Genomic DNA, 71,174 nt, shown 5'->3' with positions numbered 1-71,174 from the left:
ATTGAATTTGTACTGATAGTTCATTTGCCCAATGATCTATCTTTGATTTTCTTTCTTTGGTTGTTGAACAACCTAAATCTAAGATATTCTGTTTCACAAATCCTGATGTTTTTGATTCTCTAAGAATATCTCTAGCATCTTTATAAGATCCAGAGTATTGGTCTCTGTTATATTTAAATTCTTCATCATCTCTTCCACCACTACCTTCTACATTCGTTTGTAGATTTAATCGTGGTCTAGAATCATCTTCAGATTCTGATTCTGAAATATTCATATCTCTGTATTGTTCTGATTCCTGATGTGAATGATATAATTCTTCTGTATTTACTCCTATTTGTTCAAAATCAGATGAGTCTGTTTCACTAAACATCTCCATACTTATGTTTGTCATAACTAAGGGGATTTCTATACCATGATTCAATTTTGAATGGTGGTTCTTCTTCCATTTTTCTTTTTTCTTTATCTATTGGAAGAACTTCTTTAAGATAGTTTAATATTTTATTACTATGTCTTTCCTGTTCAATTATTAATCTAATCGTTGCTAAATCAATATATTCTTTGAAATTCTTCTCTAATTCTTGTATTGATAGATTGATCTTATTGATATTATTTTTTAAATCTCCTAGATCTTTTTCTAATTTTATTAAGGACGTCATTGCGATGAGGTTGATTCATTAACAATAGCTTGTTTAATTTTAAGAATATTTTGATTCATGGTTCCAATCTTTTCAAGAATATCTTCATCATCTCTAGCAAATGATAATGATCTTCTTGGTACAGACTGTTTTGTGATTTGAAGGTCATCTGAACTCCATCTTTTATAGGGATTTATTTCTTCAATAAATACTTTTCAAGGGCGTTCAATTCTTGTAATATTTTCAAACATTCTTTCAACAAAAATAGTTGGTTTTGTTGAAATTATTCCTGTTTGAGAATTATTACTTATTGCTAAACCGACAACATAGTTTATATTGATCGGATGGTTTTCTGTTAACATAAGATTATTTCTATAAAAGTAATAATCTAATGTTAAAACGTCATTTATGTTTTTATCAAAAAGAGATATATTGTATTGTGGATAAATACAAAATTTCATCTTTTTGTAACATAAGTTTCCTTTAATTTTTCCAAGGATAGAATCCTCAAAATTACGTATTCTTTTGTCAAGAACTGTGATTTCAATTGGTGTATCTATTCCTTCTCGGTAGTGAGCTGATACTATTATTTCGATTCCTCCAATGTGAACATATTTCAGTGCAGATCGTTCTTTTTCATTGGATTTTGCCATGATGGTATCAATATCTTGAGTTGTTAATAACTTCAGAGTATTAGACCTTGATTCGTTATTTATTTTACAAGATCGTTCTTTTGTACGAATCGAATAATAAATTAAATTTTTTTTGGGGATTAATAAAATTTAAAATCTTGCTTAATATTCCTGGTTGGTCTATTAGATTTGTTTTTGAATTAGAAAATCCTGTTTTCTGTATCTCAGCAAACTTATTCTGATTAAATATAATATTCAAAGTATACTCTTGGTTCTCTTCAGATTCATCAATCTGACTATTTTGATTTGGAATTGTTACTTCTATCATTTTAACAGATGATAGAACTTCTTAATTTTCTTAAGGCTATTAAAAGCCTTTTTGTTGAATCTATCTGTTCTAATAAATTCTGAAAATCTTCGAAACTATCAATTGAAGATTGAAAATTTTTAAGATGTTTCAAATTGTTTTCACAATTTTCTATATCAAAATTTATATTTTGAGAATATAAATTAAAGATATTCATTTTTGTATTTTCATACATTTTCCATTTAGTAAAAATTGTTACTTTTATTCTTTTGTTTTTGTTGATCGGATTTCGATAACAAAGTTTGTTCTTATTCATAACATATTGTTATGTCTTCAATTTCATCGTTTTCAGAAATTTGAATTATCATTTTCCAGTTGCTTGAAAAATGTTCTTTTTTATGATTTTTGAAATAAAAGGTTTGGAGATCTTTTATTTTATTCCATAATTGATCTATTTGACGTAAATCTTTTAGTAAGATTATTTTATTAAATAAATTTTTAATCTCAATATCTAAAGTTAATCAAGGCATTAATAATCTGCTTTATTTAACCGCTCTGATACCAGGTTGCGGAATTCTTATGAATTTCTCATTCATGTTCTATGATGTTTTACATATCTATGAATTTTTCATTCATGTTTTACAGATCTGATTCATTTATAACAGATAAATGTTTTCCGATTAATTTGGTTCCATTCATAGGTTATTATTACAAATTTTAGTTGATAAATTGATTAAAATATGGTTAAATCAGAAGTATTCAAACGATATTCATGAAATGTATCATATTCATGATCATCTTCTATTTCAAACCAGTTTTTTATTATTAATCTTCCATTTCTTATAAAGGATGATGACATGATTAATGTATTTTGACTATTTTTTTAAATTAAAGACTGCAGGAGATTTGGGAAGGTTACCTTGATTGAATGAGTCTTGGTTTTGAGCAGAGGCAAAATCATTGCTTTCCCTTAACGATCACTTGATCAACTTGTACTTGCTTTATGGATTTCCAGGTTTACTCTAACCATGAATCTTCAATGGTTGGCTTCCAACCTTATTCTCCTTACGCCCTGCTTGTTTAGTTATTAGCCATAAAGTTTAATTTTGTTTCTGATTTTATGTTTCTTAGTTTCTGATAGTTTTCATACGTCTTGTATGAACCAGATTGTAAGAAACTTAAGAAGAGAGAGATACTCAAACTTCACTTATTCATTTACAACACAAACATCTCCTTTTATAGGCGTGGAGAAACGCATACAGTAGTAAAAATAAAGGAAGAGGGGGACCATACTACATAATGGAAAACAACTCATTTTACATCTGAGTGGATGCTTTTCACATGTGGTGTGGTCCACGATTTCATTTGTATTTACATTGTGTCACTTTCTGAATCACTGGTACATTCGGACCATTTCTTTATTGGGTTGTCTTCTTTGACAACTGGTTTGTCCTCTTTGACAGATGCTTCTTCTGTCTGAATGGGTTGGCAATGTCCACATTTGTGAGTGGAAATCATTGTTCTTAGTCTTTGACATAGCATTTTTTGGGTTTCTCGGGTCATGTCAACTCTTGCTTCATAGATTGGAGCTTCGAATTGAGCTAACATGGCTTGTTCTTTCTTTTGAATTGTCTCCTTGTGTCCAGTGGTTAATAAAATTTTACTGGTTGCAAAATTTATTTTAACCTTTGAGTTTCCATCAATCTTTCCTGTCTTTGAGATCATGTCAATCAATGTCTTTATTCTTATCTCAGGAAGTGTTGAGATATCCATTACTGGTTTCTCTTCATTTGATCCTTCAAATAAGAACTTGTCTTTATTTTTTCGACATTGAATGTATATCATTGGTTGATAGAATTTGTCATTTTCCCAATCTAGAAGGGTTGAATGAATACTTAATGTTAGCACTGGTTCGTCCTTGAAGACTGCTTTCTTGAACTGGATAATACTATTTCTCAGTTGATATGGAAATAGTTCTATCTCTTGATTGTTGGGACTGACTTCTAATCCGCTTAATAATCCATTTGAAAAGAATTGTAGTGACCATGCATGGTATCACCTACTAACTGGCAACTAATAGCATGCATTAAACTTAATACAGCAAAATAATTTAACAGAGTAAAACGTGCGGAAACATAACCATAAATTACATATCAGCTTAGTATAAAAGTGTCAAGCTTATTCATCAGTAGTGATACAACCATATTGAAATACTTAAAAGTAAACATTATACAGCTATATTGAATCCTGCTGTATAATTAACTCCTCAAGGCCTGCTCCCTAATCCTGCCTTGAACCACCAGCTCCGTCCATCCTGCGACCTGCCCCATGGGATAGGGTATCCAAGATAACAATTGGGACGTGAGCGCTAACGCCCAGTACATAGACATGAGTACACGTATAAATATGATGCATGCAACATGATGACTGGTAAAGGGTCATCTGAAAAGTCATGCTCAGTACCGGTGCCACATGAGTGCTGCCACCGCACGGATCAACCTCTGGGTGCAACCACACTCGTCAAGTACACCAGAGTAGTCAGACATAAATGCCCCCGCCGTCGCGGTACTCTCAGTGACAGACTATCGAGTATAGAGCTGAGCGGCTCTATAATCAGGTATATCAAGGTATAGGCTCAACGTGTATATGCACATGACATATGAATATAGAAAGCGGTAAATCATATATCATGCCATATAATAATGCCAAATAAATGCAACATATAAACATGTATACTCGCTGGCAATCTCAGTCAATGTGTACGTACCTCTAGGCTAGTTCAAGTATAATAGAATCCTAGGTTCCAAGCCTATATTCAAAAGTTCACCGTATCACTACATAAATTCTATAAGCCTTAACTAAGCTAATAAGTACTCCCAAAACTTAAATAGATTCCCGGACCATACCTTCGTCCGTAGATATCCCTTTGAAGACGCTAGTCCTGGATGACTATAACCACAACTTGGTTATTCCAGAACCTCTATTATAACCGATAGGGCCCTCAAGTGTATATCTCACATTATATAACTGAAGAAGGAACCTCGGGAATTCGTATTTAGAAATGAATCTGGGAATCCCTATTTATAGGCAAAATTTCCGGCCCGGATCGGAACCACCGATCTCGGGATCGGAGCTTCTGATCCAGCTCACGCCTTGCATGCATGACACGCCGGGATCGGAACGTCCGATCCGACGATCGGAGCTTCCGATCTCGCCTCCGATCAACACTTGTAAAAACTCGTGGCTGAGTCATCGGGTAAAGCTGGCAGCCGGAGATCGGAACTTCCGTTCTAGGATCGGAGCTTTCGATCTCGGTGCTTCCGCTGAGCTTTCGAAGTGGCTGGGATCCGAGCTTCCGATCTGGGTTCGGAGCTTCCGATCCGTCCCAAAGTCAAAAATCCATATTCTCTTCCGAAGTCCAATAACACTCCGAAATTGATTAATTACCAACCCTTAATCTTGTTTATCATATTATTATCTTAAAATGGAATCTGGGTTACTACATTCTCCCCACCTTTAGATATTTCGTCCGCGAAATAACATCTAAAGACAAATTAAGATAACAATATGAAATATCAAACCACTTTTTATTACAACAACTGTAATTACAACTACATGGTAATAAAAAATACAAAGCAAACAACTCAGGATATTCTGCTTGCATACGACTTTCAGTTTCCCAAGTTGCTTCTTCAACACCTCGGTGCTGCCACTGTACCATCACAAGTGGTATAGTCTTGTTCCGAAGAACTTTCTCCTTTCTGTCTAAGATACGGATTGGTCGTTCAACAAAAGACAGATCTGGCTCTAGCTGAATATCAGTAGACTGAATCACATGAGATTCATCAGCTATATACTGTCGAAGTAACGACACATAAAAAACATTATGTATACTGGAAAGATTTGGCGGTAAAGCCAAACGATATGCAACATCTCCGATCTTCTCCAGTATCTGGAAAGGTCCAGTAAAACGAGGAGACAACTTGCCTTTCACGCCGAATCTCATCACCTTCCTGAAAGGTGATACTCATAGAAACACATATTCACCAGGCTCAAACTGAAGTGGCCTGCGATGAATATTAGCATAACTGGCTTGTCTATCTTGAGCAACTTTGATCCTATGCTTGATCAAATCTACCTTGTCTACAATCTGCTGCACCAATTCAGGACCCTCGAATTTTCGTTCCCCGACTTCATCCCAGAATAACGGAGTACGACACCGTCGACCGTACAATGCCTCGAAAGGTGTCATATCAATACTACGATGATAACTGTTATTGTAGGCAAATTCGATCAAAGGTAACTGATCCTGCCAAGATAAGCCAAAGTCCATGACAGAAGAACGTAGCATATCCTCCAATGTACGAATCGTCCGCTCTGACTATCCGTCAGTCTCCGGATGATATGCAGTGCTCAAACTCAGAGTGGTACCCAACGCCTCCTGAAAACTACCCCAAAAACGTGAGGTAAATCGCGGGTCTTTATCACTGACTATGCTCACTGGAATCCCATGTAATCGCACTATCTCCTGGATGTATAAACGTGTCATGCGATCATAAGAATACTCCCGGTTATAAGGAATAAAGTGTGCTGATTTTGTCAAACGGTCAACAACGACCCAGACTGTGGGGACCTCGTGTAATACCCGAAAAATCCATAAATCTATTCATGATTTATTAAAAGAATTTTAAATGAGTTTTAAGTTATTTTATTTTATTTTATTTTATCAAGATTTGATACTTATTCTTAATTAAATGATTTCATGTGTTGTGTTAAATGATTTTTAAGTTATTTCATTTTATTATTTATGATTTAAAAGAGTAATATTGATTAAATGATTTTATATTCTTAATTGTTTTAAATGATTATTATGCATATGATTTCATGAATTGTGTCTATATTATTTTAACGATTTCGATTGAGTTGATGGTTTCAGGTCGAGTTTGATTTTGGACTCACGGGACGAGGCTAACCTACTCACGAAGTGTTAGAAAATAATTCTACGAGTGCTTTGAGTATAATATTACTATGATTTTTATTTTAATCATCGAGAGGAGAAAATCTCACTAGTCTAGTTTAAGGTGTGTTGGACTGACTACCTTTTATGTAGACAACACCCACATGCTATTAATTCCTCTTCACCCCACTTATCTACTCCCTACCCCATCCTTAATACCCCTTGTCCCCTTGACTCTTTCCCCTCCCATCATTCTTCACGTTTCTTTCTTTCCTTCATCATTCTTCTCCTTTCTCCTTTGTTTCTTCCCCTGCGGTTCTACGAGATTTAGAAATTCAAAGCTTCGTATCTCGTTCATCTTGTGGTTAGATCATTGCCAAGAATCCGAATAAACTCCATATTCGGTTAAGGCAAGCAAGTTTTAAAGCTTTTGAAACCCATTCAAGATATTATGTATTTTGATAAAAATAAGTAGAAAGATGTTCATTATGTTATATGTTTATATCTTCAAGAGTTTTGAAAAGCATGTATATTACAAGTTTACATGTTTAAAACCATTTTCAAGATCATGAATATTTTGATACGTGAATTTGTTGATGTGTACATGTAAATTTAGGCAAGTACAAATTTAAAAGATTTTGAAACCCATTCAAGCTATTATGTATTTTGATATGAATTGTTGTGTTTTGAGATATGTATGCATGATTTTCATGAATTTCAAGAGCATGAAGTTATGATTTTACGAGATCGTGAAGCGTAGGTTGTTCTTGTTAAGTACTTGAGTTGATTCAAGAGGTTCATGTTCTTTTATGATTTTAATGTTTTGAAGTTAGTTAAACCATGTTCAATTACAAGAAAATGAGCTTTGATGATTTATGTAGTAAGGATTTTGATTAAAAGAAGTTTATGTTTGAAGTTTGAAGTGTTGAAGTTGTGTTTGGTGGCACCGGATTACCTATACTTGTTATGATTTTGAGGATAACAATTAGGATAGTGATCCAAATGATATGAGGCCAATTCTATTTGAAAGCTAGCTTATTTATCTACAACTTTCATGTTTTGAGTTTTGTCAAAATCATTTTGGAAGATTGACCAAAATTGCCTTGAAGTGTGTCAAATATTTTGAATTTCCGGCAGTGACACATCTCGGGGGAATCAGTATAACTTTTTACTGAAAAATCTATTTTAGGTGGGGTTTTCGGAATTCGAAAGCCAAGATCAAGATCTACAACTTTCATGTTTACCACTTTTTCAGATTTTGTGGCGCCGGTTCTGAGCATGACTTTTCAGATGACCCTTTACTAGTCATCATGTTGCATGCATTATATACATATGTTTACTCATGTCTATGTACTGGGCGTTAGCGCTCACGTCCTAGTTGTTATCTTGGACACCCTATTCCATGGGGCAGGTCGCAGGATGGACGGAGCCGGTAGTTCGAGGCAGGACTAGGGAGCCGGAGCTTTTCAGGGGAATTTATACAGCAGGATATGTTTTAGCTGTATAATGTTTACTTTTAAGTTCTTCGATTTGGTTGTATCACTACAGATTTAAGCCTGGATTATGTTACTAAGCTGATATGTAAATTATGGATTATGTTTCTGCACGTTTTTACTCTATTAAAGTATTTTGCTGTATTAAGTTTAATGCATGCTATTAGTTGTCAGTTAGTAGGTGATTCCATGCAGGGTCACTACATTTTTTGGTATCAGAGCATGCTTAGATTTTGGGATTAGTACTTGGGATTTAGTTTAGTCTTGAGTAATTCTTGCGCATTTGGGATTTTAATGTGTAATTCTTTTCAGGATATGGCTGACGAGAGTCACGGTAGTATTGGCCAGGGAGGTGGTCATCATCATCGTCATCACCGCCATCATGATGATCAACATCATCATCATGAGGGTAGACGTCGCTACTCTATCAATAAATTCATGCAAGTAGGACCGAAACCTTTGGTGGGAGGCAAGAATCCTGAACAAGCAAGAAGTTGGATGTCTAAACTCGAGAGTACTTATCATCCATGTTGCATCTTCTTGGTGCTTCACGGATTGTGATATTAGGGTCTTTAAGTTTTATTGAAGCAATGAATTATTTTCTTTTCTTAATTTTGTCCTGAGGATTTTCAGAACAAATATCATGAAATTTTTTCATGATTTCTTTTTCATGATTAATTGTTAAAATATTTTCTATTTTTAGTTCTATTGGATTTGTATTTCGTTTATGAAAATTCTTTGTAAATCCTTTATTTCCTACACGAAATGCTGTTCGTATTTTAGGAATATAAATCATTGATGATCATTTGTTTAAGGTTATGTGATTTTCAAATTGTGTAAAAGGAAGATATTCTCTTAAAAAGTTATTTCCTATTATAATGTCTATTCCTGATTCTATTTGGTATATAATGGGTATTACAAATTTTGTTTCCTCAATTTCTATTTTTAATTTTTCTTCTACTGTATCAAGCATGATTATTGATCCAACTTCTATTCAAACTTTTAATCCTTTATCATATTTCTTCCAATAATGATTTGGAAGTATATGTTTGCTTCCTAAACACATACTTGCTCATGTATCAACATAAACATGTATATGACATGGTTTATGTTCTTTGATCTTAATTTGAATTTTTATATATATACTATTTGGATTAGTTTTGTTTTTATTATCCATTCTCTCTTTTTTTTTTAAAGAATTTTAAGAGATAAGGGTATAATTGGTATTTATAAACAAAAGTTTCTCTCTCCAGGGAGTTGAAAGTAAGTTTTATTTATGTAGGGATTTATAAATTGGTTTAGGGAGTGATTGGCAATTAACCCATGATTTTTACACTCGTTAGATGCAGGGATACTGAAGAAAATATAAATGCAAATCATGTAAATGTAATTAGTTGTCTGATCAAATAACATGTTTTTACCTAACAATTGACTGCTACTTTTTCCCTGATTCTTATTGTGAACGCTCTAGGGCCGCGGGTAATATTTTAAAAAGTTTTATAAGATATCTATAGCTTAATTCTTAAAATATTGACTCCAAAGTCATGTCCATGTCTAAAACAGACACAATTATAAAAACAAAAGATGTGGAGAGGGTTATTGTGTAGGTATCATTGTCTCGATTTATACAAACGGTTGAGTAATTCAAGACATTGTGTTCACTAAATAGTCTATAAATCCGATGATATTCTAGTACGGAAGGTTTAGAGCCATGAACTACTCCTGATGCAATATTTTTTCGATTGAACTTTCTAAGAGTCTGCATTGCATACATGCATTAATTTTTATTCATGTGGGGGATTGTTGGAAAAATCGTTTGTGTACCCATGTATAATCGATAAAAAAATTTGTGATGAAATTATTTCTCGATTACCAGTTAAGGTGAATGAAAAATTAACAAAGTGTTCATTAGTATTTATTCGTTTTTTATCAAATGAAAAATTAGGATAGAAAATAAATATTATATATTATTAGAAGTGTCAAAATGGGCTAGCGAGGCTGACTAACCCACAACCTGTCGCAACCCACCATTAGGTGGGGCGAGGCGGGCCGACCTACCTACGTACCTTTTAAGCGGGTTGAAAAAACACCGACCCAACCCATCTTAATACGAATGTGGAATAAATGAGTCGAGCATAAGAGAATTCGAAGTTAAGCAAGTTACTATAGTTTCATATGATTGTAAAAGAGATGGTCTGAATATAGTTAGTGCAATACCGAGGATATTACCGTTTGTATAGTTTTGGTTTCATTTTAATGTCATTTTGATCGAGGAGCTCTTTGTCCGTCTCATGGGGAATTTCGACCCTGCAGAGGGGGTACCCCCTCTGCATTTTTCTTGGCCATGATTGGACCACATTCAATTTTTATGTGGGCCCCACATAAAAATTGACCAATCATGGCCAAGGAAACACAGAGGGGGTAATACCCCCTCTGTAGGATCGATATTCCCCATGGAACTAGGGAAGCTAGTGTTTTTCAAGATGTTGATGAATTTACTTTTTACTTAGTAGAGTCATTTGGTTAATTGGTAATTCCTATGAAAATAATGGACACTTTTTAAAATTTCTAATTAAATAGAAATTTAATTGATAATTTTTTAGCAAGTATTATATGGTTTGTCTATAACATAATACTATTTTTGGATAATTACTCTGAGTTTTATTTAAAAACTAAATCAAAACATTTTCCATTGTAATTTTTTTTCTATAATTACATTTATTTTTATCTACACTATTAAGAAGAGTGAATAAAAACATTTGGTGAAACTTTTTTTAATATATCAATAATACCCTTAATTAGTTTTTTTTTAAAATTTTTATTTACTTTTTTTACAAATTTTTTTATTTTATAATTTAATTACAAATATTTAAAAAACAAAAATAAAATTATAATTGTACAAGCACATAACGCATACTTCGAGATGCTAGTATAAATAAAGTATACAAATAAAATAAAATAAAAACAAAAAAATTGATAAAAAAAGTATACTTTTCGTATGAAAAAAATAAAAATAATATATATATATATATATATATATATATGTGTGTGTGCGTGTGTATATATATATATATATATTGCATGTCAGTTAAATATATATCAAAACCCAAATCTAGTAAACACCCTCAAAACCCTAATCGCCACAGAATGGCTTCCGGTCAATCGACAGCAATAAACGGCGCTGCTACCGAAGAAGCGGTCGAAAACATAGACGAGATTACGGTGGAAGCAACAATGGAAATCTTCGATGGCGACGAAGACGCTTCAACTGATGCCGTGGATGCTACGGGGATGGATGAAAAGGAGAAGGAATTAGCTGAATTGAAGGCGAAGTGGCCCGGATGGCCAGGTTATTCTGTATTTAGAGTAGTGGTGCCAGTGCTGAAGGTGGGCGGTATTATTGGGCGGAAGGGTGATATCATCAAGAAGCTCGTTGAAGATACGCGTGCTAGAATTCGTGTTCTCGACGGACCTGCCACCTCTCCCGATCGCATTGTAATGTCCTCTCAACTCCCTCGCTGTACTCCCAAACGTGAATTCTTGATTTGATTACTTCGTAAAAAATTGGGCCTTTTCTGATCCATAGGGTTTGGATTCTGCTTCTTGTAGTAATTTGAGCATGATATCATTTCTTTCTTTTGTGTTTCAAAGAAATCTGTAAATCATTAATTATTATTGGTATTCACCCTGCTTTTGGTAGTTACGTGATTTAGTTCCCTTGCACCATTGTTTTCGTGCTATGAGTATGAATTTTTTGAAGGCTGCTGTGACCCAAATATGCATATAATGTAATCTGTCTACTGTTTTCAATCTTAGGGAGTGTTTGCAATAGATTGTGCTTTTGTAGAAGTGATTAATTTATAGATTATAAAAAAGTTAAGAAAAATCAAAAGTTGATAATGTTTGGAAACAAATGTGAAAATCTAAAAATCAAAGTTTGGTAGTGTTTGATAAATAAGTGATTAAAGTGTTTTTAACAATGATCTTTTTTTTAGAATCATTTTTAGAGAATCATAATCACCACATGACTAGCTTTTGGATTTCAATTAAGTTAAACATAAGCTAACACATAATCTAGGTTTAAGAAACATACAAAAATGATTTTTTTAAGCCAAAAGCTAACGAGCACTTTTTTTTAGTGATTGTTAACACTCCCTTATTTTGATTGTGTTGAATGCAAATTAACGACAAACTTGAGGAGAAAGTGGTATGAACAATAATTATTAGCTAAGAGCTGACCTACAGAATTGTAAATCTCCGCTTAAGAGCGACTTTTAGTGGAGTTACACCTGTCCTTTATGGCATGCTGAAGACAATTCTGGTTTTCTGTAAAGGGATTACTCCTGTTTAATGAATAAGTAAGTGTTTGATGAAATATGCAAGTGACACCATTCACGGTCTCTCTACGTGGCAATCTCCACTACATGGTACACGTGTTCAATGCGAGGAATTAATAGCTGGAAATATATTAATTTCACGATTATTGATAGATGTCTCATTACCATCTGAGTGCTTTCATTTAAAATGTGTGCACGAGTAGTCCGGAATGTGCTCTTATTTTTTTCCTATCAACATAGAAACCAAAGCATATGTTCTTTGATATGTCTATGATTGCATGAGAAATACCTCAGATGTACTTCTGATAAAAATATAATAAGTTCTCTTGATTTCCTGTAGTTCTAGTGCAAAATATTTTTTGTAGAACTTTTTCCACACTGGTTGATCACCGTTCATTCTTGGTTGACCTGATATTTTATTCGGTCTCTAGTGATCTTTGACAGCTTGTTTTGAGTTTTTTATTTTTAGTGAAATTGTGTTATACTTTTTCTGCGAAACATACTAACAAAAATATACATTTTACACGTTTCAAGCATTGTGCAATATATTTTAAGATAATCATGTGTTGTCAGTTTCATCATCTAAGGCAGTTGATTATGTAGTACGTCCTGTCATTTCTCCACTCATATAACTTCTTAGTTAGTCATGTTGTGATGGTCATACAAGCACAGTGATTTTGTAGATGTTTATTGTAGCGAGAAAAATTGTCAGATGAAGAAACATAATGAAATGTTTCTTTTGGTGCTGCTGTTGTAACAGTAGAAATATAATAATCTTAGTTTTCCTTTTAATCCAAGCTTCTGATAATCAGTATCCAGATCACTCTATCAGATACTTATTTCATCCATTTCAATAAATTCTGCATTTTTGTGAATTTTTGTTGATTGAATGCAATCTCCTTGTTTGGCCGGTCTGAATGGTCTATCTTCCTCGGAGGTTTTCCCTCCCTCTTGTTATTCTAGTTTCTATAATTGAAAACTTCTCCATGTCACTCTTGGTTTGGTTTATCTTGTCAACCTAACTGACTATGGATTAGTATTCATGTTTTTCAGGTTTTGATATCTGGGAAGGAAGAACCAGAAGCAGCAGTGCCTCCAGCTATGGATGCCATATTAAGAATCTTCAAACGTGTCAATGGACTACTTGAGGACGATGGTGATGGAAAAGCCCTTGGTTCTACTGGTGCTGTATTTTGTTCATTTCGTTTGTTGGTGGCATCGACACAGGCCATTAGTTTAATAGGAAAGCAAGGCTCTGTCATCAAGTCTATTCAAGAAAGCACTGGTGCTACCATCCGGGTGCTTTCTAGTGGTATCGTTACTCATTTTTTTACATATTTTCCTATTGCGTTAATCATTTTCTTAGTAAGCCTCCCCATCCTTTCAAACAGTCTTTGGTTGATCTCAAGGGTTGCATCCACGATGCGCGATTCTACCAACTATTAATTCGAGCCACTTAAACTTCATGATAGGAAACATTCTTTTCCTGCACTCCATTTTATGAGCTCGTAATGATTTTTAAAAACGTGTGTGGCATACACAATCTTAATTGATTTATTATAATCTTTGATGTCATGGATATAATCAGTTAAAGCACAAAATAATCTGTTTTTGCCCCCTTGAAATGAACATTTGATCTCAACTAGGAAAATGTATAACCCTTTTCTCATGATCCACTTCAGAAATTTTTTGCACTTTGTGATGAACGAGGTGGTACTCTATATTGCTTCTTATTTGCAGATGAATTACCGGTTTATGCTAGTTCAGATGAAAGGGTTGTTGATTTACAAGGAGAAGCTGTCAAAGTCCTAAAAGGCTTGGAAGCTGTGGTGGGTCACCTGAGAAAGTTTTTGGTGGATCACACAGTTCTTCCTTTATTTGAGAAGAGTGTAAGTTCCTGGTATAGGTTTTGTGGTTTCATGCGATCACAAGACTATCGTGAGAATGTTACTCCTTTTTGCAGTATAATGCTCCGGCGACGCAGGAACGACAAGTAGAAGCTTGGGCTGAGAAGACATCACTGCATACTACCCCACAAACGTCACTAGGTTCCGATTACTCTGTTTCTCTAAAGCGGGATTCACTCTTCCTTGACCGTGAAAGAGAGCTAGAATCCCGTTTGAGTTCGTCCAGACTTTCAGTTTATGGAGCAGATCATGGACTTGGAAGTCGCCCTTCAGCAATAGGACATTCTGGTGGGCCTATTGTCACTCAGGTTTGGGCATGTACTTTGAATATTGCTTCTGTTCATTGAATTTAGGAGTTGGATGTTATTATTGCTTGCACTATTTCTTCCTGTAAATACGCCATGTTGATTCCTTGTGGCAGGTTGCACAGACGATGCAAGTACCACTTGCTTATGCAGAGGATATAATTGGAGTTCAGGGAGCAAATATTGATTACATTAGACGCACTAGTGGTGCCATTCTAACTGTGCAAGAGAGTAGGGGCCTGCCTGATGAAATCACCGTGGAGATAAAAGGCACCTCTTCACAAGTTCTACTAGCCCAGCAACTTATTCAGGTTAAAGTCTCTTCGGTTTTTTAATGGTTTTTTTCCTAATCTGATCATGAATTCAAGATCATAAACTCAGGTGCTCTGGCCTTCAAGTTCAAGCCCCAAATAGGGGCTAAGAAACTAAGTTGATATGATTTTGATAACAATTTGGTTTAAATATTGCCTTGAAGTAGTAAACGTAAGGAAGTTACTATACATACAAATGGCCTTGTTGTTAACTAAAGATAAAAAATGAGGTGGACATTATCTTTATGTTATGCAGGACTTCACCAGTGGTCACAGAGAGCAACTTCAGGGGACCTATGGCAAGCTCGAATCCAGTTTACGACATTCCTACTCTCAGTTAGGTAGCAGTTCTTACTCATCATCGTTAGCTGGGCAACCTTATTCCAGCTACGGATCATCTGGTGTTGGTGGCTACAGTAGCTTTAGACTGTGATGTGTTAGCTCGAGTGGTCTCGATCAAGCAAAAGCTCGTACTCGTCCTCAACTTTTGCACAACCACCGCACTCCTGCTATGGGTCTTGGTATTGGAGGTTGCGATTGCTTTATTTTATGATTTGCTCGGCTCAGAGTGTGAGTTCGTGAAATTATCCTTTCAAATATTCCACCTATGCCACCTCTTCTAAATGTAAAGCAGGGTCAAACATGGAGAAATAACAATTGTTACTTGTAGTTTGTTATATGGATTTATTTTATGTAGTGTTTTTGCAATTTCAAAAGTTGGGCTAGGCCCTCCCCCCATTAGGCACTAATTAACCATATGATATCGCTACTCAGTGAGTGATTAATTAGTGTCGATTTGAAGGACATCCATTTGGTGAAATTCTGCCATTGGGTATGGTGAGTTTATTTTATTTATACGTGCTGCGCGTGCGTGATGTACAACAATCTTTGAAAATTTTAGAAATTAAATTATTATGGACGTAAAAAATAATTAGTTTTGCTTGTAAATTACAAAAGAAATTTATGATGGTTTGTACCGTTGTTAGATGCAGGGATAACGAAAATAATATAAAATACAAATTTAAGTAAATGTAAATTAGTTGGTCGATTAAATGACCTGTTTTTTCACATTCCCTGATTTTTATTGTAAACGCTTTAGGCCGCAAGTAATATTTTACGAAGTTTTATAAGATATCTGTAGCTCAAATTCTTACAATATTGACATGAACAAGTCAACCACAAGCTGAAAACCGTCCAAGAACACAATAGCATTCCTGGAACGGGGGGGTGTTCTCTTGGCCTGTGAAAACCTACCTAGCGTGGCTCGAAGCCTCGAAGTCTCGAACAGCCTTCCACAAGAGTGTTGTGAAATTTAAATCTAAAATCATAGATTCTTGTTTATGCCACAAATTAATTTTCCCAATTCATCAATACTTTGAAATCCCGTCACAGACCAACGGAAGGGAAATAAAAAGATGGGACTTCTAGAACCGTGATGAGTAGATGACTTCGGAATACAAATATGATCAAAAGCACGCAAAACTCGACGCTTGGACAGAATGAAGAGTTGATTTGGCTCAAACATTTCCTTTCATTAGCTCAAATGCGTGTATTATTACAATTACAAAACTTACGAATGTGGTTCAAAAGGCAAAGTGGTTAAAAGGATGAATTGTGGGAGGAGAAAAAGCTGAAAAATCGAAACGTGGAGCTTAAGGGGGACAGGTTGATCTCATACGTACATACATCGAATGACAGTGACACTAACACAGCCAAACATTCTATACTAAATCTGTTTGCCTATATCTTTTTTTGAAAGTAACGTACATATGGGGTTGCTGGCAATCTAAAATTAACAAAGAATTAGGAGCAAATTTTAAGAAAAGTTGCCTTCTGTACATTGAAAACTTGAATTATCTAAATTTTTATCAAGTTCAAGCAAAGGTTTTAGTATAGTTTCTACCTGAAGGCTCTGTAAATTGGCTTCTTCAACAATCATGGATAAAGCACGCTTGCAAATCTCCTCATCTCGAAATGCCAGAGTCCACCTTCCATCTACCAAAGCTTTTGGTTTCACTTTTTCTTGGTTCATATACTTGCTGGTGTCGGCGAAAGGGAATGAGGATGGACGGATTCGAAGGTGCAACCACTTCGAATGCTTATCATCTATTCTGGGCTGTCATGAGTTAAACATACGTCTCAAATGTTATGTGATCTGTAAATGAATAATCAGAAATATATGTTGAAATTCGGATTTAAAAACTTGTTTTATGATTAAGAGTTAGTTTGTATATAGAAATTGTAACTTTAAAAAACTCTTAAATAAATTTAGTTTTTTGCAGTGCTGTTATTAAAAAAAACAAAATCAATTTTTGATTTGAATAAACGTTGAGAAATGTTTTTCTTTTTGTTCTTAAATATAATTAGAAACAAAATCCCAAAAGTTAGAAATTTTAGTCTACAATTTTTAAGAAAAGTGTGTTCTTTTTTCTTTATTTTTAAAAATGTGTTTTTAATCTCTTGGCTACTTCTCTAACCAAAGGGCTTTAAATTTTTATAGCCATAGCATATTAGCGACTGATTTTAAAAAACAATTCTTCAAATTCAAGTGTTTTGGTAGAAATTAACAAAGAGCAAAAGCAATACTCACATTACATCCAGCTAACGGGGCTACAACTCGGACAACCCCATAACCTTGTTTCATGGGTAATTCCTCTGCAAGAACAAGCCACCCTGACGTTCCCATCGTGACCGACAGAAAACGAAAATGACGCTCTTTTCCCCTTTCAAATGCGATTCTACATGGCAATGCGTCCACTGCAGAAGGTTGACATAACATTTTTAAATGACAAACATAATAGCATGTATAGATTGGTGATCTTTCATCGAGTGCGTGCCAAAATTCATGAAAACTTGAAGAATACGAACAATTGTATAAAAACAATAATAAAATTGGTAAAAAAGGTTTAAAAATACCAAGATTAATCTCAGTGCTTGGCTTTGGTCCTGGTGGATTTAAACCAGTATTCTTTGCTCTAGTTTCTGCTGAAACTTCAGCTGCCGAGAGCAGAGCAGGTTGATCCGGCAAAACTCTCCCAAGCGAAAAAATGTGGAGATGATGAAGCAGTACATAAACCTGGGTAGGGGAGAAATAAAATTCACCGTCAAGTGGAAAACATTAAAATGCAGTGCATTGACAATTGGCAATTCCATGTGTATTTAGCACAAGAGAGCAGAATTTGTTCTAATAATATTTGAAGACTGTCATGATAATAGCTTTCTCTTGAGCACAACCTTCACTATTTCGCACATTCTTTCACCAGCAGCAAATGATGATTCACCGGAAGTAATCTCTGTCAACACAAGAGATGAATCATTTAAGATGATTGATTATAAAATGGAAATCTATTTAAACATGCTCTGTGCACAGTGAATAGGTTTTTTTTTTTTTTTGAGGAAATCAGTGGATAGGTATTTTAATATTTTAAATTTAAATTTGCGTAAAGTATGACAGAGAGAGATGATACCGCCAGAGATAGGTTTATGTTGTGGCAAAAGTATAGACTTCGGATCTTTTCGAGGAGATGAAGACTCAATAGCTACAAGAAATAACTGTGTTATCCAACATGTTTCAAGAATTTATGAAAAGCTATCCTTTATTAAAGCAGTAAAAACAACAAACCTCTTTTGCACTTTCTCCATTCGTCACAAAGAACTGTCACTAACATATCAGACCAAGTTCCTCTTGTCTCCTGTAGAACACGGTTACTGCAATTGTAGAGTGAATCCTAGGCAAAAAAGACCATCTTCAATTTCCATACGGGAAACTCGTGTTATCAGTAAATATAGCTTAACATGGAGCACAAATATAAACTGGAGGATTGCAGCACATTTCTCTTTAGATTGCAACATGATAACAAAGATCTGAAGAACAAAATGATCAGAAATACCAATATCAACGCGGCATTAATGAAATTAACACAAATTTAGGTGCAGTCAAGAGGTTTTTAATCTCCACTCGTCATGGATCCATGAGGCAAAATGAGAAACTTCACAGGTGAAACTACATCATTAAACAAGAGTCCAGATGGCATAAGCAATTTGATTTCCTTATGACTTACTTTGAGTAATCTAAGATGACTTCTGTTAAACTCCCTCTCACTATGAGGTAGCAACTGGCGCAAAAGCCAACCACCATCCCACAACGTTTCTGCAGATATATTTGACCTGCAGAAGAGACCGACCAGTGTATCGAGTACCTAAAATAAGAAATTTAGATTCTAGAACATTACTTCAACAGAAAACAAAGGAAAACAGAGTGCTATCTGAATGAAAGGCAGTCCTGATTTGACTCTCATCCTCATGCATCGTGCATACAGATCAGAGCTGACAGGATTCATCTTTTACTTGCTTTACTTACCCGGCTGACATGTTTTATTTCGTTTCAACAGTTACTTGGCCAAATAAATAAAAACACTAACATACAAAAAAATAATTCACAGCCCTAGTGCAGTGCATATGCATTCGAGAAGCTCTGACTGGGCTAAAAATTTTCCTTCGCATGTAATCAAACAACTTTAAAAGCTAAAAGCTTTGAGAGTACACGTCCGCAGTATAGTCGGTCGTTGCAGGTTGTTACTCGTCCGAATTCATGCACTTTCTCTTTCTACGAGCAGAAACAGTTACAAGCAAGATAACAAGAATCTAAGTTCTACTTTATCATCGGCCCACTACGTATTCAAAAGACAAGACGACATCCTCTTTGACTTATCATCCAAAATACCATATATTTTCTTGAAATGCCCGTGTCCCATAAAATTTTTATTTTCATGAGAAAACAAAACATAAAAAAATATAATTTTCAAATACAAAATTTAATGCAAAAAATTCATTCCAAAATAATTAATTAGTTATATTTACGCAAAAATTTACCAAACTTTTATGCATATGCACATTGTGGTCAAAGATCATTACCATAATCTGAAGTGCAAACACAGTTTATAAAGTATTTTGCATGGATACAGGTACGGCCGTACGGGTATCGTATCGGATACGACATAGATAATGCAGTACAACTTTTGAAAATATAAGACACTATACGGCCAGGATACGGTATTATTAAAAAGATATGAATATATATATATATATATATATATATATATATATATATATATATTTTTAACCCCTAAAACTTTCAATTATTTTCAATTTTGCCCAAGCGTACCCGGAAAACGTGTCCCCACCATGTCCATGTCGTATCCTAGCCATGTCCAAAACATATCCGACCGGTCAAACTTACAAAAAAGTCAATGACACGGATTTTACCGTATCCGACACGCTTATCGGAGTGTCATACCCGTGTCTGATACTTCAGATTTTTTTTTGAGTACCCATGGTAGATAGTTTATGACATGCAACATATTTACAGGTTAAAAATGATTCAATAGATTTACATGTCAAGCACATACTTGAAACCTATGCGCGCGAGGGCTAGCTTCAACCTCTGGGCATCGACATGAAACTCCATATTGATCCTGCATATTGAGATTTAACTAAATCAAATCATGCTTTACTAGTCACTTGTTTGAACGATACGCCATACCTAAAACACGAATATGCTTAACTAAAAACGTAAAACTGAAGTTCAAAACACCACTAAAAACGTCAAAAAATTGTAAAAGAAAACAATGCAAGTGCAAAATCTACAACAGTTTACAATTAACAGCTTCAAATGACAATTCATGATATTTCACAACTTGTATACGTGAAGGGAATAGCATTTAACACAGTGATGGTTGTTGGATGACTACTAGCCAATGAATGTATGATTTTATACAGCCGGGGCAGACTATCAAAAAGGATATATGACTTGAGATAAAAAGAAATTCAGAAAAGACAGACAAGATTCATTTACATAAAATAAGATTAGCAACAGGAACGTTAGGAGGTGAGGCAGCAACAACAGATGTAAAAGAACACGTACCCTCAACTTTTGCATATAGAAATCAAGGCCACTACTGATGCCATCTTTGACCAAACTACTTTGTGAAGAAAAGAGTAGTTCTTCACCAGAATCTTCCCCAACTAAGGCTCGCTGTAATCACACAAGAAAAGCAGCACTCTCCATCAACCAATAGCATTGACATGATGTTGTTACACACAAAAAGAAAATAATTAGCATAATAAAAGTACACCAAAATAAACATCATAGCTTCATTTCAAAACTCCAAACAAGTAATGACAAATGCCTGAATTACAATGAAATAGTGTAGAAAATACAAGTTTCAACATAATGAAACCTAGTTTTACCTTTTCTGAAAAGTATAAACTGCATTTTATAAACTTTCTAGCCATTTTCCATGGGAGAAATAGACAATGGAAAAAGCATGCCCTTACATACACACACACACACACACACACACACACACAGTGACAGTTTTGATCCCCTGCACTCGTCGGCAACTGCTAAAACAAGCAGTTTCTATTTTTTTTAGGGACTGCAAAAACATACTACAGTCGCCCACGAATTTCTGCACACTTACAGAAGGAAGATTTTAACCTTCCCTTCTTATGCAAATACCCTTCCCAAAAGTTCTCCTTTTAACTGCCCGATGACTTCCAAATATAATTATTTTTGAAGAAGCCATACGATTTTCTTTTCTCCAACAATGACGATGAAAAAGTCTCAAGACCACATACCAGCAGCTGCTTCTTATGCTGCTTGCGTTGTGGGAGTATGCCAAGAGCATCTACCATTGATTCATCCAGTTCTGCAGGTGCACAAATTACCAAAGTCATGTTTGAATTTAAAGAATTTGCAGCGAATTTGATATCCTTCATCCATAACACGCGGTTTCAAATTGTATGAACTATTTAGCCAATGAAAATCACAAGTTCCAATTCCTACCACATAATCCATCGTTTTTTAATTTTCTGAAAACTTTCTACTGTAAAGTAGTGGATTAAAATTAGAAGCCTAAATCAGTAGAGAAACATGTCAACCCAAACACAATATAAGTACATTGTATGTGAGCATCAGGTGAGTAGCATAATAAGATTTGCTATAGAACCTTTAGTCTGTAATAAGGTAGCAAGCACAATTCCTAAATCAATAGAGAAACAAGTCAACCTAAACACAATATAAGTACATTGTATGTGAGCATCAGGTGAGTAGCACAATAAGATTTGCTATAGAACCTTTAGTCTGTAATAAGGTAGCAAGCACAATTAGAGAGCCTGAGACTTGAACATCGTTGCCACTGCTAACATAAGAAAGCAAAGCCTCCCTGCAAATTTTGCAATAACAGTAAGTATACTTAATTTTCACATTCTCCGGTTGTTATTCAGGCAAGCAACACGAATTAGCTTTATCTTAGCCACGATGCATACCATTTTATGCATCTAAGCATTTTACAAATAACTTCATAATTGTCAGAGTTATCGATTTCAAGCGAAATATTTGAATGTTGCAGCCCCATTCGGAGGGTGTGGTCAACAGAAGAATTATGAGAAACTCAAATTAACACCAAGCTCAAGAGGAACATTACAGGTGGAAGGATAACAAATTGCTGTTACAAAGAATTATGAGAAACTCAAATTAACACCAAGGAGGAACATTACGGTGGAAGGATAACAAATAGCTGTTACAATGTCCGACTGGGTATTTTCCTCCTTATTTGAGGCGAGAAATTTCAAGCAAATAATACTCACATTGCTTGTTCATCCATAGACAAAATGGAGATCAAAGTGGAGCTGATGTGGAAAAACACATGCGACAACAACACTCAACCAAAGAGCCATGGGACAATTAAGCAAACTATAAATCCTATAATAGGTAACACATGCAAACTATAACAACTAATACATGAATGTTACATATAAGATAAGAAATATATGAAATTGAATGAGATCGAGTGATCAACAGTATTAGTTACCTAGGAGCACATGATGTACCACAATCTTGCCCCAAGGTACCATTTTCTGGATGGCTTTGCGAAGAACTGGGGGTTGGAATTTTAACTTGCAAACTTCCGTCCTCAGACTCTAAACTGTGATTAATAGCATTAGAATTTTGACAAGTGTTTGAAGAACCATGTTCCAAATTATAACCATTGATTTTAGCTAAGACATCTTCAGCAAAGTTCTCTGTGCGACAGAGAAGAGTGGCAGCTACAGTGTTTGCCAGATCTTTGATTTTGACTATGCGCAAAATACAACAAAGTAAATACAAAGAAGTGACAGCACCAGTTCTTGTCTCCTGATTTACATTCAGAGAATCATAATAAACATCTATGCAATAAAAAAAAGGTCGAAAAACTGATAACATGAGGAAAAGAAAACAAAAAATGAGAAACACGTGCATACATTGACAGTTTCAATCCTCAACGAAGGAAGAACCAATGGAAATATCAATAACTTCAAAATGTTGTCCATTATTAACCTCCCAACATCAGGAATCCCAGCAGAGACAACATCACTGAAGTAATAGAGATTGTCCTCAATCTCATCAACTGCGGAAAGAATAGAAGATCTTGATTCTGGGCCAAGATTCCTATATTTGTGAAAATATGCATTGCCGTTAATAATGAAATAAAAACCTTGATATGAAGAAACAGTATTTCACAACTTACTTAGAAGCTTCTGAAACCAAATGATTCAAATTGCTGCATTGATCTCTAAAAAATTTGATCAAGTTCAAGAAATAAATCTCATGAGGAGCCCTCGATATAAACCTATTTACAGCATCATCTCCAACTGAAAATCAACAAAATATATGGTTTATGTAGTTTTGGGTCATGTTCTACTAGTTTGGAAGCCACAGAGGCCAAAGAGAAGAGACTCACCGTGATAAATATTAAGAGTTAATGCACGCACAGCAGTTCGAATCATGCTTTCTTCATGGAAAGCAAAACGTATAGCGTCAACATAGAGTGGGAAAGAAACAATCTCATCCTAAATTCAAAACAAAAAATAAAAATAAGAGATTAAAAGAAAAGCATAACAGCAAGTTTATTATCTTTTCCATTTTAACAAAGAAACATCGTGTAGTAAGCTCCCAGCCAGGTTTTGTCATAGTCCATAAAATTATCAAAGCTAAAATGCATGAACGAAACATCTGTTGCGTGTAAGCAACATTCAAAAACAGAACCTTTATTGTTGAAGAAGTTGTATTTTTATCACTTTCTCAACTAATTTTCATTTTTGAAGCTTGTGATTTCCTCGATTTCATTTTTTTATATATATAAAGTCCGATAACTCAAAATATATTTTGCTCCAACACAATTCTGTTCAGAGATCCAAGGACTAATGATAAACCAAACTCCCTCATCACCTTATAAATGTTCCAAAACAATTAAAAACACAGGGAAAAAAACAGAGAGTGGATTTGATATAAAAACAAAAACAAAAAATACAAAAAGAGCCAGTGATGGCGATAGGATAGGTTAACTGAACTTACATCATTCATCTTGACAAGAAGAGAAATGGTGTCTTTATTCAACTTTCCGCTTATTGCCCTGTGAAATTACAACATATTGAATCAAATAATTGACACCAAAAGAAAAAAGGAAAAACTGAATTGAGAAGCAAACCTTAAAAAAGATATGTAATAAGACAATAGCTCCTCATTTCGGAAGTCAAACGGATACGTGATAAGGTAGTTCACATGTTCATTGCTAAACATATAATCTGCAAAGTTGTCCAAAGAGATAATTAATCGGAGAAATAAAAAAATCCAGATTAAAAAATTCGGTCGCTCAAATTGGAATAATATTATGATATCTTACATATTGAATGTTCATTTTTAAGGTTCTGGATCATAATACTCATGGTTTGCAAAAGCTGGACTGAAACAATCACAGTTTTACTGGTTCTTAATATGCGTACAAACTCGCCCAAAACCTGCTTCTCCATAAAAAGCCTAATGAAAAACCAAAGAGGATCGTTACTTGAGTTAAAAATAAAATGGGTAGTTTCACTTTGAGCATCATTTGTTTCTCAAATATTAAAAGCATTCGAATCGTACTCAAAAAAGGCAGCATCATGTTGGTCACCATAAGTAATCAACTCCGCAATAGATCTCAACGCCTCAATCACAAAGTCCTGCACAATATTAAGAATCCAGATTAGAGTTCAAATGAAACATGCTCCCAAAACACGATAAAATTATAATACCGAATGAGCATTGATGCTCTAGCTCCCTAGTTTCAGCAAGAGAAACAAATTACCTTGTTAACCTCATTCACAATTTGAACTTTCGTCAAATGATCAATCAAGTATCTACACACCAGAGCAAGTGAATTTTTTTTAAGAGTCCAAAGTAGTAATGCTGCGCATAATTCCCTGGGAGAATGCGCGCGAAAAAAAAAAGACAATCGCCATATTGGTACAAAAATCAAGCTACCTGAGTTCATCTAAAGAGAATCGATCCCGGGATCTCCAAAAGGAAAACCACATCCTCTTAAGAGCTCGCGATCACGGCTTTTTTCTTCTTCTTTGCATCAAAATTCATCCTCAACATGGCCTACATACTTCAATTAGCAAATCAGTTTTCTCTTATGCTGATTTTCCTGATCAAATGATTGATTTCATCGAGCGCCTACTCTTATCACGGAGACTGTCCGTTGACAGGCAATAGCCCTAAATCAAAGCTCGCGGATAAAGAATTTAGGGTTTGCGCTCGCTGAATTGTCCGCCGGGAAGAGAAATCGGCGACGGGAAAGAGAGAATATGCGAGGGGGATTTTGGGGGTAGGGATGACAATTTGGGGGAAATAATTTGGTCGGGTCTCTAACGAATCGGGTCGGAGCCTTGACAAAGAAATTAGAGGATGCGTAGGTGTGCTCCGGCGGCGGCCACCTGTCAAAAGTTGTGATAAAATTATATATAATATCGAAAGTTATTGACATCATTTGTTCACATCGTATCAAATACTGACAACTGAGTTTGGGTAGATTATATATTTATAGTAATTAACATGGATCAGAAAGCAAGCCGTGCAAAATATAACGTTATAAAAAATATATTTAAATATATATATATATATATATATATATATATATGTTTTCATTATCATCAACATAAGCATTTTGCTTCTATCTCATAAATCAAATCTCTCTTCTGAAAGTATCAGAGTAATTCGATTTTTTTTTAAGGGAGAAATCACATTCAAATATCATTCAAAGCAATATTAACAATCCAAACTGGAAAGCCCGAAAAAGTCCATGAATAAGAAAGTTCATGAATAAGAACGGAACAAGACAAAGCAAATTTTGCAATTTTGTGCACCACAAAATTGGTCTTCCTCTTCATTTTATGGTCAGTTTGGTTTGAGTAATAGAATATAAAATATATAGATAAATATTATAATGTAATAAAAAAAATAAATAAGAAATAATAATTAATATAGTATTTGATTTGATTGATAGATTATAATTTTTTTTATTTGATTAATTAAATTTTATATAAAAAACGATAAATTATCATTTTGTCCTTTTAATAATAAATAAAATATGAACAATATTATTTATAAGAGGTAATATAATAATTTAAATTCAATGATTTGATTGATGTAAGATAAATACTTAATGATTTGATTTATTTAAAATAAATAATTAAAAGATGTATAAATAATATGTCAAGAAGAACGCGATATTGGATAATATAAATTATATCTAAATTAATAATACTTGTACCAAACGAAGCCTTAAAAAAACCATCAATTAGCAGATCTTTGATGGTTTTGAAAATGTTACCATTCGGGCCTAAACAACCTTCTCCATCATGTACTGTCTCAACTGCCTCCAAGGAATCTAAGTAAGCACATACATTGGATAATTCGCACATCTTGCTAAGTTCCATCCCAATCAATAAAGCCCACAACTCACCCCTGAAAACCGAGCCTGGATTACGGATTGAACACGCTTTGACCATTGGATCTGTCCGAATGGAGTAACATAGACAAAATCTAACTCTCCATGATCATCCCTAATCACAGCCCCAATTGCAAAACAATCATCCCTTTCATTAAACCCTGCATCAACGTCCAAACGAAAATGACCCAATGTAGGCTTCTTCCACTTATTAACAATTCCCACCGATGTTACAGATTTCTGAACCACATTCGCCCTTTTGGTGTCAATAAATCCCCGAAGAAACGAGGTAACCCAATCAACATTAATAGGTTGTATAAGCACCGAAGCATCATGTTTTTGCCTACAAAACTCTCCCCAAATAGCCCATGACATTGCACAAAACAACACAATTCTGATATGGAAAAAAGATTTAGACACTCTAAATAATATATCAAGAAATGAGGCAATCTGACTCATGTAAGATAAGGTCTCCTTCGGAGTCAACCCTTTTTTTAAAAAAAATGAGGCACTCTTAAACTTCTTCAAATATTGCCTCTTTCCACACCCTCCAACTAAAAGGGAAAAAAAATAATCCATGATAATTTGAAGCCATCGAAATATTGCATAAGGAACAAATTCCCGTTCCCGGTGCTGGGAGTCTGGGACATGACGTTTGGCCAGATTATATTCCGATGATATGAAGTTGTGAATAGCACGCCAAGTAAAGATTTTTACCTAACTAGTAGATATGTTCCGATCAAAATAAGAATAGAGTCAGATTATGAAGTTATAATCTGATCATCGAGTCGATTTCACGATTTTTAGTTTATTTCACATCGGACTAGACCAAAATGAAGTGACATATATACGAGTATGGATCGTTTGAACCAATCTAAATAGATATCATGTTTACATATTGAGCCCCTATATATGGATATCCCTTATGTCATTTCATTTCATTTGGGGTTAGAAACTTAGATAATATTTGAGAGAATTTTGGGAAATACTTTTCAGTTTTTTTTTTTTGTTAAGAAAAAACTAAAAAGTAATTTCTATAAGTTCTACAAAACACTACCTTAACATTGTTATTTTGGGATGATATTCACTTCTTTGATCTTTTATTGAATCGAGAAATAAAATAAGTTTGCACAACCAGTACAAATTAATCTTAATTGAGAATTTTTTGTTTATATCAAAATTATATTTCGTATTATCGATTTTAATTTCTTCTTGTTTAGGTTAAAAAAAACAAAACAAAAAACAAGGTCGTGTTGACTTTTACCAATCCAGTAAGCACAAATAATTGCAATTAATGTAGAAAATAATGCGTCTGTCATAATCAGTTGTAACTCATTAAAAAAAAAAGAAAGAAATCTCTTGATTAGAAACACAATTGTCACAATCTTGGGACCTTATCGCGTAATCGTGTTAAATTATTGTTAATTTTAATATCAACGTTATAAACCCTTGGAAAGTTGTGGCCGATTGCAACATGGGATTGGGTTTAGAAAATTAAAATTTGTACGGGGGAATTTAAATTTAAGGTTTGAAGATAACGTGGAATGCCACAATAATAGAAAGTACAATAATTGATTGTACTTTGGATAGATTGATCGAATCATGATGTTTGAACTGTTGTAATATTTTTTTAAAAAAATGAGTTAGTATCATTACAATCGACTATAACTTTTAGTAAAAAGACAAATTTCTAGTCCTAAAATTGGAATCATAATCAAAATTATGAATACTCTTTTCATTGATTGCAATAGTAATATTGCATTTATATATAAAGAAAAGATTATTGGATGCAATAATTATTTGATAAACAAATGTTCAGTTTATAGTTTGAGCTTAATTTAGGGAATGAATCTTTTCCAAAACTGAGGTTAATGAGATCATATGGTTCCCAAATCATGTTAACTAGATTAACTCTACCCAAACTTGGATTGCTTCGACCATTGTTTTGTTATATGTTTTTTTTTTAAGAATGCAAATGATTTCTAGCTGTAGCTGAAGCAGCTCCATTTAAAAGCAAATCACATAGCAGCCATCGATCGAAAATCAACACCATCGCACCTAGGGCTGGGTACGGTATATCGTAATTTATATCGAACCGTACCGTTCATACCGATACCATACCGAAAATTCGATATTTTCGGTATTGAAATATTTTATACAGGATACCGTACTGAAAATAAAAAAAATTCGTATACCAAAAAATTATACCGAAAAAAAACTCGGTATATGGTAAAAATTAAAAAAAAATAATAATTCGATATATTCGATATACCCAAATAAAAAAATTTATATATCGATACCGATACCAAAAATTTCGGTACGATGTACCGAGATTTTCGATATACCAATTTTTTGATATATTCGATAAATTTTTCGATACGATATGACGATATTTTCAGCATTGGTATTTTTCTCCAACCCTAATCGCAGGGATCAAAAGCGAAAAGAGTAGATGAAAACCACTTAAAACGATGGTTGAATTTACTCATTAGAAATTAGAACACAGTAAGTACTGGTGAATTATTAAACCGACATTCCAACAAGAAAGAAAGAAACTAATGAAGAGATATTGGGTCATTCAAGCGAAGAGTCGGTTTGATGAACAGTTCTCGAATATGCCAACACATCTTCGGGTTGTTTCGCTACACTTCTTGTGCGATCATCGTCGTCTGTGCTTTTGGTGATGATAGCTTCTCGAATAATCCCCCTCCCTAATTCACCCATTGAATCACCTCTTGTGTTTTGTTCTTCTTGCTCCTTGTGCTTCTGCTCTTTCCTCTCCTTGGTGGCTTCCATTTTTGTTTGTAATTTTTGTCGATTAAGATTTAGATAGAGACCCTTTAATTTGTCATATTTGGGTGTCTGGTTTTGTGATTTATATAATATTCTTTCAAGATGACTGTTACTTATTACTCGACACACACGTATGCTGGAAGCGCGCGTACACTTGTCATTTCTTCGGTGGTTCGTGGTGACTCCGTAGGCAGCCGTATCCTATTAAAAACAGAGGGTATATATGCTACATAATGCTGGTAAAGGAAATAGCAATTTTTTCGTAATTAGATCGGTGATCGAATCGATATATCCTTAAAAAACGATTCAATTGGTTCAGTCGCTTTAACCGAATGGTCGGACCGAAAAATCGTTTATATAATGTAATATAATTAATATTATCTTTTAAATTTTAAAAACCTAAAATATGTATATAAATAGACAAGAATATATTTATCATAGTTTAAAAAATAAAAAAACTATATAAATATATTCAAAATATTAATTATAGTTATATATATATTTTTAAAAATTAATTAATTAATTAAAAAAACTCTAATAATACTAAAATAATATTTTTAACGAAGTACAAATTCCAAATAATCATGTATATGTATATAATAAAATATTAAATTAAGATTTTAAAATTTAAAAAACTAATTTTTTTAAGATTTTAAAATTTAAAAAACTAATTTTTTTTAAAAAAATAAATTCGAAAAACCGGTTCGACCAATTTTTTGGCCGGTTCTTGGGACCGGTTCTTGGCCGGTTCGATCGGTTTTGACCGGTTCTGAGCGGTGAAATCATTAAAACGGTTTTTGAGGGTGTTCCAGACCGGACCAGAGATCGGTCGCCTCAAAAACCATTTTAAACCGGCCGGTCCGGTCCGGTTTTAAAAACAGTGGGAAATAGTAATTAATGTTATACATTATAATGTAATTTGTGATTCATGTATAAGTCAAAATTTTAAAGAATGATATATAGGATAGTATAAGTTTTGATTAACATAATCGATGTTATGAATCGATCCACCTGAAAATATAAGATACATTTAATGATTTAAATATATACATTGATTTATCATTTTATTCAATTTTGCTTATGGTTTGAGTTTTGTGTTGCTTTAATGTATTTAGTTCTGACTACTTTGTATCATACTAAATAAATATAAATGTTTTTTTATATATAATATTATATTTTCAAACTTCTTAAAAGATTATCGTGGTAAATATTTGATATATTGATTGTCCGTAAATCACTATTTTATGTATCTTAATTAAAATATTTATTTCATTTTTAACATAGTCTAAAAACAAATTAAAATTTTTAATCTATATTAATTCAACTACTAAATGACAAAATTTTGACACTTTAAAAAATAATTATTTCTTTCAAATTGTTTAAAGAAAAATAATATATAATTTTTTTAGATATCTTTTTAGATTCTTTCTATCAGTAAGAGTTTCGCTTGGAAAACAAAAATCAATTTAACAGTATAAAATTATTAATCCTATTCAAGCGTTATCCTTAATTATATAATTTTTTTTGATAAAATAAATTTTTTATAATAATATTTAAAATTAAATATATATTCATTAAATTATATCAATATTTGCTAATATTCCGTGCATCGCATGGATTGAAAGAATTTCTATGAAAAAAATTTCGTTCAGAGAAATATTTTTTTTTCCATATATACATTGATGGAACATGAGTGTAAAAAATTAAGGAAGTTAAAGATAGAATATCAAATAAATGGATAATTTATAATTTCAGTAAAAAATAAATATTATAAATTAAATTCATCAATAGAAATAAGTCAAAAAATAATCATTGAAGAATAAATGTCAAAATCCAATCCACATTTATTTAAATACTTTAACTATTTAAGATTCAAATATAAGATCCTTAGCAACTCTTTAAAAATTTAATACATATTAAAAAAATAAAACAAATATATTATTTAAGATTTTAGTCATTACTTATTTTTTACTTTTATTATAAATATGAGTAAATTTAAATTTATTTTTTTATCATATTATACATTTTTCATGTGACTCACGTGCTTTTTTATTAGTACTAGTATAATATAATAAAAAAAATACATTGATTCTCTGGGCTAATATACTTGGAATATATATAATATCGAATTTACACCTTAACCCTGAGTTATAAATTTTGTCAGGAAAATAATTTAAATTTGAAAACAAATATTTGACGCTGAGTTTATAGACATGAGGTTGAGTTCTATACCAAAATACTGAGAAAAAGATGGTGAGTGAATCTTTTTGAGGGGTTAATGAGATCAGATAGTACCCAACGGTTTATAATCTAAACTATATAATAAAGAACCAAAATAACTAACTTGACAATGTAATGGATAGACAAAAATATTCTTATTTCATCCAGTAAAATTTGTCACAACAAATTTATTTCAGGAAATTATAATAGTAGCTAAAATTATTTGTTAATATAATCAATATCTTAAATATTTCCTTAAAAAAACAGCTAAAAGGATTTTTAAGAAAAAATTATTTATATAAAAAAAATCAGTGCACTTGAATTATTGTGTGCCAGATTTCCTAGTTAACATAAAATACTATGTAAACGTAAAACGAATGAATTTAAAATTTATGATATTACTTTTTAAGAGAACAAAAATACATTTGAAATTCTTCCATTCAAAAAAGTGATTTTGAAAAACAAATGTTGTAGGCCTAGAAATTAAAAATGTTGCAGAACTATTTTGGTCGAAAGGCATCGTATGGAAGAAAAGTTGAAGGAATTTCTGAAAATACTAAATAAAATTTAAAAATATTTTGGGAATTAATTAAGCTGACAAAAAAACTCACATTTCATTTCAAATACATTACAGTATTCACTAAAGATGTTGACCTACCAGGGGCAGCAAAACCAATGATATAATAGTGAATACTAAATTAAGGTCCAAATCTCAAAATGCAAATAGCAACTTAACGCATACATAAAAATAAGATTCGGATCCCAATTAAATATCCCAGAACTTTAGAAGACAATAACAAAATGGTCCAAGCAAAACAAAACTTCTTGTAAACTCAGTTCATCCTTCGAATAAGCTCATTGATGTAATCCTCGCGATTACCAGCATCGCCACCCTCGACATAATGGTTCCTCTTCTTCTTCAATCCACCAAGAGGTGCCTTGAGTTGGAATGGCCACAAGAAATTATTTGCCTGCTTGAAATGGGGTCCGACTGTCATGATCTCGTGAATGAGATCTTCCATGCAAATTATCCCATATTTACCCAACACCTGATGCATGCAAAGCAAATAAACATATTAAGGAATATTTAAATTTAAAGGAGTCTAATCCAATGAAAGATTATTCAAGTTGTAACCTGCTCAATGATCGAGTTATCAGTCAAAGCAGTTCTCTGCTTGTTCACCTTTCCATAGCCGCGCTTGTAGATCAACTCGCGGACACTTTTAAGGTTGGGATAACTGAAAAAGGCATATTGAATTGAGAATTACCTTGAATGGTTTTATCGACTCTGAAATTTGGAATGTTTTTTCCACATTTCAAATTAGCATTGGCTTACCCATATGTAACATAAGGCTCAACCCTATGAAGCATGTTCATCGTAGCCTTATTGACTTTCAGAAAGACTCCGTTAAAGATCTACATCGAGATGACAGTAGATCTCAGTTTTAATATTAGGGAAAAGATTATGAGAACAGAAAATAAATAAAACAATATCCACAAGAAAAAATAAGTAGGACAGGTAACTTTGACATGACATGGATTCTTATTCATCTCTGAAAACACAAGCACAATAAGGGGAAACAATATTGTACCAACGCCACTCCCCTAAAAACGAAATACAAACAAAATCACCTGACGCAATCGAAGAAGCTGCAAAATTTTCTTCGTTCTAGGGTGCATGGCGTTAATTCTGTTAGAAAGAATAACGATGTCAGTGTGAAAGGTTCACCCATAGGCAAACCAAATATCCTTGAACAATCAAACTTCTTACCCCCTGATTCTGACAATGAACAAAAGCTTAGCTTCTGGATTGACATAAAAGCCTCCCTTCAATCGGGCCTCACGCTTCAAGCGAATCAATTCCTTTTCCTGAACAACAAAAGCACTAGCCAGATGATCAACAATAGATTACTTTCTATTTCGCTCCAATGCTCCAAAATAGAGACAAATGATTTTTACCTGATCCTCGTACTCTTTTGCATACAGCCTTGCTTTACTGCAGATCAACTTTCGGGTCTCAGCTTTCTTCTTCTTTGCTTCCCCGAGCTCCTTGGCCTTTGCAAGGGCCCATTCCTCATTCCTCTTCTGCTTCTTTAAAACTGACTCGGGAACAACACCACCTTTGACTTCCTCAGCCATCTTCCATGGAAGAAATCAGATAAAATGAATAGAAAATCAGAAGCTATTATACATAGCTGGATGAGAAACCATAAACTACAGTGTTAAAAAAGAAACAATATTTTTGTTATTCTAAGCAACTTCCTTAGTCTCTATGAGTTTTCAGAAGTCAATACTCACCGGTGTACACAAAAACTTTCATGTATTCAATGAAAAGATTGAAAATAATGTGAAATGAAAATTTTTATTGAATTAGAGATTGATAGAAACTCCCCAAATAAAACGTGAAAGTTCAAAGTTTAAACCCGTTCACCCTCTACAGTATTTAAGTTGTCGAATAAGAAACCAGCTGCCATTCTAACGACCATATTTCAGATCACAAACTTAATTTCGGGATCTTCAGGAAAGATGAACTCGGACGCGAACTTAGGCATAGTTAACAAAAATACATTCTTTCGGCAGGTCTCCACAAACACACAGAATTTGTATGGCAGTGAATAAACATTTCTCACGAATGCTTTAAATCAAATCACGAATCAAACAGCTGAATCCAACAAAATCAACCAAACGGAATGTGAGCATATGAATTTCTAACTTCTAAAATAACATAACCATGCTGTTACAAACCTAAATAAGAATAGCAAAAAACACACACCAAATCGTGTTCCTGCCATATTCTCATGGTTAACATCAAACATCAAATCATAACACAGAAATGAAAATCTAACAAAATCAATTACAATCACACAGACTATCATTTCCGCAAATTATTACCGGAATCCAAATAAGCACCTCCGCGAGAAGGAGTTAGGGTTTTCTTTTGCAGTGTGGCGCCCCTGGGTATGCCCCGGAAAAACCCTAGTTTTTATAATCCGCATCGCAGTATGTGTTTGCGGGCCTGATGGGCTTTGTGAGTCCATATATTTGGTGGCTTTTGACTGGAAACCATTGTTTACAGAAAGCCCAAACCAGGTAGCTTTCCCTCTAAAAGGCCCAACCGAGTATAACTTTTGCTATGTTTGGCTCTATTATTATAATTTTAGAAAAATATTTTGTGAAATATATATTTTAGATTAAACTGGGAACTATCAAATAAGGTAGCGTTTGGGAGAGGTTAAATGAAGTATTTCTCAAAAAAAATTTAATAAAATTTGGTGTTTGAGAGAGTTTTAAATAAGTACTTTTCAACTCAAAAGTGCTTCTTATAAGCTTTCCCAAATTCTACCTGAGTCAGTTTGATTATGGATTTTCATGGATATATGATATGACATAAAATGAAATATCTCGTAATGGTTTGAGATAAGAACCCGAGGTTTAAGATAAGAACCTTCTGCTTATAAAAAATATATTTAAATAATTTTCTTTAATATATCAAGGTGAAACACAGAATTTGACATGAATCTTAAAATTCGAAAGAGAATAATTGTGATTTTTTTTTATCAAAAAATTCTTATGAGAGGTGGATTTCTAATCTGATCATGAAAATTTATTTTTATTTCTTGTAAATATGCGTCGGATCATATATATTTTTGAGAGTGTCTAAGAGAATACCTATTTTGTCCCCTTTCATTTCAATATTTGACCAATCATAACTTCTTGATTTGAATATTTGAAATAGTTAACATGATTTAAAAAATAAAAAAAAACACCCTTTTGCTTCATCCAAGTGGTGGTTGATCTAAATGCTAAGAAAGTTCATATCATTTTTTATTTTGATTTTGATGCAATGTATTAGGGAACGCAATATATTTATATATATATATATGATCTTTTTTATAGTGATTGTGTGAATACTTTAAGCAATATCTTTTAGGTTCAGTTGAATAACGTAGATATCTAAAAAAAAAGGGTTGACCCCGAAGGGGACCCCATTTCACATGAGTCAGAGGCCCATTGGCTCATGCGGAGGGTAAATCGAGGGATATGCACGAGCGGCGGAGACCTGAAGGAGGGAGCACATGACCCAATCCCCAGAGCATACCCCCACAATATTTCAGCAGATAATATGCTCCACACGAGGATCGTGAATAACGTAGATATCGTTTGGTTTCACGGATGATATGTATGAGAAATGAATAGAAATGTGATAAAACATGATGAAATATGGATAAGCAATACATATATATGAACAATATGTTGTTTTGTATGGTTTTAATTTTGAAGGATTATTGTTTAGTATTATAGAATCTCTTAATCGTCCTTTCTAATTTTTACTCATCCTCCATTAATACCATGAGTTGAACGGGATTTTTCATCAAACCCAAATGTAAATATCAAATCCGGCAATGAGATGACATTGTGTTAACAAAAATATGAAAAAACATGAGATGAATAAAAATTTGTGGATCATCTCACTTTCATCCAATGTACCAAACCGTACCTCGGAGTACATTTTCTTAGATATATTATGATATAAGAAAAATTATAATACTATTTGATTTTTTAAACTATTTTAAAATTTCAAAATATAATGCATGACATAATGACGTAATTATATTCGTAACAACTAAGTCGGTGTTTGGCTGAGCTTATAAGTTCTCGAAAATAGTTTATAAGTTGTTTTAGAGCTTATAAGCTCCACAAATTTGTTTGATAAAAAAAATTTAAAAACAATATATAAGCTGTCAAAATAAGTTGTTTGACAGTTTATAAGCTGTTTTTAAAAAGTAAGGGGATGTACTTTTTTCAAAAAGATCTTATTTTAACATTATATATTTTTAAAATATCCTTGAATATTTTATAAATCTCCATCATTTCATCCACTAATTAAATATTAAATATTTTTTTAAAAAAAATTAAATATCACATAATTTTTTCTAAAGTAAAATTAAAACGCCTACTACTAATAAAATGCGGAAAAAACTTTTTTTTTATTTTTATTTTAATATACTAAAAATAATACCATACATATACGCCCATACATATATGTATATAAAAATAACATACTTTTCTTAAGTAACCTAAAAAAAATATTAAATAAATAAATCCTTAAAAATGTTTCATGCATCAATTTAAAATAATAAACAATACTGCTGAAAAATCTCATACGCGAAAACAATAGTAAAATAAATCATGTTTCAAAACTCAATGCAATAATCTAAATAACTGCGACGGTCACGGGGTCCACTGTCATGCTCGCTCATACGTCCTCGCCACCGGTAGGAGCTACATAGACATCATCATACTCACCTGCACCATATAAGCGTAGTGAGCCTAGAGGCTCAACATGTCTAATCCTTGATAACGAGGTTTAAAATAATGCATCACATAATCATACTAATACATATAACTTACGTGGACATGCATGCATGATCTTAAAATAAATGCATCATAAAAATTATTCATCATCAGTCGTACATACATCATAACTAATCATACATAACATAATTGAGCATGTCATAATCATAAAAACTGAGTATGGTCATATCCATGAATGTGACTAATAACCGTGCCGACTGATCAGTCTAGAAACCATCGTACGTGGCGGTGGATAAATCCACCTCTATGCTGGTAGTAAACTACCTCTGTGCCAGTGGTAAAACCACTTCTATGCCGGTAGTAAAACTACCTCTGTGCCAGTGGTAAACCACCTCTGTGCTGTCACACCACTTCAATTTCCATAAAAATATTTTTCATGCTCAATTCTTAATCATAAACACATCATAAAATATTTCATGTATGCATGCACTTAAAATATGTCCGTAATATATATTTAATTAATTTTAATAATAAATATACTTATACTTAAAATAAACTTCATGCATAAAAAAAGAATTAAATATATATTCCGGACTTAGTTAATTTTCATGGGTTGGTCCAGACTGCTGACCACTCACTCAAAGCCCATTAAACTTAAATAAAAGTCCTACTATCATATTTTAGCCCAAATAACTTATGTAAACTTAACTGGGCCTAAATAAAAATATTTAAGTCCACTAACTTAATTAAACCCAATAAAACTCTAGACTGGCCCAAAAAAATCCACTTACTGGCCCAAAAATTCTCATGGGCTCCCAAACCCATAAAAATCATTGGGCTAACTTAAATAAATATTTAAGGCCCAAATAAAATAATTTGGAATCCCAAATAATTTTCTAAACATTAAACTGGCCCAAAAACCAATTAAACTCTTAATTACTTAAAAATTAAAATACCCGAGCCCGGCCCACCTAACCTGGACCCGGACCCTACTGGTCCGATCCATGACAACCCAGACCCGACCCAGACCACCCAGCCCAAGCCCAGCCCGAAATAAAACCCAGAAGTTCAAAACTTAACCCAAGCATATTTCTGCACAGAACCAACTCCGTGCAGCTGCACTAATTCCTTTCTTTCTCTCTGATCAGACAATATTTGACCATGAAACCACTTCTATAACTTAGCTAACATCAATACGTTTCCATCAAGCTAAAAATCAGCCCAACGGTGGTTCGAGGAAGGAGAACGAAGCCCTGAAACAGGCTGTTCTCCCAGCTCGCGTCCAGCCCTGAGCGGCTGCCGTAAATCCGATCGTTCTCCCTACTTCGGCCATATTTTTCCGTGAAACCACTTTTCAATCCTAGCCAACATCTATGGGGTTCAAACCCTTCAGACCTCATCCAAAACCATTGCCTGAGGAGTGAGAACGAAGCTCTGCACCAGACGCCTTCCTCCTCCTCGCGCGCAGACTGAGCAGTGGCCAAACTTTCGTTCGTGCGGCTTCCTCCGACAACCAAAGACCGTGAAACCACTTCCAAAACTTAGAAAACATCTAGGAGGTTCTAACCCAACAAGATTTACCCCAAGTCGTGGTCTGAGGAAGGAGGACGAAGCTCTCTTCCCCGAAACCCTAATCTGCGATGCTGAGCAGAAAACTCCATCTTCGATTTTAGCCTACCCCAGCTTCAAATCCCGACTTAGCTCTACCCTAGGGACCCTTACTCACCCTCTGAACCATGGACCAGCAGTTGGTTCGAACCCATACCATAAAAACGTGATGAACATGCATCAAACAAGAGCAAACTCATGAATCAAAGGAAAAACCATTAAATTCTTGCATGAACTCATAAAAATCAATGTCAAACTCATACATTCTTATAAAAACGTGAGTAGTAGCTTATATGGTGGTAAAGGAAAGGAATTAAACATGTCTTTTTAATTGATTGACGAAAGTGGATGCGTATACGGGTCCCCGGGACGACGAACGAACCAAAATCTTCAAAACTAGAGCTTGATCGGCTATGGGGGATGAGTTTTCTGCTAAGAGGCGTGAAAAGGGGTTGAAGAAAAGGGTGGAGGCGTCTGATGGGGTTTGGAATAGATTAGGGAGTGTTTTAGGTTTAAATTTTGGGTAGATAATATATTAATAATAGATATTACTCAAAATAAAGATATTATACCTTAAGCAAAATCTTTAAAACTCTTAAAAATAATAATAATCTGATACTAAAAACCATTATCCCGAAATTAAGACTTAAGAGATTTTTAAATATTAATAAAAGTCAATAAAATGACTTATTTTGGCTAAAAATAAATCCCTAAATAAATATATAAATAAATACTAAAATTTTCTTGACAAAATACATTAGAATAATATTTTAAGCCTCATAAAACTCATAAAATATTTTTGGCTAAAAAATATTGGTATCTCGTTCGTCCACGGTCCCGTCTACGCGATCAAATAACTTATTTACTCAAAAATCTAAATACAATAATTACGGGTTAAATGCTAAAATAAATTTTAAATCATGCATATAATTCACATAATAACACATAAATGTCATTTAAACCAAATATAAATTTTTAAATAATTATTTTCCCTAATTATGCATGCGAATTTACGTATTAAAATTTTCGGGTGTTACAAAAATATTAAAATAATTTTTTTTTAAATATAAGTTTATTCTAAAACTATTTTCGTATATGTATAAATCGAAACATTATTTTCATAAAATTATACCTTTTTGGTAATTTTGACGATAAAAAAATCTTATAACACTAAACATATCAACATCTTTAAGTTGTTTAAAATAAGTTTACCCAAACACTTTAATAGCTTATTTTTAAAATAAGTTTTAACAGCTTATAAGATCGTAAAACAACTTTTAAGCTCTAGGAGCTTATAAACTCCTTTTAATAGGTTTAGCCAAACATCTTTTAAATATTGAATTGTGTCAGCAATAATATCGGACAGGGATGTAGGAAAATAAGTTACAATTTTTTAAAAGAAAAAGTATGCATTGATTGAAAATATGAACAAATACAATCTTCAAATTTCGGGTTTTGAGGCATTAATATTAATCCATTGAATTGTTATTATTATAATGTATTAATATTTTACGAATATTATTATTATTATTATTTTTAAAAAAAGGATTGACCCCGAAGGGGACTCCATTTCACATGAGTGGAAGACGCATTGGCTAATGCGGAGGGTAAATCGAGCAGAGACATGAACGAGGGAGCACATGACCCAATCCCCAGAGCATACCTCCAATATTTCAGCAGGAAATATGTTTCACACAAGGATCGAACCCGCAACGCTGGGGAATTTTTTTCCACGTCACCTCAGGCCTTACCAACTCGCCTATGCTCATGTGGGCTTATTATTATTATTATTATTATTATTATTATTATTATTATTATTATTATTAAATAGAGATGCAATTCGGAGGTACTGGCAGTGAAGCACCACGTACAATACCTAGAGTACCAAAACCCTTGCAAATATCAGCCTTAAACCATTGAGGCACAATTCCTTCCTCCGACACTCTCAGGATTTTCGCTGTATGCACGAAGGCGGAGGGTGTGCTGACGTAAGCCCTAAAACATCATCCGTGCTTGCTCTTAAGCCTCGCCAGGTGCTCCTCGTACAACTTCGAAGAAACCTGGCGGAGGCCGCGGCAATGGAGAGGAAGCGGACCGAAACCTCCGCCCAACTGAACTCTGAACAAGAGTCTGTTTTGATTTGTTCTATCGCCCTGTGGCTCGAAAATAAAGGCCTGCTCAAAGTCCTCAAACGCTTCATCTCCGCAACTCAAATTCAGGTATGTACAAGCAGTAACAATTGGTTGTACTTGTGCAGGTTCTCCAAGGATTTTTGGGGAGGCAATTTTATGCAGTTTGGGTGCTAAGGCTGCATTTTAGAAAAATCACTCGAAATTTGTTTTTAATAATTTTTTGGGGGGCCAATTTTAGAACCTATGTGTTGTCGTGCGTCTATTGTGTCTATAAATATGCGGTGTTCTGCATGATAATCGAGAAGTTTTTGTCTGATTTTGCGAGAGATACACCACTGTTCGTGCTTGGTCACGTTTAATGTGGACGTTTCAGCTCCGCTCCTTATTTCAATTTGAACTTTGAAGTGTACTGGAAATGGAAATGATCTGAACACTATGCATGAACTATGTTTTTCCTATATTAGCAACGCTTACGCCTTTTGTTGGTGTGGATTTTGAAGTATTGTTAATTGTAAGCATTGTTAACTTTTTTTTTAGCATTCTTTGGCTTGAATCAAGAAGGTCCGATCATTTTCACTCATTAGAATGTAGCTAGGCACTTTAAATTTGCTGGTAAGTGCTAAAGAGCTTTTCTAGACACTGATAAAGCATAGGTTAATGGAAAAGAAATTGTTGGACGAATGAAATCTTAAGGTGCTGCATATGTATGTGCAATATCTTGTTTGTCAAGGCACTTCTTAACTTTTTTCTAAAACTTCCTTCTACAGTTTGTGGTTTTGCTGGATTCTTGTATTTAATCCAGTTTTTGTCCAGGATGATGATTGGAAGGCCAGGGCACTTAACTTGAACGACATTTTTTCCAACTACTTGGATACTTGGTAAGCTAGCAGTATCCACAAGGATGCTGGCCTGGACGGCTGGATTACTTACTTCTTGTTCTCCACCTTTTTTCTTTTGCAAACAAAGATTTTCTTTCTAATTTTCTCGAAAGCATGAGAAATATTTGAAAATTGTTAGTCTGCTTTGCTATATGATCTGTTATGCAGTTGGATATCTTATTTGGGCACAAGAGAACTTGAAGTTTCGGATTTCCATGTATGCTGAGATTGGCAACAACTTTTTTGTGCAGTCTCATTTGATGGCACAATTATCGTTAAAATCAATCTATTTTTGGGAACAGCAAGTCGATAATGTCTTAAAATATTGAAGTTTATATTTATTCTCATTTGTGGAACTCCTTTTGTGTGCAGTAATGATACGAACAAGGATAACACCAAAAAGAAGCTAGGTGAATGCTGAACGTTTTGAATACTTTATTTAACTTTTGTATCATTTTGACAAAAAGCGAGTTTCAGTCTCATATCTAAAGTCTATTTTCTCGCAGAAGAACCGGGTGCTGCATCAGCAGAGCAGATTGGAGGTGCACATCGTGCAGTGACTGAAGGGATTGTAAGTGATAAGAAGAAAAAGAAAAAGAGGGATGTTCCAGCCATCAATTCTGAAATAACTTCTGAAGATGCTGCACTTAAAGAAAAAGCTAATGAATCAAATTTGAAGCTCCAATTGGACAAAAACTGCAAGACAAATGGTGTCCTTAGCCATGGTGAACAGAAACCAAAAACGTTTAACGAATCTACCACGGAAAGAGTTTGTGAAATAACACCAGAATTAGGGGATGAATCTGTTAAGAAACAGAAGGACAAGAAAAAAAAGAACAAGTCAGAATCAACAGTTACTGAAGAAAAGCCACTAATTGCAATCCCAGAGATGACCAAAGGGAAACAGAAAGACCTACTATCAGTGGCAAGCAATGATAAATCTGATTCTGAGGTCATAGTTGAAACAAAAGATAAAAAGAAGAAAAAGAAAATGAATACAGATGATCTTGTAGCTGACGACATGAATTGTGCATTGGATATAAATAATAAGGTGTTTCCTGGTAAAAATGCAGAAGTACTTGACTCAGAAAAACCATTTGATAGCACATCTAAAAAGAAACCAGTTGAGGCTGCTGGAGCTGCGGTTAAGGAATCTAAGAAGTCTTCTAAGAAAAGAAAAGGGCTGGCTTCTGATGAAAATGAAGAATTGCCTATTTTGGATGTGGGGGTTGGGCAATCAAAGCGTAGAAAAACCGACAGTGTTGAGACACGGATTACGCTCCCTGGAGCCAATGGAATAGCTGACAGCCACAATAAAGAAGAAAAATTTAAAGTTGACGGTGAGAGACAAGCTGGTGAAATTCTTGACGGGGATCTCAACAATGGAGCGGAGACACTGAGTCAATCAAAATCTGTTGCGAAAAAGCATAAAAATTCTGCTGAGGTATGTCTCTTTCCGTCGACCAGCATTTTTAGAAAATTTTGTTCACGATAGTCTCTTGATGTGCACATAATTGTTAATGTATTTCACAAACCACTCAAAAGAGATCCTATTTTGACGTAGTGATCAATTTTGTTCTGTGCCACCTGCTGTTAAAATTTCTGATAGATGTCGTGGGAAGTTATTCTTTTCTTGTTGTTTGCAGCCAAAAACAGTAAATGCTTTTCAAAGAGTTAAAATGGAAGAGGTGGAATATGTTGATGAGAGGCTTCAAGATAATTCTTATTGGGCTAAGGTTTGTTGGTTTTCCTTGTTTACATTTTTTTATTACTTATCATGTACACTTGTGCATTTTAATTTATACTCCTCTAAGTCAATTTGCTTTACCATTAACAAGGATGCACATGTGAATGATCTTTTAAAGTACAATTTACCATGCCAATATTTCATATGTGCATGATGTAGTATTTATTTCTTCTAAGCTTTTGCAGGATGGGGCTGAAAGTGGTTATGGGGCAAAGGCACAGGAAATCCTTGGTCAGGTCAAAGGAAGGTATGGTTTTCCTCCATTTTAGGCAATGAACCATTTCAAATAAAAATGAATAAATGGAATTGGGTATAAAATGTGAATTCTAATAATATAGCTTTAAAGTTGCAACAATTTATAACCTGCTTAAGAACTTTATTCAGTAATAATACAATTATTGAAGAATATCACACAAGTATCTCCGACCACCAATGGATGTTGGAGATACATCTATGTGCTCATAATCATTCTCTTTTTGTGGGATTGCATTTGTTGTGTATTCCACTAAAATGCTTGTGGTATTGCCGTCTAGTTGGTGTGCCCATTTTTTCTACTCTTTCCGTGGAAAAAGATATCTTCCACTTCACAGGACACCCATGGTACATCATTTTGTCACTCGATGGTACCAAATGATAATTGCCTCTTCCTTCGAGAATTAACTGTGACAATATACGTGTGAACAAGATTCATACAGGATCATTAGTTGGATACTCCCACAGATGCATCTCATGGAGAAGAAACCAGCAAAATTTCTTGAAGTCCTTTTTTTGTTGGTGCATTGGTCGATCTATATGGGTTGAGGAATGCCCCCTTGTTGGACCGGTTATAAGCGCTCATAATCTATTATCTAATGAGAACTAAAAAACATCTTGGTTCTACTTCTGTGCAGCATAATCGCTCCATAAATATATATATACATTAATATCTGTGTCTGAACTATATGGTGACTGTTGAAGTTATTAACATTTTCTGCTTCACTGACCGTACACAGGGGCTTCAGACATGAAAAAACCAAGAAGAAGCGTGGAAGCTATAGGGGAGGTCAAATTGACCTGCAATCCCATTCGATAAAATTCAATTATGCTGATGACGATTGAGCCGGAAAAACCTCAATTACTTGCCAGATGTTCGTCATGCTGCAATATAGTATTGAACTTTGTTGCCATTGTTTCATTTCCAGGTCATTGATCTGGTTATCACTCTGCAGCATTTCTTATATTTTTGGGGTCTATCTAAATTTTGGTTTATCTATTTATTTGTGCGATCATTTTAGACATTTACCAGTGCTTGAATCAAGTTATGAACCTGTATGAAAACACACTTTCTTCTAATTCGAATTGTTTGGTGGTGGTTTGCTCTTCAATTTATATCCTCGTTCTCCTTTGAGCCGACTATTATCAAGTGATGATCACATTTACCATGGAGGCATGGATTCATAAATAATTGTTGATTCAGAAGTTAGTTGTGCATTGTACTAAATGATATTAAAATTGTTTGTAAAGGTTTAGGGAATCAAGAAATAAAAAATAGTAGTTACCGTACCAGTCTACCAGACTGGTAATGTGCCCTAATAAAAAAAATTAAAATAAATTGGCCTTTGAATAAAAATACTACCATTTGGGTGGACAACCCAAAGGTCACTTTGCCTTGAATTTGGGTTTATGCATGATTCACCCAAAAGTCACACTGCCTCTGGTTTCGGCGCATGTATGATTCTTGAATTATATATTTGTGAAGGCGATCATTTTCGAGTTTTATTTTCCCAATATTAAATAATGAATGAAATGGAAGCAATTTAATGGGAACAAAAGAAAAGTATATAATTCGAAGTATCGGTGCCATTCATGATGAAATTGAGATGTCAATTTATAATTCAATCATAGGAAAGGGACACCACCAAACTTTGTCGACCATAAAAAATTGGGAAATTCTTGACTTATGAGAGGGTTTGTTTGTTTTTTTCTTTTTGAAACTTTGTGAGAAGGTTCGTTGAATTGTCATTTTCACGCCACGTATGCCAAGTCTAGATATTTTTAAATGTAATTTTCGAGAAAAAAAATTGTCGAAATAACTAATTATGGTTATTTATGTATTTTATTGTATCAGATGTTTTTGATCCATCGTTAATGAAATTAATTTCTCTTAAAAAAACAAAAAAAACCAAAAAAAAAAAAAAACTAATCATGGTTGTCATATTCACTTTCCACCATAGTTATATTGTACACCATATTTTATCACCAATTATTTTCAACCTGCATGCAGCCAATAATATGGTAGAGTCTACATTACTATTAAATATTTTTTTTTTTACATAATTTAATAATATATGTCCAATCGATTTTATAATAGATTATATATTTTTATTTTGAATTTAGAACATTAATTCAGCACAAATTTTTTTTATATATAAAGTAAAATAATTCATTTCTTAACTTTTGTTTTCCACGAGTTTGATATACAAACTTTTTATTTTATCTTAATTTAATTTAATTCATCCAACAAAAAATGATGGTATGTTTTCTAATACTGAATTAATGAGATACTCAGTAAAAGCAAAATAAAATACAATTAAACATAGAAACTGAAATATATATACTTCTAGGATAATCGGAAACAGAAGCTATATAATTGGATCAAAATCAGTAACAAATTAAGCTCACGAATAGGGATGTAAACTAGCCGAGCCGAGCTTTTGAATGTTCAAGTTCGGTTTATTTATAAACGAGCCGAGCCCGAGCTTATTTAACGAATATATTTATGGCTCACGAGCTTATTCGAGCTTTTATCGAGCCTAAAAAAACTTAATATATTTAAATTATAAATTTAAATATTCATTAAATTAATTAAAAACTAAATTATATATTTGAAAAACATATAATAATATTATTAAAATTTTTAATTTTATTCTAATAAATTAATTTTTATAAAATTTTTAATATTTTTCATAAGTAAAGTGTAAATTTAAAAATTAAATATCAATACTATTATTTTTTCGTCTAAGAGATGATTTACGAGCTTGTTAACGAGCATGTTCACGAGCTAACGAGCCGAATATTGTAAAGCTCGAGCTTGGTTCGTTTGCCTTAATGAGCCTCATTAAACGAGCTTGAACGAGCTTTTAACGAGCCGAGACCCAAACCGTTCGCGAACCGTTCGTCTCTTTTACATCCCTATTCACGAAATTCAAAATTCGAGATTTGTGAACAATAAAACCAGTAATAGTTTGTTCTATGTACGAGGAGATTGAGCATTGGATTATTTCAAATCAAATTTATCTAGAAAAAAAAAAGAATAATGGAATAAATAACAATAATACAATATTTATTTCCTAAAAAAAAAAAAACATGCCATCCCATCTAATTAAATGCTCCATAATAATGCAATCTCCCGTGTTAGGAAAAAAAAAAGAAAAGGAGAATATATATTGAAACGTAGCCAAGAATTGATTACAAGCATAGAGTTGCGTGCGAAAAAAGCAAATAAATTAACGAAGAAGACGACCCGCCGCCGTTGGCGGGCCTGGTTGACTTTTACAGCGTACGCATACATACGGAATTTTGTACTTTGTCCCAATCCGTACATTCATTCACCCTCTCCATTTTTTTTTTTTTACCACATATATATTCACACATACACACATTTTTTTTTTTAATTTAAGGCTGTGTTGTGGTGTGTTTCATCCAAACGCGGCTTAGCGTTTACTCCTGAAGATGATGTACGAGCAGCAAGATGATGTGGGGATGGACTACGGCAGGCGGAGGAGGGAGGTGAAGAGGAACAGAAGGGGTGGAGTGGAAGAAGCAAAGGTTAAGCTGGAAATAGTGGATCTGAGTGGGATGTGTTTGGACGATGATGATGCACTTCCAATTCCTCCCATAAATCTCGCCACCATATGTAAATTTGATCTCTCCAACAATAATCTCCAGGTATGTACCTACGAGTGTCTTCCATATTCCCGTCTTCGAATCCGACCTTAACCACGAAAAATATATAATTTTCTATTTTACAAGATCAAAGTATGTATCCGAAGAACAATTTTGTTATTTTATTTTATTCTCTTTTCTAAAAAATGGAATTTGCAATTGGAATTGGATTTGGAATTAGAATTGGATTTTAAAATTCATGGAATTGAAATTTCATTTTGTGTTTGACAAAAAATTAAAATATATTTTGGAATTTGATAATATAAATTTTGGATAAATGATATTTTATAAAAAAATTATAAAAAAAACTTAAAATTTATAAGTAAAGTATATGAATTTATTATTAAAAATAATTTTATTGCTTTATAAACTCAAATCCCGTAAAATTCCGTGAAAAAGATTTCACTTTCACTAATTGAAATCTTATGAAATCCCACCAAATAACAATCTCGTTTTGAAATCTCAAGTTGCCAAACACTAAAACAGTCTTTTTAATTCCAAATCCCATCAAATCCCGTCCAATTTCCGTGATCCAAACACAGTGTAAGAGGAGAAGGAAGATTAATCAGGTTTAAGCTTTGTTTGAGTTTAGTTCTTGAAACTCCAAGAAATAAGAACAGATATCACCAAATCATTTCATTGTTTTTCCTCAGTATAATTATTTTATTTGATTGATTTTTTTTCCCCCGATTATTAGTTATATTTACTGTTATCTTTCAAAATTAAAATCATTTCTGGTAATAATTTTTCAAGTCATAAAAAAAGAAATCAAATGATTAATTATTTTCCTGCACCTTTTTAAAAACGCCCTGTATCCACACATTCGTTACTTGCCAATAGAGGTAATTAATTAAATTTCGGCATCCCAAGTTGTTGTTGCCATATTTTTGGAGGAAAAACATGCATATATATTACCCTTGCAGGAAAAATCGGAAAAAAAATCTTTATTAATTATAATTCACAAATCCTAGCTTTAACTGAATAATGAGAAAGATACATCCAACATCAATGTATTCATGAAGATCAATATTTGTTATTATGTTGCGTAATTTTGTATTCAATGCATTATAAGTTTGTCTAATTAATTTGACTAGAACATATCATCCGAATGACCATGATACAGCAAATATGTCCTGGACAATTTATCAAAATTTTGTTGCTGCCATATCAATATTTACATTAATTACGTTGTTATATTTGTTATTATAATATATTACAATGTATTCAATGTATTATAAGCTCGTCTTAATTTGACTTGAACATATTAAATATATACCATCCGAACGACTGATACAATAAATGATTGATTATCTTTTAACAGAATATTCCGGAATCTTTAACGGCGAGGTTGTTGAATGTCGTTAGTTTAGACGTGCGCTCAAATCAGCTCAAAGCTCTCCCAAATTCGATCGGGTGTTTATCGAAGCTCAAGATTTTGAATGTCTCAGGCAACCTTCTTCACTCACTCCCAAGAACCATCGAAAATTGCAGGTTAGTCCCAATTATGAATTATATAGCTTGATTTTTTGTCACGAATTACATTTTAGCCTCTCGGATCGATCCATCTAGAGTACGTGAAAAATAATATTTTATAAAGTAACATGTTGAAATTAACCTTAATATTGTGAATTGTATATTATATTAAGTAGACCGTATGTGTGTAATATAATATGTATAAACCAAAATTTGTTCTAAGTTTATTAAAAATTGCCTTCATTTTAATAATATCGCTTGACCACGCTGTTCGAAGAACGAACGATTCATAATTGATACGTGCATTTATATATTCATTCATTCAATCAATTTTTGTCAATTCATATGCAAAACAACAAAGTTGACTTCATATACAGTATATTGTTAATTTTATAATTAATTCTTAATTTATATATATAGATTAGGTTTCGTCGTTTTACATATATACACACGAAAAATAATAAAATAAGAATACAGGTTAACGTCAAACATAGTGGCCTTTCGCTATATAGAATAATAATATAATGTCATTTTGGTGACTTTTGAGAAGGAATATATGTATGTTTGCACAAGTTATCAATATCAGTCTTCCTATCTTATCACCAAAAGAAGTCAACTTTTTATGTAAATTACATCGTGATTATCAAAATTTTAAAAATAGTCAAGCCACCTATTTGCCCTTATCCCCACAAATATAGTATTCAAATTTTGATTTGTTTCACTACTCAAGTATCATATCAAATCGATCAAATATTGGTCATTTTGTTTAGTCAAAATGTACATATTTTGCTAATAATTAATATGCAGATCTCTCGAAGAACTAAATGCAAATTTCAACAAGTTGACCCAATTACCAGACACCATTGGGTTTGAGCTTCTAAACCTCAGGAAACTATCAATAAACTCAAACAAGCTTATACTCTTACCTCACTCCATCTCCCATTTAACCAATCTAGAAACGCTGGATGCTCGTCTCAACTGTCTCCGGTCGCTCCCGGACGATCTCGAAAACCTCGTAAACCTCAAGACCCTCAACGTTAGCCAAAACTTCCAGTACCTAACCACCCTTCCATACTCCATAGGACTTCTCATGTCTCTAGTGGAACTAGACGTCAGTTACAACAAAATCACTCACTTGCCCGAATCCATGGGATGTCTCAAGAGACTGCAGAAGTTGAGCGTCGAAGGGAATCCGCTGGTATCGCCCCCCACGGAGGTTATCGAGCGGGGGCTGCAAGCCGTGAAGGAGTATTTATGTGGCAAGATCAATGGGACGCACGAGAGTTCGTTTAAGAAGAGTTCTTGGCTGGGAAAGTTGGCTAGATGTGGCACGTTTAACGGCCGGAATATACCGATAGACGACAGGGAAGGGTACATGATGGCTAGTAACTATAGGTCGTTTGATATTGGCTCGGCTTTACCTGGCTACTTGACTATGTTTTCTCCTCGAAGGCTCTTTTCACCTAAATCCTATGTCTCCAAATGAAGCTGAATACATACATTATATGTTACACATTTTCAAATATGTTTGTAAGATAGTCTCTGGTACGAATATCTTGTACCTTTTGTGTATGTTATGGCAGAAAATTGATTTGGGGTTGGTTTCAATATGACTAATTAAAAACTATATTAGAATATTGGAAACTTATTGTTAATTTGATTTATGCTTAATTATATAATATATATATGTAACACCCAAAATATTATTTTGTGGTGTTTGATTTATATTTTAAGTACGTAATAATAATAATAATAATAATAATAATAATAATAATAATAATAATAATAATAATAATAATAAAAAACTGCAATTTTGATCCTTTATGTTTGTCAATTTGCGATTCAGTACTCTATGTTTTTCATATTTTAGTTTTAGTCATGCATGCTTCGATTTTTGGCAATTTCAGTCATTTTTATTTGAAAATACTTACGTGACACTATACACGTCAGCTCCACATCAGCCCTGCATTGGTGTCATATCAGCTCCATATCAGAAAAAAGACTAAAATTGCCAAAAAAATAAAGATAGCGGACTAAAACTGAAATCGAAAAATATAAAGGACCAAAATCGCAAAGTAACAAACATACCAGACTATAAAAATAATATTCCCTTAATACTTACATATAAGAAAATACATAAAAATTTCATAGGCTTAGACAAGTGTCAAAAATTCATTATATTTTATTGGACGAGCTTGCTAGCTAGCTACGTACAACACTTTATATATATCTCTTCTGATGGATGTATTGGTCATGAAGTGTCGACGCATACGTTAATCTAACGAAAATCACAGAAGTTAAGCCTCTCGAAACGGCAAATGGGACAAGAAGGAGTAGATATTGCACTGCATCATGAAAAAGGTGGGAGCTAGCACGGCATGGATAAAACAAATTAAATTCGCAACCCGTGGAGAATTTTTCGAACAATTTTGGTCGACGGGTAAACGGGATAATTACCAGGAATCGGGTTCTTTCATGTATCGTTGGGCCATTTGGATCGTCAACAATCGAATGGAAAGATTTTGATCAAAAACATGTACGTCTCCTATATAGGTACCGTTTGGTACATGAGATGATAGTGAGATGAGACACAATTTTTTACTCATCCCATGTTTTTCTCATTTTTTTGTTAACCCAATGATATCTCATGGCCCGGTATAACCTTAGATGTAGGCTTGATGACAAATACCTCTTAGCTCATAGGTATTAGTGGAGAATGAGAGAAATTGTGTGAAATTAACAATGATGATTAAGAGAATAAACACAATAATCCTACAAAATAAAAAACATACAAAACAACATTTATTCATAACTATATTTTGCTTATCCATATCTCATCATATTTTTATTCATCTATTGTACATCCGATTCAAGATACCAAACGGTATCCTAACAATCACTAAAACATGCAAGGGAATAAACAAAGCATTAATGCGCCTGACGTGGTCGAGACATACGGAGTTTAGGTAGTGAGTAAAACATGACGAGTTGGGTTGTTCCAGTAGCGGGCCGTTTAGTGACGGGCCTAATGGGCTGACCCATTTGGGTTTCGGGCCAAAGTGAGAGTGGGTCGGCCGGCCAATTTATATATTTTTTAGAATATTTGAAATTATATTATAATTAGTATTTATAATAATTTATGTATGGTTATATAAGTTTTGAAAGATTTATATACGGATTGGATCGATTTGTATCACGGATATAGATACGTGAGATTGTCGAATTTTAAAACTTGAAATTATACAAATTATATATTTTGTGAATCACAAGGCAAAAAAATTAATGAAACATCTAATTAAATTTCAAATTTTGAACAATGGGAAAATTAATTATCAATTATAACATTCATGGATATTTTTACACACGAAAACTAACTGAAATCCTAACATAGTAATAATATTCGATCAAATTTCAAAATTTGAAAGTAAATCAACATCATTTAGGATTATTGTTATATTAGCATCTATAAATGATTGAATTTCACACAAAAATCAAACTAATAGTCGAAATTACTGATGAAAGAGAAGAAGTGAGAAGCTGACTTATATAGTGTTTGAGATTGTTTAATTATAAAAAAAACATTTTTCAGTTTTTCCTCCACAAATTAAGAAAAAAATTGAAAAAATGATTCCTATGAACAATCTCAAACACTACCTTAATTAAATCTAAACATGACCTATATCACGGTCGGAATGTACCCAACTTTGTGAAAGTTGCAATATTCAGTGTTGACGTATTTACAAGAGATAAAATGTGGAGATCAGTAACAAATTAGTTATACTAATACCCCCGAAAGCTTAAAAAAAAGCAAGACGTACAATTTTTTTACTATCACAAGGACAAAAATACTATAAGATCAAGAAAAAAATAATAATAAAAGAGGAACATTTAAGAATCTGGAATGTTGATTTCAGGACCCATATATTCAATCACATCCATCTCCGATTCCTGGGGGATTTCGATTTCCTCCAGCCATCCATAACCTCTTCCCTCATTTTTAACCTCTGTGAAGAATTCTTCTCCGTCTGAATATATGCAGCCATAACTTGTTAACATATACACTAAAAACTATATAATATGTAAAAACAATAATATAATTCAAATATTTTAAATCGAACAAAACACACGAAACAACATGTCTCTCTAGTGAGATGGAGTGGCATCGATCGACACGGTTTCTCACCTGATAACACAGAGAACGGAGTATCTTTGTAGTAGGAACAGTCGCGGCCATGGTCGTGAGAATAAGGCGGGCCGATGACATCCAGAACAGCACACGGCGTTATGGCTCTGAATTCGTGTATGTTTCCTCCGGATGTAGGATACAGCACGCATGTGTCGCATGGTGCCGTGAATGTAGTGTCGGCCTTGAGCTTGGCTAGTCGTCTCACTGCGAATTCACCGGTACACACGAATGTATGAGAAAATGGCAAGATTAATTAATTTGCAATGAAAACTGATTCCAGAGATATATAATATGATCACTTTTAGAAGATGATGCAGTACTACTGTAGCCATTGAAGGGATGGACCCAATCATAAGCTTTAATGGCCATTGTTCCCATCAACAGCTTGCTGAAAACCGTCATCTCCGGGTGATTGTGCAAAGGGATGACAGCACTTGCCGGGAGGAAGAAAATGCACAGCTGCACAAATATTGGATAATCAAACTATAAATCTAAAACAATCAATTTTGAATTAATGTTTTTTGTCCCTTTTTTAAGTATAATTAGAAATTTTAATAACATTCTTTGATAAACACATCATATTATATAGCTAGTAATAATATTTTCAAAACTGAATAGTTTCAAAAGTTGTATTTGAATTACCGAGAAATTTTGACATCTATGGATGGTTGCATAAGTAACTCTTGTATTCCCTTGGACAGAATTAGTCTTAGTTTTGAAGAAGTCCAAATCTTCACGAAGCCCAACATCTTCAGGTTTCATACAATCTAGGAGTACATACATATTACATGATTCAGAAATTTCGAAAAATATTCCTCTAGCTGTAACATCAAAATTAAATACAAACAAAACATATAATAATTAGATGTGGATCCTTAATTACCAAGAATATGGGACAACTTCTTCACATTTAGCGGAGTAGGAACAGTCCCAATTCCCTTGAAAACTCCTAGGCATGTATCATACAATCTCTGCAGAGTAACGGAAGCGACCGCCTGAAGCGGTCTCTTCAGTACTCGAATCCTTCTACGTGTCCTCTTCTTCTTGATCATGACCTTTTCGTCCAATCTCCGAATCTTTCTCTCTACTAATCCCGGACCTTCTAATGTCATCATCAAGAAACGAAATCAGGTCTCCAAAATGTGCGGTCCTTTAAATTTTTGTGGTGTTGATCAAATTATCTGATGATCACTGGGCATGCATAATTTGTGCTAGTGAAATCAAAGTTCCGAGGGGTGTTTACTTGTTTATATATGTTGCTTGTAATGGGTGTGAAACAAGAAATCAAGAGTGTGAAATTAAGATTGTGAAAAGTGATAATCATGAAGAATATTATTCATGTGCATCGTGGATGGTTTGAAGAAAAAGTGGCAGATGTGGGAAGGGAAAAAAAAAAAATACATATATTTAGAAAACCAGGGGCTATTGCGGCTGGTTCCATGCTAAAACTAGCTTGAATATATATGGATTATGGATGGTCATCCATTCTTTTCCCTTTTAAAATTATTATTATTATTTTTTTATTTTTCATTTATCATGTTTTAAATGTTTTCCCAAGTAAAACTTTGAATTTTTCTTCTAAAGAGTTTGCATTGACTTCATGGATACCGTAAGATGGTTTATGCTATATATGTCCGTCTTACATATATTTCAAATTTGATCAATTTTTCACACCAATTGAGAAATTATACAGATGAATTTCAGGCACATATATCCCGGCCAAACATAATTTATAATATCATGATGAGCGTTGTATTAGTAAAAAAAAAAATACTAGTAAATATTAATACCATTGAACTTTATATTTAGTACAATCGAAATAATAATCAAAACATATAATTTATCTGATTTTTGATTTATTTTACGCCTCTTCACTTTATCATATATGTAAATTTAATCACTAAATAATAATAGTGGGAAACGAAATCTTTATAGTTGGGGTGGTGCAAATTAAATGCTGAGAGTCAAAAAGTAGTTGGTTGAGTATTATGTATTAATCTATTGTACTTTAGTTTGAAGAAAAAGCATAGAGATTAAATAATAATATTTTTAAAAATATAGAAGTATTGAAAAGACATAAATAGGAAGCAGTATTGTATTTCCGCCCCCAAGTTTAAGCAAAACTGCCAAATTGGGCGGTGTCCACTGTTTTTTGGTTTGATAAGGACGCAGGGTGTCACCCCAGCCCAGGTGTACGTTGCCGGCCACAACTATATTTCTTTTTGTTTTGTTTTTTTTAATTTTTTAATTTCCATTTTCCAGAAGAATCGGATGAAATTCAAATTAATATAAACAAAGTCTCTTTAAATATATAAATACTATAAGATTTAGATTGGTACAAATTGAGGGTTTAGTACATGCCACTACTTTGCGGGTGACATCATGATTGGATAAAATTAGTGGACCCCACATGGGACCCACTGATTTTACCCAATCATGATCCGCCACGTCACCTGCAGGATAGTACCCTGCGGGTGGCATCGATCTTACCCAAATTGAGATAGCTCATGTCGAAAAAGTAGGGGTGTAATAGGGTCAGGACTCATCTCGTAAACCTCTACCCAACTTCCGTCCCAAAAAGAATCAGGAAACTTTTTTTTTTTCGGTTCCGTACCCAAAACGTTTTGGGACCCAACTATTCGGGATCCCGAATGTTCGGGATCCCGTCGGGTAGGGAGAGAAAATCCCGAATTTTTTTTTTCATATTCAAGATTTCGTTCAAAAAATAAAAAAAATGTGATAATTTTATTAAATATACTATTTAAAAACTTATATTTATAAATAAAAATAAATATTCAACTTAAAACATATAATATTAAATTATTCCGAATAATGTTTTAAAGTTTTGTTAAGAGAAAAAATGTATCGGATAATTATTAATAAAATGTTCGGATACAATTACTAAATAAAATTTGTTAAATAGATTGTCAAATTAATCTCTTGAGTTTTGTTCTAAATATTTTTTCTAATTAGATAATTATAAATATGAATTAATTAAATTATTAAGTTAATTTAAAAAAATACACAAAAATAAAATGACATTTCGTGATTTTCAATTTGATCGCTCCAACAATATAAAATATGTGAATTAAGTTCACAATTAAGTGTTATATGAGTTGAAACCTAATAATATTTAGCTTATTATATTAATAAAGTTATTAATAAAATATATTATTATATTATTTCGGGATGGGTCGGGAATCCCGTTGGGATAAGGTTTTATTCCCGATCCCGCTCCCGATATTAATCGGGATGGAAAAAATCCCGAAAGTTCGGGTCGGGAAAATTTTGGGTTGGGATTTTTTCGAGACGAGAATGAGATGAGATTCGAGAATGGTCGGAATTTCGGGAATTTTTACCACCCCTACCAAAAAGTTCCACGAATTCAATGGTTTTCTTGGTAGAAAAAAATTTTGATAAAAAATAATTAGCTAGAATTTTAGCTCATCGTTAGTAAGAAATTTCAAATTATAAATTGAATGTTTAATATATGGGAGTTGATATTTACACTCCCTTTTTTATTATTTGCATTCCATTTATGAATAAATTTTCACTCCACTTTACATATAAAATGGAGTGTAAATAACACAAAATGGAGTGTAAATATCAACTCCCTTAATATAATTCTATTAGATTATAAAAATAATTTAAATTCTGGATTAAATAGAATATATATATATATATATATATATATATATATATATATATATATCTTTGTCGGAGAGAACAATAATTCTCGTTAAATATGTCGCGTGATTGACTTGCGTAATGATATTTTAAAGAAAATCTAATTTTCAAATTCAGATACAGAGAGAGATACAGTATATGTGTAATTGTATAGCCAAGTGTGTGTATAGTAATATTTGTATATGATTTACTTTATTTTAATTAAATTAAAATTATAATAAATATGAAATTTTAATAATTACAATTGATATGTTGATATTAAAGAAAAATATAATGAAGTTAATTAATTTTAGTAAGAGATAGATAGTAGATGATTTTTGATAGTGAGAGTGAAAATGCAATTGTGTGTTTTTACCATTTTATCCAATAATTTATATGAAGTATAATGTAAGTTTTAGTGTTAAAATTATAAATTTATAATGGTGTCGTCAAACGGACCAAAATAGTTTCTAAATGGATTTCAATATTTATATAATACTAGTGAAAAATGCACACGCTTTGCGTGTGTAAAAGAAAAGTTTTTTTAAAAGCAAATCATGAAGTTAGTGGAAAGTCTTTAAGTGAAATATTAGGTAGAAAAGAGTAATTTTGGAATAAATTATTTTGGTGTCCTCAAGATAGTTACTATAATCTACTCATCTTTTATAATATAGAATTTATATATATATATATATATATATATATATATATATATATAGTAGATAAATCTTATAATAAATAATTTAAATAATCAACACGATGTTTGTAAAAAATGGGGATAGAAGGTTATAATTTGGGGGGAGTGACCTTCAGAAGTTTGAAAAAGTGGGGATATGATATTATAATTGGGGTAATCATTTTTACATTATTATACTTAGTGTTGAATTCGACACTGAATAAATTTGAGGGCTATTTTAGGATTTTTACATTCAAGACCAAAGTAGTTTTTATAAGGAGTTCACCTATTATTAAATAGGAAAAATAAATCTTTATTATTATTATTATTATTATTATTATTATTATTATTATATCATCATCATCATCTATACTATATATAAAAGATGTGTCAATTATAGTAATTAACTTGAGGACATCAACTTTATTTATTTCATATTTACTCTTAACTACCAACTAAAAACCTTCCAGTCCCTCCATATTTTGATTTTTTAAAAAATAAATAAACTTCTCTTTTGCACACGCAAAATGTGTGAATTTTCCCTAGTTATCTATCTATATTATTAAAGATGAGTATGTTAGAATAACTACCTTGAGAACATCAAAATAATTTATTCCAAAATCACCCTTTTCTAACCAATATTTCATTAAAAACTTTCCGCTAACTCTATGATTTGCTTTAAAAAAATTCTCTTTTACACACACAAAATGTGTGCATTTTTTACTAGTTATTATTATTTAAGAGGGTGATGCTACATGTACACGGGAGGTTACACGTTGGGTTACACGTTGCACTTGAAATTACATAAATATCATTAATGTATTTTGGAAAGATTTTTTTCAAATCAAGTTAAGGGATAATTTTGTAATTTCATGTATAGCGTGTAACTCAATGTGAAACCCTCCATGTACATGTAACATTTCCCTATTTAAGAATAGTTGAGAGGCTCTTAAAAACTGCTCTCAAGAGGACACCAACTTTTATTCCGATTTTACCATCTCCTCTATTTCCTATCCATTATCCCATTAACCTTACACCAAATCTACCCACAAAAAATAAAAATAAAAATAAAAATAACATCTATTTTACATACACATTAGTGGGTGCATTTATTGCTAATTTACATAAATTGTTCAGAGAGAGAGAAAAAATATGAACATGTGAAGCACTTCGATTTTGAGCTCTTTACAAAATTTCGACATGCATGATGCTTTATTTTCTCCAAGTTTGATTCAATATAATATAAAGAAAAATTGTAATAGTACCGTCAACTAAGTATGAACATTATTTCGGTAAAACTGAATTAACCGATTTAATCCGATTCGGTTCAATCGGTTTTAATAAAATGTTAGTTTGATTTGATTAACCTAAAGATAATTCAATTAATTCGATTTCAATAGCGCGCGGTTAATTCAATTCAGATTTTTAATTGATTTTTACCAATTAATCAATCACCCCTACCTTCACCCAATTTTTTTAAAAAATAGTATTTCAGCTCATCTAAAAGTGTATGTTGAGATCAATATATGTAAGTCATCTTTACTTGATAGAATAATGAAAATATTTTAATGATTTATGTTAAATTTAGATTGAAAAACTCAATTTACGACTATAAATGACCATATATACAATATTGTGCGCAGTGCGTAGGTAGTCTTTGTGTGAGTCTAATATTTCTTATGTTAATATTTAAATTTAAATTGTGAAAGCGAACTTTACTAAGATATTGAATTTAAATTTGAAATTTTGCTATACCGTCAGATACACAGATCATTTTGTGGCATAGATTTATATTATACGGCATAGAAAATGTCTCTATATCTTTAGATCAAATAAAAGGGCAACCTCTGCCTACAAAAAAAAGAGACCACCTTATTTATCCTTGTCCACAACTTCCACTGGAATGACCGGGATGGAATCCCACCACTCTCTCAAACGCCGATTCCCTTGTTCGCTCTGAAAATGCTTACCCAATTTCGAGTTTATCGTAAAGCCATGCAACACGATCGCCATCAAGATGAACTTGAACGGAACCACGGCTAGTACAAGGGCCAATCCGGTCATAAAGATCATCACCGTGTTGGTATGCTGCACAACCAAAACGCGCGACAACAAGTATTGAGTTAAAAGGCACTGATACAGTGATATTCAAAACCATTTTCATCTTTTTATCGTACCTTTGGAGTTCTTGAGACCAACAAGGACCAAATTTTCAACAATGTTATGTTCACTTGTTGCATCATTTCATGCAAACTTCTCAAACCATGTTGAGCTGACACTATGCTCTCCATTGTTGTCTGATCGGATCCAGTGCGTATAACGATTTTGTCCTGCTTCGCGGGAATCCCCCAACATCTTGCCCACACCATCTTTGCGACCACGCACAACAAGAAAGCTGATATTGCCTTGCCAACCCACTCTCTACATTTCAATATAACACAATTCATAGTTTTAACTTCACACGTGCGTAGACATGCACCAAGAATCCAAACATCTTAGCAGCTTGGAAAACATTACATTTCATTTTTTTTCATATACCCATTTTTGGGACAGATGGTGATACTAGGCCAAGAGACTCGTGACAAAGTATTACCTATTTATTGAAAACTTACTTGTAGACGATTACGAGCGTGGTAATTATGATGATCCAAGTCGTTCCAGGCCTTTCCCACGAAATAACTTCTCGAGACCATGGGACTAAACTTTTGAACGGTTTAAGCAGCCCCTACACATCAAAGTTATTCATATCAATATATTGAAACAACAATATGAGGTTTCTAGTACGACAATGAATTTTTTAACGTTAACTAGCATGACATGCATGTTTCTAACTTACAATAAGAACTTGGGCACTTTCGCTGATTCCTTCCTCTTTCAGCCCTTCTGCAGTAGCTTTAGCCATTTCAACTTCTTTCGCCTCCTCTCTCGCTTGGTGTATCGCACTCTCCAATGATGCTAGATTTTCAGGCTGGACAATTCCACTAACCTCATCGACTTGTGGTATCTCAACAGAAGGAATTGGAGGGCGGGAAGTGTTCAAATTTCTCAGAATCGAGCTAGCACTGCATGGATGTCCGCTAGTAACCTTTTTCAAACTGTCAGCAAGCTCATCTAGCACGTAGTCTCCCTTGGGCACCTCGTCGAGCAAGGTAAATATTAGAAAACGATTGGGTACCGGAGGTGAAATCCTTAGCATTTCTCTTGCTGCGTGAAGCCGGATAATCCCTAATATTGTCCTTGCATGCATCTCCCACGCTTCAAGCGGCGATTCGAGCTTGAACTTCGAGAGAAAACGATGCAGTAGTATCACCTCTTTCACGAGAGCAAGCCAGTGGTCACGTCTTGTTGAGCTTGTCATCTCCGGAAACTCTAAGACAACACCCTCTTGCCTAAAACATCGATAGGCTACAGTCAACTCAAGAATTTACCATATATACTTGAATAACTGGGTTAACCCCGATACACACTTGATTCTGATACAACATAAACATTTTTTTTTCAAAATCTAAGGTGGAATCCTTGAAAAAGAAAAGAAAATTTTTTTGTGTTAAAAATTGACTATATGACCCACAGTAATAGGGGTATGAGAATTGATACATGTAATGAATCAGCATAGTGTGTTGTAAACTTATCATGACTCACAATTCCGGAGATTCGTATACTATGGCTTTGTCGAAAATAGGAGCACCCCACGGGCCGGTAGCCGAAGATTTCACATTCTGCCCGACATCTTTCGAAAGGTCAAGTTTCAATGCATCATCATAAGATATGATACCAGATGCCTCAAAGTAAAGGGCATAGTTTGTCAAAGTCAGCCTTCCTAGAAAACATCCCAACATTTTTGTTAACTAGTGCAGATAACCTAAGGTTTATACATATAATTAATGCATATAAATGCTTTTGTATAAGTACGAAGACAAATGTGCTCACCCGGCCAACTTGATCCGCCGATATGACGCACGACTCTCTGCGAGCTCGCGGTTCCTTCCACATGGAGTATAAACTCATCATCTACTAGCTCTACCCCTTTCGGAACATCTTGCTTCTGCAGATGCTTTATGCATCTAACAAAAATCAAGAAAATTTAAGAAACAAATCTACAGGCTGCCCTGCAGCGGTTAATAATAAGGCCACCCTTTATTTAAAAAGTTTTATATACAAATTTCTCCAAAACCGCAGGTCCTTTAATTTCCCCCAAGAAACATCAATAAACTCTGCCCCCCCTCACTCATCCAAATTAATTCCCAGTTACTCTAAAACAACTTTATTTAAAATGCTACGAAAGGAAGGCATGACGAGAGGGGATATTTTACTTGTGAATTTCCCGTAGAAATTTGTCGTAAGCTGGAAAGTGAAGTCGATTTCCAGTAGGTGCCGTCAGTGTTTCGAACGTAAATCTCCCATTAACATAGTCGGCTATCAAAGGAACAAGTGTCCCCAACCACACAAAAGAATCTTCTCCGGTGCTTGGCTCACTGTCCACCTATCAAAGAGCAAAAAAACAAAACATCTAACTTTCTAAATATTATGCTTAACATGCATGCTCCATTCAACTCGGAAACTTGAATTTGGACGACACCACAATTAATTCACTTACAAGGAGTGGCATGAGATCGGAATAGAAAAGAGGGATATCATCTTGAACTTGGCTGCCTACCATAGGAACTTTCCTCTCCTCTCTCTGTTTTGCCACACATTCCTGAAAACTCAACAAATACTTGCATGAATCACTACGCATGATATATATCAGATACCCACAATGAAGCTGCACTAGGAAACCATATATTAATTGTTTTAATGAAGATATTTAATTTATTATCATGCAAGGGAAATTAAATGAATGAAGCAAAATTAATAAAGAAACTCACAGTATGAGATTCTTCTTCTTCAGAACTTGGAATCTCCCAAGCAAGCATCATATCAAAAGTGAAGCGGCTAAAGGAACCATCGTTGATCCTCTCATGATCTATAGAACCGCACATGATTGTAAGCGCTTTGGAGCTGCAAAACTCTACCAACTTTCTCGAATATGACCACCCCATTTCTTGTCTCCAATATTCTCTCTCGAAATCTTCCACCACTGCATCAATCAAAGTATCTAGCGTCCTGAAACAAATTAAATCACGCGGTCTTATATATATATACCATATATCACATCCCATTTCTCGGTGAAAAAGAATCCATATCATTTACAAACATATGTAACCTAAGAATATTACGTATCGATCAATACAAACCAATGGATATTCATCATCAATTAAACTGCAGAAACGAATAACGAACGAGGGAGAGAGAGAGAGATTTACAGGGCACAACGCTGGACGACGTCGTTGGCAATGGAGGAGAGATGCTTCTTATTGGTACTCTTCTTCTCCATGTTTGAATTGATATTAATATTAATTTGATAGTGATCGTAATCAGTAGCTTCCTGTATGTGATTTTGGTATTGGAAGAATAGTATTGTATTTGGTATTTATCTGGTGATGAATTTTTGGGGGTGCAAATGAAGAAAATGGTGAAGCGGTATGGATCCACTTTATCCTAAACAAACTGCCACTGTGCATGTATCGTGACACGTGGCCGCCATGCAAAACGCTGCTCAGGTAATGGGCGGAACCGAACCCCAGTGAGAAACATCACATGGAGTACTTTATAATAAAATTGTGAGATTTCCAAACTTAATATGAAACAATCCTAACTTTATAATTAATAAATAAATATGCGGAAATTTTTTTTTTTTTATATATATACTTACTAAATAAAATATGCACATATATGCACATACATACATACATACAAAGAATAAAAAGATTTAAAATAAATAAATAAATAACTTAAATAAAAATTGCATTCTTTAAATAAAATAATTATTTGAGTCAAACATTTAATTAAAAATACTACATAAGAAAAATGATGTAAAATTTGCATGCACTGAAAATATTCAAATAAAATATTCAAAACCACAACCACTGAAAAATAATTAAAAAGTGTAACATGCTGACATAATTAAAACATGCAATGTGACTCAGACATCTATCACGGTCACGGGGTCACTGCATGTCCGCTCATATGTCCTCGCCGCCGGTAGGAGCTACATCATCCTCTACGAACTCACCTGCACCATACCAGTGTAGTGAGCCTAGAGGCCCAACATGCTAACATAACAAGGGCTTAAAATAATTTAAAACAATTAAATATTAATACATAACATATACATGAATGAGCATGCTTAGAAATATCATAACATATCATAACTTAAATTAACTTAAATAACATAATACATAAATATCGTTGAGCAAATAATTTTCTAACATCGCATGGTTGTATCCGTAGTGTAACCTTAAATCATACATTAAATACTGATCAGCGTAGAAACCAACGTACGTGGCGGTGACGAATCACCTCTTAAATTGGCAGTAAACTGCCCTTCAATAGTTCACATATGGGGACGAATCCCCTTTAAATTGTCACACTACTTCAACTTCCAACATAAAATATTTTATTATTGCTCAACCTTAAACATTTAATTATGCATAAAATTATTTCATGAATGCATGTACTTAAATAAAATGTGTGTCATTTATATATATTTAATTTAATTTCTTACCAACATATAAATATTAAAATAACTTCAATGCATAAAAATAATTAAATATATAATCACGACACATGCAAATTTCTCATGGATTGTACTGGACTGATGGCCCTAACACTCAAGCCCAATTACTTAAATCTGGCCCAATAACATACTTAAGCCCAATAAAATTGTTCTAAGCCCAATTAAAATAATTTAAAGCCCATAAAACATTCTAGGCCCAATAACAACGTAAACTGGCCTAATGGGCCCAAAAGCCCAAAGACTGGCCCAATAACTTTTATGGGCTCAAAAGCCCATAAAATTAATGGACTAAATTAATTAAAATTTTAAAACCTAAATAAAATTATTTGGGAGTCCAAATAATTTTATTTCTAATTAATTGGCCCAAAAACCAATTAATTCATAAAATACTTTAAAAATAAAAAGACTCGAGCCCGGCCCACCAACCCGGACTCGGACCAACTTAACCCGACCCACTACCCTACTGACCCGACCCGGACCACAGACCCGACCCGGACTCAACTGAAAACCCTAAGACCCGTCGCCCTATCCCTTCTCGGCTGCGGCCGTGAGCAGCAGCCACTCCTTGGCTGCTGCCGGCCTGCTCCGGCCGCCACTGGCCGGAGCGCCGCCGCCCAGACGTAGCCCACGTCTGGGCGGACCTGACCTGACCCAGCCCCAGCCCCATGTAGCCTGGACCAACTCGCCGAGCCCCCCCTTCTCAAAACCCTAACCTGCGCACCAAGGGAGCCCAATCCGCACCAGCCGACTTCTTGGGGCCGTTTGGCTCGAGCCACTCGAGCCATTCGGTCCAGACCCTCCTCACACTACCTAAAACCCTGACCAGCAGCCATACCAGCCATGGTGGACCTGAAAACGTGAACATGAAAAAGGAAAACAAGAAACCTTGTACATAAACCGAACAACCGAACCATTTTCTGAAATAAACTTGAAAGTTTTGATGCATACACAATCCACACAAAATAATATCTGATAGGTACGAAAAAAATGGAAGAAAATCATGCCTTTCACCGAAATTGAAGAGAAAAACGTGCGTGGGACGATTCCGGGACGACGGGACGACGACGACTTGCTTTGGACCTTCAAAAACGTGGCTATGGTGTTCTTTCTTGGGGCTGCTCGGTTGAGGAAGATGATGATCAGTAGGGGTGGGCGGCTGATGGCTTTGGGCGTGGGGTTTGGGTAGATTAGGTTTTGTTTTTAATAAAATAGGTTTTTAGGATATTAAATATATTACTAAGGATTTTAATATATAAATATATAACTTAAAAAAAAATCTAATTAAGAAAAGAAATCTGATAAATATCTTAAATATATTAAAATCTCGAAATATCAATTTAATGGAATTTTAAAAATACTAAAAAGTCAATATTTTGGCTTATTTTGAATAAAATGGACTCCTAAAATTATATAAAATTAAATACTAAAAATTTTGAGGTAATAAAACTCAAAATAATATTTTAGGGCTCTAAAAAGGCTTATGAAATTAATTGGCTAGAAAGTTGTCATCTCGTCCGTCCACGGTCCCGTCTACGAGATAAAATAATTAAAATACTAAAAATCATAAAAATCATTAATTATGGGTTAAATGCTTAAAAATAAATTAAATTATGCACAAATAATTCACATAATTATTTAACCCATAAATTACAAATTTAAATAATTAAATACCCTAATTATGCATGCGGATTTACGTATTTAAAATACCGGGTGTTACAATTCTCCCCCCCTTAAATTGAATTTTGTCCTCGAAATTTAAAGTACTTACTCGAACAACTCTGGGTAGCGAGTCCTCATGTCTGCCTCGGTCTCCCAAGTAGCTTCCTCCTCCGAGTGATTCAGCCACTGGACTCTGACCATCGGTATGACCCGCGTCCTAAGCCTCCGCTCCTCCCTAGCCAAGATCCGCACTGTCTTCTCCTCATAAACTAGATCTGGTGGCAACTGCAAGGGCTCGAAATCCAACACATGCGACGGGTTAGAGACATATCTCCGAAGCATGGATACATGGAAAACGTTGTGCACTGCCGCTAGCCCCGGTGGTAGAGCTAAACGGTAGGCCAACGTGCCAACTCTCTCCAAGATCTCGAATGGCCCTATATACCTCGGATTAAGCTTGCCTCTCCGGCCAAAACGCACTACTCCCTTCATAGGTGACACCTTCAGGAATACGTGATCACCTACTGCGAACTCCAAATCTCGTCGTCTGGCATCTGCATAACTCTTCTGACGACTCTGAGCAGTCCTCATCCGATCTCGAATCTGAGTCACAATGTCAGCTGTCTGCTGCACAATCTCAGGACCCAGTAAAATCCGCTCACCAACCTCATCCCAATGCACAGGAGATCTGCATCTCCTCCCATACAAGGCTGCATAAGGAGCCATGCCTATAGACGACTGAAAACTGTTGTTATAGGTAAACTCCACTAATGACAGTCTAGTCTCCCAAGAGCCCCGAAAATCAATGACACAAGCTCTCAGAAGATCCTCGAGAACCTGGATCACCCTCTCAGACTGACCATCTGTCTGGGGATGGAATGCTGTGCTGAACAAAAGCCTAGTCCCCAAAGCTGTGTGCAGACTCTTCCAAAACGCAGATGTGAATCTCGGATCTCTGTCTGACACAATAGACACTGGTATGCCATGCAGTCTAACAATCTCTCTGATGTAAAGCTCTGCATACTGTGTCAAAGAATAAGTAGTCCTCACCGGAAAGAAATGAGCTGACTTGGTGAGTCTATCCACAATCACCCAAATCGCTGTGCAACCTCTGGCACTCCTCGGTAAGCCAACCACAAAGTCCATCGTAATATTCTCCCATTTCCATTCCGAAATAGGAAGAGGTCTAAGAAGTCCTGCTGGACGCTGATGCTCTGCCTTGACTTGCTGACAAGTCAAGCACTCTGACACCACTCTCCCGATGTCACTCTTCATTCCGGGCCACCAATACAATAGCTGCAAATCTTTGTACATCTTCGTACTTCCGGGGTGAATGGAGTACGGAGATGTGTGAGCCTCTGCTAAAATCTCAGCTCTCAACTGATTGACGTTCGGTACCCACATCCTACCACGGTACTTAACGATACCATCCACCACTGTATACAAGAGGTTACCCCTAGCCTCATCTCTCTGTCTCCATCGCTGCAACTCCTCATCAGTAGACTGTTCATCCCTAATCCGATCTCGCAGAACTGACTGCACCGTCAACACTGACAAGCTCGGTGCATGACCACTCGGATAACACTCCAAGTCAAATCTCTGAATCTCGCTCTGTAGTGGTAACTGTACAGTCATACATGATACCACTGACGACTTCCGACTCAAAGCATCGGCCACTACATTAGCTTTACCCGAATGGTAGCTAATGTCACAGTCATAGTCCTTCACCAACTCCAACCATCTGCGCTGTCTCATGTTCAACTCCTTCTGTGTGAAGAAGTACTTGAGACTCTTGTGGTCTGTGAAAATCTTGCACTTCTCGCCATACAGATAGTGCCTCCAGATTTTCAAAGCGAAAACCACTGCTGCCAACTCCAAGTCATGCGTCGGATAATTCTGCTCATGAATCTTCAGCTGCCTCGACGCATACGCAATAACCTTACCACACTGCGTAAGCACTGCGCCTAAACCTAGTTTAGACGCGTCGGTGTACACCACTAACTCCTCGTGTGGTACTGTCATCGCTAACACTGGTGCAGTAGTGAGTGCTTCCTTCAGCTGATCGAAGCTCCTCTGACAGTCTGAACTCCAGATAAACTTCGCATTCTTCTTGGTCAAGGAAGTCAAGGGTACTGCAATAGAGGAAAAACCCTTGATGAACTTCCTATAATATCCTGCCAAACCCAAGAAACTGCGAATCTCCGAAGCATTCTTCGGAATACCCCAATTCTGCACTGCCTCAACCTTCGACTGATCAACTGAAATCCCATCTCTCGAAATAATGTGGCCAAGAAATGCCACCTGCTCAAGCCAAAACTCGCACTTGCTGAACTTGGCATACAACCGATGCTCCCTCAAAGTCTGCAAGGCTGTCTGAAGATGCTGTCTATGCTCCTCGATGCTCCTAGAATAGATCAAAATATCATCAATGAAGACTATGATGAACTGATCTAGATACGGCTGAAAGACTCGGTTCATGAGATCCATGAAAACCGCCGGAGCATTGGTCATCCCAAATGGCATCACTAAGAACTCGTAATGCCCATATCGTGTCCTGAAAGCAGTCTTGGACACATCTGCATCTCTAACACGCAACTGATGATAACCAGATCACAGGTCGATCTTGGAGAACACTGAAGCTCCCTGCAACTGGTCAAATAAATCCTCTATCCTCGGCAGTGGATACTTGTTCTTCACTGTGACCCTGTTGAGCTCTCGGTAATCGATGCACAGTCTCATACTGCCATCCTTCTTCTTCACAAATAACACCGGAGCTCCCCACGAAGAAAAGCTAGGACGAACAAAGCCTTTCTCTAACAACTCCTGAATCTGCTCCTTCAACTCTTTCATCTCGGTAGGAGCAAGTCTGTACGGTGCCTTAGAGATAGGCACGGTGTCTGGCACTAAGTCGATGCTGAACTCCACATCTCTCACTGGTGGAATTCCTGCAACATCCTCCGGAAAGACATCCGGAAAATCACGAACCACCTGTATCTCTGATAATGATCTGCTAGATGGCGCTGAACATCATGCTTGATATCCTCCCTCAAACCCTCCACAAACTGCCTCAACTTCTCTGGTGGACTATCTGAAATCAGAGGCACAACGCGACACCCCCTCTCGAACTGGCTCACATACTCGACCACTGTCTTGTCCCCCTGACGGAGACTCATAAACTCCCGGATCATGCAATTGCGCACATCCTCAGTGAAGTACTTGGCGTAGAAGATATGCCTAAACTTTGTCCATGTCAGTGTAGGAAGGTGAACTCCCCTGGCAGCACCCTCCCACCATAGCGCTGCGTCACCCCTCAGCATGTACGTCGCACAGTTCACCCTGTCGGTGTCTGTGATCCCCATATAAGCAAAGATGGACTCCAGAGATCGAATCCATCCCTCAGCCACCAAAGGATCGGTGGTACCAACAAACTCCTTGGGTCCCTTCTTCTGGAACCTCTCAGCAACGTCCTCCTCATGGGACAACCTAGGGCGAGTAGCCTGCTGCTCTAACAGAGCAGTAATCCCTGCCATCATATTCGCATTGGCCTGCTCCAATGCTGCTAGAGGGTTCTGCGGAGGTGGAGGTGGAGGTGGAGGTGTAGGTGGAGATCCCCCACGTCTGTTCATCGGTCTGGGAGGCATTCTGCACCACCACATATTTCTTTACGTAAATCGTCATGCATAACTAAGTTGTTTAAAATTAATGCTAACTTAAATTCTTAAAAATAAAACATGCTATAAACACTTAAAACTTACAGACCGGTAGCGTGGATTTCTGAGCTCGCATAGCAGTAATGACCCCTCCAAGGACCGTGCTCTGATACCAACTGAAACGACCCTAACTCTATAATTAATAAATAAATATGCGGAATTTTTTTTTTATATATATATACTTACTAAATAAAATATGCACATATATGCCCATACATACATGCACAGAATAAAAAGATTTAAAATAAATAAATAAATAAATAAATAACTTAAATAAAAATTGCATTCTTTAAATAAAATAATTATCTGAGTCAAACATTTAATTAAAAATACTGCATAAGAAAAATGATGTAAAATTTGCATGCACTGAAAATATTCAAATAAAATATTCAAAACCACAACCACTGAAAAATAATTAAAAAGTGTAACATGCTGACATAATTAAAACATGCAATGTGACTCAAACATCTATCACGGTCACGGGGTCACTGCATGTCTGCTCATATGTCCTCGCCGCCGGTAGGAGCTATGTAGTGACCCTTACCCGGATCACCTACTAAACAGACACTTATGCATGCAATTTACTTAATTAAACAGATATCAGAATAAAACTGCGGAATCCATAAACAAAATATACAATCCCACAAAAAGAAATCTGTAATTTATCCAATAATATACAACCAAATCGAATAGCTGTATAAACCCAAACAACAGTAATAAAACCTAAGCGAAGCTCCAGCTGGACAACCACTGACTAGCCCCTCCTGGATCCACCCTCTTCGTCCAATTGCAAGCCTGCCCCATGGAAATAGGGTGTCCAGAAAATACAGAGTACGAGACGTGAGCATAAAACGCTCAGTGCGAGAGTATGAGTATACATGCATGCAAAGTGAACTCCCTAAAGACTCGAGGTCAAGGATCAGATAACAGAGACAAACCGGGCCCTGGTATGTAGCACGCTGTGCCGTCGCTTCAGGAGGTGGCTCCCATACCGAGATAACCGTGGATACGCCAGACCCAAATCGATGGAAGTCCATCCACTAACAGGATAGGGTACAACCCTACTAACAGACATCTCGAAAGAGATACAGCAAGATGCAAATGAATGCAGCATAATATCATGGCATATAAATCATGCAGTCACATAATACATGCATACTCAGTCAGGATATCTCGAACAGTACTTTCGTACCTCAAAACAGTGCAAGCTCTACCAACTCTAGGTCCACGCCTATAGTCTGCTCTACACTTCCAAATGATACTACTACCATTAAAGTGCTCTAAAAGCCTTAACTAAACTATTGCATACTCCTAAATATTTATAGGAAGCAAAAGCTATACCTTCGTCCGTCGTTAGCCCTTTGATGTCGATGCCTCCAGAACTTAGGCACAACTCCGCTACGACTACCGAACGCCTCGCCGACCTCCGGACCAAGCCTAAGAAGACTAAAACAGCTCCAAAAGGACTAGAAAGGAAAGGAGAACTCGGAATTGGCAAATGAAAGTGAAGCCTCGGCCTTCTATTTATAGACAACGATCGGAACTTCCGATCCTTGATCGGAACGTCCGAACCTCGATCGGAACGTCCGATCCTGCCATCGGAGCTTCCGAAGATCCTGATCTGCCACGTGTCAAAATATCACTTGTTGACTCCGGATAGGGGTAATTGGAGCTTCCGGTCCTGATCGGAGCTTCCGATCTTGCCACACGTCATGCTTGACGTAATATCGATCGGAGCTTCCGATCCTGTTCGGAGCTTCCGATCCTGATCGGAGCTTCCGAACTCTACCCAAGTAATTATGATTAATTTCTTAATTACTGATTTTGGTTACGGGCTACTACATTCTCCCCCACTTAAGATATTTCGTCCTCG

The 71,174-nt window shown here is 34.5% G+C and overlaps 7 protein-coding genes across 11 annotated transcripts; 2 read left to right on the top strand and 5 right to left on the bottom strand.

Moving 5' to 3' along the window:
- Positions 1-11,123: 11,123 nt before the first annotated feature.
- LOC140873918 (RNA-binding KH domain-containing protein PEPPER-like) lies at positions 11,124-15,690 on the top strand. The gene is made up of 6 exons (XM_073277202.1): positions 11,124-11,519; positions 13,415-13,673; positions 14,102-14,250; positions 14,325-14,576; positions 14,690-14,884; positions 15,141-15,690. The coding sequence occupies exons 1-6, from the start codon at positions 11,172-11,174 to the stop codon at positions 15,315-15,317; spliced, it is 1,380 nt and encodes a 459-aa protein (XP_073133303.1). The 5' UTR covers positions 11,124-11,171; the 3' UTR covers positions 15,318-15,690.
- Positions 15,691-16,294: 604 nt separating this feature from the next.
- LOC140888053 (protein TRANSPARENT TESTA 9) lies at positions 16,295-25,671 on the bottom strand. Of its 2 annotated transcripts, none has more exons than XM_073295727.1 (21): positions 25,227-25,669; positions 25,051-25,102; positions 24,849-24,925; positions 24,610-24,743; positions 24,415-24,511; positions 24,282-24,339; positions 23,668-23,776; positions 23,455-23,578; positions 23,189-23,375; positions 22,759-23,081; positions 22,022-22,110; positions 21,524-21,594; positions 20,808-20,918; positions 20,293-20,358; positions 18,946-19,083; positions 18,507-18,612; positions 18,352-18,423; positions 18,119-18,177; positions 17,801-17,960; positions 17,475-17,641; positions 16,295-17,000 (listed from the first exon to the last, which is right to left on the bottom strand). In XM_073295727.1, exons 1-21 carry the CDS (start codon positions 25,277-25,279, stop codon positions 16,701-16,703), a joined length of 2,553 nt encoding a protein of 850 aa, XP_073151828.1. In that variant the 5' UTR covers positions 25,280-25,669; the 3' UTR covers positions 16,295-16,700. The 2 variants fall into 2 exon arrangements, with proteins under 2 accessions (XP_073151828.1, XP_073151832.1); XM_073295731.1 differs by having other exon boundaries at positions 16,898-17,039; positions 25,227-25,671.
- Positions 25,672-29,157: 3,486 nt separating this feature from the next.
- On the bottom strand, positions 29,158-29,553 carry LOC140876466 (uncharacterized). The gene has a single exon (XM_073280437.1). It carries the CDS (start codon positions 29,488-29,490, stop codon positions 29,269-29,271), a length of 222 nt encoding a protein of 73 aa, XP_073136538.1. The 5' UTR covers positions 29,491-29,553; the 3' UTR covers positions 29,158-29,268.
- Positions 29,554-32,383: 2,830 nt separating this feature from the next.
- On the bottom strand, positions 32,384-34,693 carry LOC140882895 (large ribosomal subunit protein uL30x-like). Its single transcript, XM_073289144.1, has 7 exons — positions 34,600-34,693; positions 33,667-33,846; positions 33,479-33,576; positions 33,340-33,397; positions 33,044-33,123; positions 32,843-32,945; positions 32,384-32,756 (listed from the first exon to the last, which is right to left on the bottom strand). Exons 2-7 carry the CDS (start codon positions 33,844-33,846, stop codon positions 32,541-32,543), a joined length of 735 nt encoding a protein of 244 aa, XP_073145245.1. The 5' UTR covers positions 34,600-34,693; the 3' UTR covers positions 32,384-32,540.
- A 5,814-nt stretch (positions 34,694-40,507) lies between these two features.
- LOC140893837 (plant intracellular Ras-group-related LRR protein 6-like) lies at positions 40,508-50,433 on the top strand. Of its 3 annotated transcripts, none has more exons than XM_073302743.1 (7): positions 40,508-40,850; positions 41,577-41,641; positions 42,014-42,051; positions 42,148-42,692; positions 47,196-47,315; positions 48,634-48,803; positions 49,593-50,416. In XM_073302743.1, the coding sequence occupies exons 1-7, from the start codon at positions 40,593-40,595 to the stop codon at positions 50,269-50,271; spliced, it is 1,875 nt and encodes a 624-aa protein (XP_073158844.1). In that variant the 5' UTR covers positions 40,508-40,592; the 3' UTR covers positions 50,272-50,416. The 3 variants fall into 3 exon arrangements, with proteins under 3 accessions (XP_073158844.1, XP_073158842.1, XP_073158843.1); XM_073302741.1 differs by lacking the exons at positions 47,196-47,315; positions 48,634-48,803; positions 49,593-50,416 and adding exons at positions 43,288-43,377; positions 43,574-43,635; positions 44,381-44,752 and having other exon boundaries at positions 42,148-43,085; XM_073302742.1 differs by lacking the exons at positions 40,508-40,850; positions 41,577-41,641; positions 42,014-42,051; positions 42,148-42,692 and adding an exon at positions 46,833-46,926 and having other exon boundaries at positions 47,048-47,315; positions 49,593-50,433.
- Positions 50,434-52,480: 2,047 nt separating this feature from the next.
- LOC140875816 (plant cysteine oxidase 2-like) lies at positions 52,481-54,309 on the bottom strand. 2 transcript variants are annotated; one of them, XM_073279611.1, is made up of 5 exons: positions 53,855-54,309; positions 53,614-53,738; positions 53,292-53,430; positions 52,969-53,175; positions 52,481-52,810 (listed from the first exon to the last, which is right to left on the bottom strand). In XM_073279611.1, the coding sequence occupies exons 1-5, from the start codon at positions 54,084-54,086 to the stop codon at positions 52,674-52,676; spliced, it is 840 nt and encodes a 279-aa protein (XP_073135712.1). In that variant the 5' UTR covers positions 54,087-54,309; the 3' UTR covers positions 52,481-52,673. The 2 variants fall into 2 exon arrangements, with proteins under 2 accessions (XP_073135712.1, XP_073135711.1); XM_073279610.1 differs by having other exon boundaries at positions 53,271-53,430; positions 53,855-54,307.
- Positions 54,310-59,185: 4,876 nt separating this feature from the next.
- LOC140867050 (uncharacterized) lies at positions 59,186-62,715 on the bottom strand. Its single transcript, XM_073272119.1, has 10 exons — positions 62,620-62,715; positions 62,182-62,419; positions 61,911-62,012; positions 61,627-61,796; positions 61,244-61,377; positions 60,956-61,133; positions 60,150-60,702; positions 59,926-60,038; positions 59,491-59,734; positions 59,186-59,401 (listed from the first exon to the last, which is right to left on the bottom strand). The coding sequence occupies exons 1-10, from the start codon at positions 62,688-62,690 to the stop codon at positions 59,186-59,188; spliced, it is 2,019 nt and encodes a 672-aa protein (XP_073128220.1). The 5' UTR covers positions 62,691-62,715.
- Between the last annotated feature and the right edge of the window lie 8,459 nt (positions 62,716-71,174).

Source organism: Henckelia pumila, chromosome 1 (assembly GCF_033568475.1).
Source record: "Henckelia pumila isolate YLH828 chromosome 1, ASM3356847v2, whole genome shotgun sequence".
NCBI lineage: Eukaryota > Viridiplantae > Streptophyta > Magnoliopsida > Lamiales > Gesneriaceae > Henckelia > Henckelia pumila.
This window is presented reverse-complemented; position numbering and strand designations above follow the sequence as displayed.

Excerpts from the sequence above, each read along its gene's own strand:
- LOC140873918 (XM_073277202.1), top strand. The coding sequence starts at position 11,172 with ATGGCTTCCGGTCAATCGACAGCAATAAACGGCGCTGCTACCGAAGAA. Across the intron at positions 11,520-13,414 it reads CCACCTCTCCCGATCGCATT|GTTTTGATATCTGGGAAGGA; the intron begins GTAATGTCCTCT and ends CATGTTTTTCAG. Across the intron at positions 14,577-14,689 it reads GTGGGCCTATTGTCACTCAG|GTTGCACAGACGATGCAAGT; the intron begins GTTTGGGCATGT and ends TCCTTGTGGCAG.
- LOC140875816 (XM_073279610.1), bottom strand. The coding sequence starts at position 54,086 with ATGATGACATTAGAAGGTCCGGGATTAGTAGAGAGAAAGATTCGGAGA. Across the intron at positions 53,739-53,854 it reads GAAGTTGTCCCATATTCTTG|ATTGTATGAAACCTGAAGAT; the intron begins GTAATTAAGGAT and ends ATGTACTCCTAG. Across the intron at positions 53,176-53,270 it reads TACTGCATCATCTTCTAAAA|TGAGACGACTAGCCAAGCTC; the intron begins GTGATCATATTA and ends GTGAATTCGCAG.
- LOC140882895 (XM_073289144.1), bottom strand. The coding sequence starts at position 33,846 with ATGGCTGAGGAAGTCAAAGGTGGTGTTGTTCCCGAGTCAGTTTTAAAG. Across the intron at positions 33,124-33,339 it reads AGCTTCTTCGATTGCGTCAG|ATCTTTAACGGAGTCTTTCT; the intron begins GTGATTTTGTTT and ends ATCTCGATGTAG. Across the intron at positions 32,757-32,842 it reads ATAACTCGATCATTGAGCAG|GTGTTGGGTAAATATGGGAT; the intron begins GTTACAACTTGA and ends TGCATGCATCAG.
- LOC140867050 (XM_073272119.1), bottom strand. The coding sequence starts at position 62,690 with ATGGAGAAGAAGAGTACCAATAAGAAGCATCTCTCCTCCATTGCCAAC. Across the intron at positions 60,039-60,149 it reads AAAGTGCCCAAGTTCTTATT|GGGCTGCTTAAACCGTTCAA; the intron begins GTAAGTTAGAAA and ends TTTGATGTGTAG. Across the intron at positions 59,402-59,490 it reads TGGTCTCAAGAACTCCAAAG|CATACCAACACGGTGATGAT; the intron begins GTACGATAAAAA and ends TTGGTTGTGCAG.
- LOC140888053 (XM_073295727.1), bottom strand. The coding sequence starts at position 25,279 with ATGTGGTTTTCCTTTTGGAGATCCCGGGATCGATTCTCTTTAGATGAA. Across the intron at positions 24,512-24,609 it reads TAAAAATGAACATTCAATAT|ATTATATGTTTAGCAATGAA; the intron begins GTAAGATATCAT and ends ACAACTTTGCAG. Across the intron at positions 17,642-17,800 it reads AAGCACTGAGATTAATCTTG|TGGACGCATTGCCATGTAGA; the intron begins GTATTTTTAAAC and ends AACCTTCTGCAG.
- LOC140893837 (XM_073302743.1), top strand. The coding sequence starts at position 40,593 with ATGCACGAAGGCGGAGGGTGTGCTGACGTAAGCCCTAAAACATCATCC. Across the intron at positions 42,052-42,147 it reads TAACACCAAAAAGAAGCTAG|AAGAACCGGGTGCTGCATCA; the intron begins GTGAATGCTGAA and ends ATTTTCTCGCAG. Across the intron at positions 47,316-48,633 it reads TCTCCAACAATAATCTCCAG|AATATTCCGGAATCTTTAAC; the intron begins GTATGTACCTAC and ends ATCTTTTAACAG.
- LOC140876466 (XM_073280437.1), bottom strand. The coding sequence starts at position 29,490 with ATGGAAGCCACCAAGGAGAGGAAAGAGCAGAAGCACAAGGAGCAAGAA.